Below are 72,089 nucleotides of genomic sequence, written 5' to 3'. Positions count from 1 at the left end.
CTGTATGAAATTTTCTCTGATACATTAAAAATTTTCTTGCTCTGATACATTATAAAATCTTTTCTGATATCATTGTAAAAATTATTTTTGCTCTGATACATAGAAAAAGTTATTTATCTTCTCTTGCTCTGAAATATTTTGAAAATAATCTAATACCCTTTTCAAATCTTTAAGAAAATGGACAAACTATTTTTGCATTTATATTACATGCCAAAAGAATCATACTCTTTTCAAGCATATACACCCATAATGGATTCTTTTGAAATTAATGCATTAACATAAATATTTTTGTTCATATGTTTTGTCATCATCAAAAAGGGGGAGATTGTTGCTCCTAGATTGATTTTGATGATTACAAAGCAGATTGAAGGGATACAAACAATTGAAAAAGTCCTTATGCTCTTCAAGGGCAAAATCGTAATTTTGCTAAAATCCTGATTTGATAGTATCATTTGGTAGAACAAAAGATTTGTGATCCAATGGTGAAAATTTCATTGATTTTGGACTTGTATTTTGAAAGTTATGCATGTTTGAAAATCATGAGTCAACCCGTGAGTCAACTCATGGCAATGAGCTGATTGGCACACCCTGTGAGTCGACCCTCATGAGTCGACCCCCAGGCATGAGTCGACCCCCATGAGTCGACCCCTGCAGTTTTAGGCCAAAAGTTGCAGAAACTCATTTTCTGGCTGTTGCAACAGAAGTCGACTCATGAGTCGACTCCTGAAGCATGAGTCGACTCATGAGTCGACCCCTGCGACGGGAAATGTCAGCAACGGCTATTTTTTTGCCCATTTTAATTGCCATTTATGCTTCCTAAAAATCCTCTAACGGCTCTTTATCTGCCTAAATTGTTTTCTCTTGCTTCTAATGCTACAAAATGCTTTAAATGATAAAAGAAATTGCAGATTAAATAGCGGATCAAACGTGAAATCAAATGAGAAGAGAAAAGAGAGAAAAAAGAGAAGAACAGAAGAGAGGATCCGAAATTTGCAAGAAAAAGCCTGAGATCAACGAAATATCCATAGAAAAAGAGAGAGGATCCACAATATACCAGAGAGATTGTGAAAGAGAAAAGAAAGATCTTTCAAGGAGAGAATTCTTCACGCCTATCGTTTCAACCTTGATCTAGAGATCGTTCAAAGCTTTCAAGAGATCTTCAATCAACAATCAACCTCTTCTCAAGCGTTCAACCGTTCATTCATCTTGAGAAAATCTGAAAAAGGGGTTCTTCATTTGAGTAAAGTTTTTATTGTTATATTTGCTCATTTAAGGAGCTGTTTTTGTATTCATCTGTGCTCTAAATATTCTTACTCTTTGTGAGTTTTTGCTCTTGTTTTTGGAGGATTTCCAAAACAAGGAAAGGTTGATCCGAACCTGAAATCGGAGTGTTTTGGGTTGGCTTGTACCCGGGAAACAAGTGATCTAGCTTGGGATAGCTAGGGTCGGAGTTTCCGACGTCTTGTATTCTAGCTTGGGATAGCTAGTGTCGGAGTTTCCGACGTTTTGTATTCGGGTTGAATACAAAGGATAGTGGATTAAAATTCCCAAGTGGGATCTTGGGGAGTGGACGTAGGTGCAAGGTTAGCACCGAACCACTATAAATCCTTGTGTTTGTGGTGTGCTTTATCGCTTTATCTTATTTCTTTATTATATCCTTGCAATACTGCTTTAGTTAATTAATATTGATTTAAAGCCATTGTTTTGTTCTTCATAAGTTATCTATTGGGCTTAAAATAATTAGAAACCCAATTCACCCCCCCCTCTTGGGTTGCATAGCTGGGCAACAAATACTAAATTCCTGGATCACATTGACAATGCCCAAGCATTAATACAATAAAAGCAATATTTGGATGCATACAAACATGGGCATAGATTAAACTCTTAATGACAAATGCATAGACTATGAACCTTATTTCTTTTTTTTTTTTATCTTAATTCTTGGATATTGAGCTTTATCTTAATTTATCATCCTCTACAATACGAGCACACCCAAGAGAATATTTTTTCATCTCAAATTTAGTACTATAGACATGTAAGTTCTTTAAGATAGTCCAAGTAACTATAAGGATCTATATGTATGAATCGCAATGCTAATAACATAAGCGACTTCATCTATATTTTTTATCTTAAATTTTAAAAATAGAATCTATTTGATTTTTTTAATTAGACCAAAATCACTATTGACAAGTAGAATTTTATTCACATAATACCAGAATTTTGAACTTTCGAATATATACATTAATCAATAATATTTTTTTTAAACCCAAAAAAGTGATTATTTCATTAAATTCGAGATACCACTGCTTGGAAGCCTATTTAAGTCCATAAGTAGATTCCTTTAATCTACAATCCATATGCTCTTATCCACTGATCACAAAATTTCTTAGATTGTTCCATATAAACCTCTTCCTTTGGATCACCACTAATGAAGGCCATTTTTACATCCATCTGATGTAGCTCTAAGTCAAACATGAGTTGCAAAGGCCATGACGATCCTAAAAAAAAATAAGTCCTTTTAAAATTAATGTATTTATTTTGTGTGAATTCTTTTGCCATAAGTCTGGTTTTATACCGTTCTACCTTCCTATTAAAATTTTTTTAGTCATATAAATCATTTTGTAACCTAGTGACCACATCCTTCATGTAGGTCAATTTATTCTCAGATATGGTTGTTATCCATAGAGCCCAGCCCTCTTTTTATGCCAATCAATTATTGTAAGAAGTTCTCACCTTTCATGGCTTATAAAAATATTTCAGGGTCATATCTTTTTTCTTATATTAATCAAATATACTACATAATCTGGAGGTATAGTAGATTTTCTTATTCTAGTAAATCTCTAGAGAGCTGTTTCTTGATCCACTTGTGGTGGTGGTTAGATAGTTACTTTTTTAGCAATAAAACTTAGATAGAGTAGAACTTAATGAAATGGTGGTTTCTCCTAAATATTATCTTAAGAAATAATAATAGGAATCTTACTTCAATCTGTATTTTAGATATAGAATTTATTTTTTATATTTCCTCAAAGATAATATCTTGAGATTCTTCACTCTCACTAAACATATCATTTTTTAATAATTTAGTTTTATTAGTTTCTACTATCTATGGTGTGTAAGAAAGATAATAAAATAGATACCCTTTTGATCTCTCTAGATATCCAATAAAAAAATCATTGATCGTTTTAAGATCAAATGCCTTTTCTTATGGGTTAAAAATTTTAGCTTCAGTTGGATAACCCCATATATGCATATATCTCAAACTAGATTTTCTACCAGTCTATAACTCATGAGCCTTTTAAACTATCTTAGTAGAGACCTTATTGAAGATATGCATAGCTATCTTTACAATCTTTTCCTATAAGATAATAGATAGAGTAGAATAACTTATTATAGTATGAACTATTTTTTAAGCGTTCAATTTCTTTTTTCAACTACACCATTTTAATTTGATATGCCAGGCATTGTGTATTAGAATACAATATCCTGTTCCTTTAGAAATTTCACTAATGGTCCTAGCCTTTATCCTATCTCAATATATCTATCATAATACTTACTATCTCTGTCGGATTAGACTACTTTAGTAATTTTTTCTGATTGTATCTCTATCTCTATTTCAAATTTCTTAAAGACATCAAAATATCAGCCCTATCATATAAAAGGAATAGATACATATCATGAATAGTTATCAGTAAGTGTGACTAAATATTTTTATCGATTAGATATGGGGAAAAGATTTGCATATAACAGTGTGAATAATTTTTAAAGTTCCTTTACTCATCCTGGCACCTTTCTTAGTTGTGTATGTCTACTTTACCTTTAAACAGTCAACAAATATCATAAAATTAGTGAAATTTAATAATCTTAAGATCCTATCCTTCACTAACTTTTTGATCCTTTATTTAGAGGTGTTGGAGCAAAAATCCGCTTGCGCCGGAGAAGCTGGAGTTGAGGAAGTCGCGGTCGCCGTCGGGACCTGCAAAGGAAGTCTAAACCGGAGGTGGGGTTGCTCCGGCAAGACCCTCCGACACTCAAGTCAGTTCTCTGCCTCAACAAGAATGGAGTGCTCGAACGAAGAATTTAACAGAGTTTTTAGATGAAAGATGAGAGCTTATCGAATAACGTATCTGGAGCCCCCTTTTATAGGCGGAGGGGGCAGTAGCCTGATAGCGACATCTGTAACCGTCTGGCAGTGGGTTGCCCAGGGTCAGGCGGAGTTTGCTGCGAAGAGTAGTGGAGTGGACCCGTGGCTATCACCGGGGTGTGCCACGTGGAGTCTGCCGCGGGGAGTGGAGCAGCGTCTGTTGTCGCGACTTGCCAGCGGATGGGAGAATCGCGCGGTATCCATCGCAGGAAGTGGAGCAGGATCGTGGCCATTATTGTGGCCTGCCAGGGAGTAGTGGAGCTGCGCGAGATCCGTCGTAGGAAGTGGAGCAGTGCTGTGACCGTTACTGCGGCCTGTCAGGGAGTGATGGAGCTGCGCGGAATCTGTCGCAGAAAGTGGAGCAGGATCGTGGCCATTATTGTGGCCTGCTTGGGAGTGCAGATCCGTCGGTTGAAGCTCGGCAGCGGTCGGGGCTGATGACGGAGTCTGGCTCCCGTAGGAGTCCGGGCGGAGTCCTCCTTGCGGTTGGAGTTGTCGGCAGAGTCTGGCTCCCGTAGGGGTCCGGACAAGACTTACCGGCAGTTGATGTTGAGGATGGAGCCCGGCTCCCGTAGGAGTTCGGGCGGAGTCTACTTTGAGGTTGGAGTCGTCGGCGGAGTCCGGCTCCCGTAGGAGTCCGAACGAAGTCTGTCTGCAGCCGTTGGAGTCGAGGACGAAGCCCAGCTCCCGTAGGAGTCCGGGCGGAGTCTTCCTGCAATTAAAGTCAAAGGCGAAGTCCGGCACCCGTAGGAGTCCGGACAAGGCTTACCGGCAGTTGATGTTGAGGACGGAGCCCGGCTCCCGTAGGATTTCGGGCGGAGTCTACTTTGAGGTTGGAGTCGTCAGCGGAGTCCGGCTCCCGTAGGAGTTCGGACGAAGTCTGTCCGCAGCCGTTGGAGTCAAGGATGAAGCCCGACTCCCGTAGGAGTCTGGACGGAGTCTTCCTGCAATTAAAGTCAAAGGCGAAGTCCGGCTCCCGTAGGGGTCCGGACAAGGCTTACCGACAGTTGATGTTGAGGACGGAGCCCGGCTCCCATAGGAGTCCGGGCGGAGTCTTCCTGTAATTAAAGTCAAAGGCAAAGTCCGGCTCCCGTAGGAGTCCGGACAAGGCTTACCGGCAGTTGATGTTGAGGATGGAGCCCGGCTCCCGTAGGAGTCCGGGCGGAGTCTACTTTGAGGTTGGAGTCGTCGGCGGAGTCCGGCTTTCGTAGGAGTTCGGACGAAGTCTGTCCGCAGCCGTTGGAGTCGAGGACGAAGCCCGGCTCCCGTAGGAGTCCGGGCGGAGTCTTCCTGCAATTAAAGTCAAAGGCGAAGTCCGGCTCCCGTAGGGGTCCGGACAAGGCTTACCGGCAGTTGATGTTGAGGACGGAGCCCGGCTCCCGTAGGAGTCCGGGCGGAGTCTACTTGCGGTTGAAGTTGTCGGCGGAGTCCGGCTCCCGTAGGAGTCCGGACGAAGTCTGTCCGCAGCCGTTGGAGTCGAGGACGAAGCCCGGCTCCCGTAGGAGTCCGGGCAGAGTCTTCCTGCAATTAAAGTCAAAGGCGAAGTCCAGCTCTCGTAGGGGTCCGGACAAGGCTTACCGGTAGTTGATGTTGAGGACGGAGCCCGGCTCCCGTAGGAGTCCGGGCGGAGTCTACTTTGAGGTTGGAGTCATCGATGGAGTCCGGCTCCCGTAGGAGTTCGGACGAAGTCTGTCCGCAGCCGTTGGAGTTGAGGACGAAGTCTGGCTCCCGTAGGAGTCCGGGCGGAGTCTTCCTGCAATTAAAGTCAAAGGCGAAGTCTGGCTCCCGTAGGGGTCCGAACAAGGCTTACCGGCAATTGATGTTGAGGACGGAGCCCGGCTCCTGTAGGAGTCCGGGCGGAGTCTTCCTGCAATTAAAGTCAAAGGCGAAGTCCGACTCCCGTAGGAGTCCGGACAAGGCTTACCGGCAGTTGATGTTGAGGACGGAGCCCGGCTCCCGTAGGAGTCCGGACGGAGTCTACTTTGAGGTTGGAGTCGTCGGTGGAGTCCGGCTCCCGTAGGAGTTCGGACGAAGTCTGTCCGCAGCCGTTGGAGTCGAGGACGAAGTCCGGCTCCCGTAGGAGTCCGGGCGGAGTCTTCCTGCAATTAAAGTCAAAGGTGAAGTCCGGCTCCCGTAGGGGTCCGAACAAGGCTTACCGGCAGTTGATGTTGAGGACGGAACCCGACTCCCGTAGGAGTCCGGGCAGAGTCTACTTGCGGTTGAAGTTGTCGGCGGAGTCCGGCTCCCGTAGGAGTCCGGACGAAGTCTGTCCGCAGCCGTTGGAGTGAGGACGAAGCCCGACTCCCGTAGGAGTCCGGGCGGAGTCTTCCTGCAATTAAAGTCAAAGGCGAAGTCCGGCTCTCGTAGGGGTCCGGACAAGGCTTATCGGCAGTTGATGTTGAGGACGGAGTCCGGCTCCCGTAGGAGTCCGGGCGGAGTCTACTTTGAGGTTGGAGTCGTCGGCGGAGTTCGGCTCCCGTAGGAGTCCGGACGAAGTCTGTCCGCAGCCGTTGGAGTCGAGGACGAAGCCCGGCTCCCGTAGGAGTCCGGGTGGAGTCTTCCTGCAATTAAAGTCAAAGGCGAAGTCCGGCTCCCGTAGGAGTCCGGACAAGGCTTACCGGCAGTTGATGTTGAGGACGGAGCCCGGCTCCCATAGGAGTCCGGGCGGAGTCTTCCTGCAATTAAAGTTAAAGGCGAAGTCCGGCTCCCGTAGGAGTCCGGACAAGGCTTACCGGCAGTTGATGTTGAGGACGGAGCCCGGCTCCCGTAGGAGTCCGGGCGGAGTCCCCCTTGAGGTTGGAGTCGTCGGCGGAGTCCGGCTCCCGTAGGAGTCCGGGCGGAGTCCTCCTGAAGCTGATTCTGCTGAGGACTTCGGCTGTGGGTATTTTATACCCAACAAGAGATATACCTCAACCTCGATGCCATAACATAGAAGAGTTTCGAAAAGAATATAAAAACCAACTCTAGAATCTAAAATTTTTCTGTAACATTTAACTATCTTGATAAGTGAATATACTTGATTTTCGGTGAGAATTTCACTTTCAGTTAAAGGCTTTCTTAATAAGAAGCCTTGCAAGTTGTTGGCAATGTACACAGATACACTGTAGTCAATACAACAGGTAGAATTAGAAATATTATTAAATTAGATTCAAAATACACATAAGAATAAAGGATATTTATCTTTTATAGCCACTTTTCATACTTCATTCAATTTTTCTTTAAACATCTATTCTTTTTGTAGAAAAAATATTTGACGACCTTATTAATAACTCACCTAATGCCACAGCTAATACTTTCTTCCTTGTTGTCTTGGATACACTATTTTCTTTACCTGCTTTTCTACTAGCTTGATGTGAAGTAAAGTCTATGCTCTCTATCTTCTCTTCTCTCAATCTTTTCTCCTCTTGAATAAATTTGATTAGTAATTTATTAACTATCTAATCCTCATTGTGTGTACTATAGGAAATCTTAAAGAGATTATACTTTGATGAAAAAAAATAAAAACAAAGTGGACCAAAAAAAATATCTGATGCATAAATTTTAATATTAAATATCTATGCTATAATTTTTTGATCTTTATAATATGCTCATATATACCGATCTTTGTCTTATCAGAGCTTACTAATTTCTATTCCACAACATCCAAAAAATTATGTGCCTTATAACATAAAGGGATGGATCCCCTAATATGCTATGTTAGATTTCTTATAGAGTAAACTGAGGTAATTGAAATGTTCTCTTTTCTCAAAAACTCTTCTATTCTATTGTACATTCATTCATAAAGTGGTGAAGATTCATCTACTCAGAATACTAGATTAAGGTCAGCACACCTTAATGTGAGTATTATTTTCTCTTTTTATTCCAAAAAATTCAATCTATTAAGAAAAAAAAAATTTCTATGCTACTATCAATAATTATCAAAATTAATGCTGCAAATAATACATACTCATATTATCATCAAATAATGAGACTAATTAAATTTTATCCAAATCAAATAATTTTTTTTATATTTAACTTTGGCAGGCAACTAGGTGCATCATTATATCCCTCCTTCGAGTGAATGCCATAATAGTTTAGTGACTATACCCATTTAGTGATATATCATATCACCAATAAATCCAATAAGACATGCACATTAGATACAAGCAAACACTATATATTTGGGTCTAAAAATATTACTCGATCTAACATACAATCTTGTCATTTCATCCGTCTAAACATCAAACATGAAGATGCTCCTTTGGGAGTGAATCAATACTTCAATCGCTTAAATGCAATTATGATACAATTAAAATTTTATTGGATCAATTAGATTTATCCAGAATTATATTTTATAAAAAATTTTTAGTTTTAAAAGTTCATGATCACTTTGGTGATCACATTGAAATAATCAAACTAAAAGTCTTCAATCCCTTAGAAATAGTGTCAATAAACTTTACATACAAAATATGGCAAGACATAATTATGACGCTATTTAAACTTGATTGGATGAATTATATTGATCTAAAATTAGACATTATTAAAAATTTCTAATTTTAAGAGTTCATAGTCACTTTAGTGATGCATCGAATCAATCAAACCAAAATTTTTTAATTATTTATAAATAGTGTCAATAAATTTTATATGCTAAATATGGTAAGAATAGATCATCAAGAATATGATAATAGATTTGTAATTCTTTATTTGTATATAAGCAAATCAAATAGCATATAAATTAAACATACAATATGTAAATTTATATTTTTATGCAATAAAACCATATGATGGGGACCTTAATATAATTATCATAGAATCTTTATGTAATAAAGTTTATTACAGAGACTAAATAATAATCCAAGGGTTTTTATGTAATAAACTCTATGATTGGGATTAAAATATAATTTTGCAAGAATCTTTATATAATATATACTTTTTTAGGGGCTTAAATGCAAAACTCTCCTTTTAAGTAAACAGGTCCCACTGATTTTTGGATGTCCAGTCGGAATCCAAAATCTGAACCTGTTTTCCATTCTTTTTCCTCCTCCCATTTTTCTCAGTCACAACCAAAAAGGGAACAACACCCCATGGCTGATGATCCCTATCTCCTAACCATCGCCAGCTGGATATAGACCGGCCACCACCACCAGCGGCCTACTAAAAATACTCAACTTGACTGTCGATTTATCAGCTATTGGTCGGTTTAGGAGGCGATCAATGGAGAAAGAGAAGCCACAAACCGGCACTCTTGCCCTCAATCTTTGTAGACGGCCACCGGAGATCTTCAATCGGTGGTTCACTAGCTTTCTCTCCATATATATCCTGATGGCCAAAGTGCCGATGATTGAGAAGAGAACCACTGATTAACAAGATCAAAAGGATAGCTCATCGAAATGATGGAAAACCAACCAATTGCCGGCCCATAAAACCTGACACCGACTCAATCTTCCTTAGGAGATGGTGCCACCAGCGAGGGTCTCCATGAACAGAAGTTGCTCTATGCTGCTTTACCTCCATGGCTTCCGAAAGAGAATGCCATCAACCAGTCTTGGTCCTTATGTCCCCCTTTTTTTTTTCTTTTCTTTTCTTTGTTTTTTTTTTTGACTCCAACGAGATGGTTAGCAAAAAGGATGCCACTGACTAGCTTGTGTAGTTGCTGGATGCAGGATGGAGGTCCATCCCCTGCCATCTTTAACGGAGAGGAAAGGACAATCACGAGAGATCTACCATCCTTCCTTCTTCCCTTTTATATTTATTTATTTATTTAAATAATAATTTAAGTCCATTAAAAATAAATAAATAAAATAATATAAGTCTCCATCATCATGGAATCCACAAACAATTCTTTAGATTGGTCGTGACAACTTCTTATAGGCAACTAGCTAAGGTGACTGATCAGATCTATATCTATGAAAACTTTATATGAATATTAAAATTTTAATCTTCAAGCCAAATAATCTATATAGCTTTGATACTACAATATTAAAACTTTATGGGATAATAAAACTTATATAAAGATGAAGTTACTGAAGCCATCTAGGATCTCTTCCATCAACCTATCGAATCAGCAACTATCTGCAATCTACAACCATAAAAGTGTAGGATTTGTATGGTGCTCCCAAGCCTTGGGAGGCCATGGGAGGAGCCGGGGTTGGTGGCTTCGGGTGTCTAGGATCGATTTGGATCCTAGGGCTAGCGGGAGTTGTCCTAGGGTGGAGGTGGTGCATAGCTTCCATGGGCTCGAGGTTCGATGATGAGGACTTCGAGGAGTTTGGTTGGAGCTCTGGATACTTGGATCATAAGGTGGAGCAAGAAACCAAGGGAAATGGCTTAAGATATGCTACTGACATCAGAGGAGTTGACTCAGGCTTCAGAAGAGCAGACTCGGACTTTGAGAGAGCTGACTCAAACAGACAAACAAAGAGCAGATTTCAATGGTATGCTACTGGCACGCAGTCAAGTCAACTCAGGATTCAGTCGAGTCGACTCAAAGCATAGAGGAGTCGACTCGAAGCATAAGGGAGTCGACTCGAGCCCTGATGGAATCGACTCCAATTGCGAGAACAGCAGTACACATATTTTCTATTTGGGCTAGGATTGATCATTGATCCTAGGGCTTGAGGCTCAGATTTATGAGTTTCAAGGGTAGGTAACCAAGGGTTTGGACTGGAGAATAAGTCCAAAGGATGAGAGCATGTGAGACTTGGGCTCGGAGAGTGCTTTCATGTATTGAGTTAGCCTAGAAAGTTTTTTGGGCTCAGCGTTTGGTCCATGTACACAGGTATATATATATGTGTATATTGTAAACTCTAAGGGGTGACAAAAAGAGGAATCAATATAGAGCTTTTTCTCCTAAATTCTCTAACCGCCTCTTCTCTCTCTCTCACGCTCTCATCCATATTCCAATCTAAGGCTTTCGCATTCTCTTGATCTCTTTTCTATTTATCTGGATTAACACCTAGGTTCCATGTAAGATATCGATCCACCACTGGTATCGGAGAGGTACCAGATCGCAATAATTGGTATCAGAGCTCGGTTGCGTGTGGAGGAGGAAGAAGAGAAGATCAAGGAGTTGTTTGCAGCAGAAAATTGGCAAGAAGATCAGATCTAGGTCTTTCTCTGAGGTTTTGTGAGAAAGGAAGAAATCTGGAGGTTGTTGTCCATAATCTCTTAGTCAGATAATTTTTAGATCTGCCTTATGTGTTGTGTTTGATCAGATTTTGATCATGGAGAGCAGTGGGGTGAAGGTGGATTTTGAGAAGTTCGATGGAAAAGAGAATTTCACCATGTGAAAGATGAGGGTGGAAGATCTGCTGGTACAGATGAGATTGGATTCAACCTTGGAGGATAGGTCGGAGGGGATTGATGATAAGCAGTGGGTGTCCTTGGAGAAAAGGACATGCACCATGATTAGGGCTTGTTTGGCGGATGTGGTGCTTTACGATGTATTAAAAGAGAGGACACCCCAGGGTTTATGGTCGAGGTTGCATCAATTGTACATGAAAAAAAAATATATGCAACAAGTTGGTACTAAAGAAGCAACTGTATAGCCTCCAGATGCAGGAAAGTGAGGATGTTGTGGGATATATTCAGTGGCTCGACCGGATGAGCATGGATTTGCTCAATATAGGGATGGAGTTTGAAGAGGCAGATAAAAGCTTGATGCTATTATGTTCGCTTCTCGAAAGTTTCGATCTGTTGGTGACTATACTGTTGTATTGCAAGGAGACGCTGGCGTATGAGGAGATCGTATCAGTGCTAAGGTCTAACGAGCAACAGGAATAGATGATGAAGAGAGAGATCTTTTCGGAGGGTCTTGCAGTGTCAGAGCAGCCTAGAAAAGGGAAGAAGAAGGGCAGACAGGCGGGACAAGGATAGTCTCAGCAGGGAGGCAGCAAGGAGGCTAGGAAGTACCACAGGTGTAGTGTAGCAGGGCATTTTAAGCGGGAGTGTCCGCTTAGGAGAAAGGATCAGCTCTGATTTTATAGGATCAGTCGCTGAATCGGAAGAGTCGGATGAGCTTTTAGAGGTCATGAAGGAGTTCGTAGGGTGCGGTATATCTGGGATAGCTTCGGAGGAATCTGCGGAGTGCGGAGGGTCCGAAGGGACAGCAATGGTGTTCGAGATGCAGCGGCAGGCCCAGTAGGATAGCGTTGGGTGGGTGGCCTTGAGGGACTCAATTACAAAGTCGGAAACTTTTGCAGCATCAGAGAGAGTTCAGTTTTAGGTAGACCGAACAGAGATGGCTTCACAGGTGGAGATATAGTTTGGCACAAGTTTAGAGCAGTACTGTTCTAAGAAGATCATGTCAGGATATCCAGCGAGTGCCGGTGTAGAAGCACTGCGGGCTCTTTGGGGAAGTCCATAGTAATAGTTGATGTGGTTGTTTAGCAAAAGGATGCCTACAATATTTTTTAGGATAGTGTAAAGGAGCAAGCCAAGATCTTCAGCGATGGAGGCGGTCATCCCACAGGCCTTAAGGAGAGCTCAGAAGCTAAGGAGGATTGGCGGGGACAAGGGTCGCACAAGGGGGTGTTAAGGTAAGCATCGACGGTGGGGTGCAGGAGGACATTGTCGGGTGTGTGAAGGCTTGGGCGTACCAAGATGGAGATTGTAAGGTTTGTGTGGTGCTCCCAAGCCTTGGAAGGCTATGAGAGGAGCCGGAGTTGGTGGCTCTGGGTGTTTAGAACCAGTTTAGGTCCTACGGCTAGGACAGCAGTTGTCCTAGGATGGAGGCAGTGCATAGCTTCCACATGCTTAACGTTCGGTGATGAGGACTTGGAGGAGCTTGGTTGGAGCTCTGGATATCTAGATCACAAGCTGGAGAAAGAAATCAAGGGAAAGGGCTCAAGATCTACTGCTGACCGCAGAGGAGTCAACTCGAGCTTCAGATGAGTCAACTCAGATCAAGGTCTAGTCGGCTTGGGCTCTGAGAGAGCTGACTCAAACAGATAAATAGAGAACAGGTTTCAGTGGTATGCTGCTAGCATGTAGTTGAGTCGACTCGGGGTTCGAAGAGTGCTTTCATGTATTGGGTTAACCTAGGGGATTTTTTGGGCTCAGAGTTTGGTTCATGTACACAGGTATATATATGTGTATATTGTAAACCCTAAGGGGTGACAAAAAGAGGAATCAATATAGCATTTTTGCTCCTGAATTCTCTAGCAGTCTCCTCTCTCTCTCTCATGCTCTGATCCATGTTCCAATCTAGGGCTTCCGCATTCTCTTGATCTCTTCCCTATTTATTTGGATTAACATCCAGGTTCCATGCAAAATATCGATCCACCGCTGGTATCAGAGAGGTACCAGGTCGCAACAAAAAGAATCAAGCTGGATGTGCTCCTCACTGTCGTTGAGCAGTACCTTGGTTTTTCAATTCTAACTCCAAAAATTTTCGATGAAGATGACCTTACAAGCTTTCAGATGAGTCGGAGACCAAGTCTGTAAGAGGTGTCCTTTTATAATGTGTCTCATCTATCAAAAATAGTTATATGAATCAGTTACAAAAACTGAAGATGAACATTATCCACGATGGTCATATAGAGGTTAATTTTATTACAATAACCAACAAATATATCCTTATCAATTTATCAAAGGCTTATCTTTAGTCAGAGTCTAGATCAATTAAATCAACTAAAATATATTCGAATATGTGTTAGTATGGACCACATCCGGATGAAGCTTAATTGGATAAATTCTAACAGATTTCATAACATGACACATAGCCAAATGATGCATATATAGCAAATTGGTCATTTAGCAATCCAATACACATCATAAGGTAAATTAACATATAGTTGTTAGAATATCTTATTCAATAATATACATTACATGGCCAAATAATATATATCTATCAACTTTCTAAGATATATTATAAACTTTCTTGATACATATGCATCTATAATACAACACGCACTTTAGATAAACCGATACATTATTACCAAAACATATATACTTTTTACCAATATATATTACATGACCAAATGATATGCACATAGTAAATGAAGCATCTGATAAGTTAAATACATATATCTAGATAAGTTACTGTATAATTTCTATAATATGGTGTTTATCAATATTAATATATATTGTATAATTTTCTAGCTTTGTCTAATATAAGAATTTGTATGCATATCATTTCTTATATTTCTTGAATATTTAGGTTTAAAGATTCGAAAAAAGTAAGGGATTTGGAGGAGAAAAAATTAAAAAAAAAAAAAAAGACTTCATGGATGAGAGATGTCTTGGCAAGAAGAAGAATGGATAGATAAGATAGGCTTGTCTAGAAAAAAAAGAAGATGCCGCATGTGATTTTCTTTTTCTATTTTTTTTTTAATCCTAGAATCCGCTACTCCATTGATAGAAGCCTCCAACTTTTAGATTTATACTCCAAAATTAATATTACGGAATGACAAAATAAGAAGCTAGTCCTATATTTTGGATGTCCCATAAACTTTGTTCTTGGCTGTTATTGCCCACCTTACATTCCCGGCTTACCCTGGTGGGACCCATCCAGGCGGATGGAGTGTGTCTGCGCTACCCCCCACCACCTACCAAAACTGGATGGGTTTATCCATGTCCGATGGAAGGAGCGTCGGAGGTTCACCAAAGAACACGTGCCAAAGAGGTCTGCTACACGTGTTTTTTTCCCGTTTTCAAAGGAGTTCGGAGCCTTATCTTTTCCGACACGTATGACGATTGCTGTGGTGGGACCCACGAGGGGGTGCGATCGAACATGTCCGAACGAACAAACCATGCGGACCGGGGTTCCCCAGAAAAGAAAAGAGAATAAAGAAATCCATTTTTATAAAGGCGCACACCTTTCCATCAGCAACATGGAGTCCACGGGAGCCAATCAAAATCTAGTGCCCCCCCCGACACGCGTGAGTCGTCTGATTCCGAGACATCATTTTCGAACCACTGTTATTAGGTTCTGTTCTTCAGATTTCTCTACCATTCTAGCATTTCTCTACCATTCTAGCATTTCTCTTATTAAGATAATCGGAATTAAACAGACTATATTTTGCACAAACCTTTTTTTTTTTTTTACAAAAATACATATGTATAGGTTCTTGGGATAATTTTTTTTATTCCGGACAAGCCAAAGTTGTGATTTTGGACATATTCGATTTGGTAAGTCAATGGTTATCTGCTTGACAGGGTGGCCCCTTTTGGCCCGTACCAATACAATGGAGTATATAGGCAAGCACGATATATTAAGAATAGTGGATAAAAAAAGTTATTTTTCTAAAAGCATGGGAAAAAAATACATTAGTATTACAATTATTTAGGTTTGAATAATTAAAAATATAACTCCAATACTTGACCGTAGAAATTCTAATTATTATAATTATTTTTTATTGGATGGATGTCTGACCAGGACACCACCTCTCAAGACCTTTTCAGTATCATGCGATGCAGCAGGAAGAAAGAAGAAACAAAACAAAACAATCAAAATACGTAGATCAGCTACAAAAGGGCTCGTCTCCACGGGACATGCAAACTTCACTATGAAAAAGAAAATTTTACAAGAGGAGATCTCACCCTCAACCCTTGTACATCCAATTCTCTCTCTCTAGAAGTTCCCCTCTCAAAAGCTCTCTTTCTTTTAGAAGACCTCCTGAACCCCTGAAATGACTGGCGTCCGCTGTCCAGGAGCCCTGCTCCTTCTCTCACAGCAGCCTCACGCCTCTCTCTCTCTCTTTTGGGTCCCGTACTGCTCCGTGCAGCGCATCTTCAGCAGAAAACCGGATCCACTATTTTCCTCTACGTCACAAACCCTTTTAAAAGGGTTAAACATGACTTAGATTAGGTTTAGGAGTCCTTAATCAACCCGAATCAAGTCCTAGACCGTCGGATTAAGACCGAAACGTTTTTAGACCCTCCGATCACGCTCCGGTCCATGAAATAGTGCCGTGAACTGCGAGAAACGCGTGAAAAATACCCACGCGGTCCACACAGTCCGTTGTGGACCGCCTGATCCATGGTGGATCGGGGTACAGGGCCTAGGCAGGGCGCTTGGGCCTGGGCCGGCCCGCGCGTTTGGTTGGGCCATGCGCCCGTCGGGCCGCGCGCCTGGGTCGCACGTCCCGCACGTTGGCCCCGCCTGGGCCACGCGCCGCTCCGCCGGCCCGCCGGTGGTCCTCCACCACCTCGGGTCTCGTGCCAAGTTCAAAAGTTCGTATCTTCTCCATCCGAGCTCCGTTTGGAGCAATCTTGGTCTCGTTGGACTCCATTTTTCGCCGTGAACCTCGCTGTGGGCTCAATGTGGGCTGAATCTTGAAGTGTCAAATCCTAACAATCTTTATCTCAACTCGATATTCGGCCTCCTCCAAACTCTGAGAGCTTCTGGATCTCCTCGCCCCATGCCCTGGGACAATCGTCTGCTGATCATAGATGGGCAAACATGGGAGTCGAGCCAGGCTGCTCGATCCCATCTCCGTCATATGCTGTGCTCCTCCTGACCTGAGACCTGCTCGGGGCATCATCCTGCGGCAATAGAAATCTCAACTTGCGACGTCGCCTCTCGTCCTCCCGAGTCTCCTGTCTCATACCTGATCCATCTCCTGGAGCTCCACTTCACTCTGAGCTCCACCTGACTCCCGAAGCTCCACCTTGCACTGAGCTCCCCACTAGGTAATAATGTCATCTGCTCCCCTTCTTTTTCTCCAATACAATCCTATCACTGCGTAGCACCCTCAGGATTCCTCCACCAGCTACCGTCCTGTAGTCTCTCGAATCCAGTCTGCTAAGTGAGATAAGATTTCGTCTGAAATCGGATATGTATCAGACCTCCCCCAATCTCCTCACTGCACCGTCATGTGTCCTCCAGCTGACCGTCCCGATGCCTCTGTTCGCACAGCTCGATCCATCCGGCAGATATATAGTGCCCTCACTGTTCTCTAGGGAGTCAAACTACTCCTCTCTGCAACATACATGATAGGGGCACGCAGAATCTAATATCCACTGCTGGGAAGAAGTAGATACCTCGTCAGATATCTCCAGGACATCTCCATCTAAATCGCTGCCGGTCGTCGCTACAACAGCCACCGTCCGATTTTTGAGTTGAGGGCAATCTCTTGCTAGATGTCCCAACTCCTCACACCGGTAACACCTGGTTTTGCTCAAGTCCCTCCTGGACTTGGACCGCCCTCGTTGCGATCTCCTATCGCTCCGTCTACCGCCTCCTGCTCCTCCAGAAGCCACCAAAGCTGAGCTACTGCCACTTGAGCTCGAAGCTGGATTCTCCCTCTTGAAAATCTCGTTCTGGAGTATTGCTGCGGTGACCTCATCCATCTTGATGGTGTTCTTCCCCACTAGAAGAGCAGACACCAAGGACTCAAATGAAGGAGGAAGCGACGCCAGCAAAACCAGCGCCCTGGTCTTCTCCTCAACATTCTCATCAATGCTGAGGAGGTCAGTAAGGATCTTCTAGAAGTGGTTCAGATGCTCCTGCACGCTCGTCCCTCAGTCATCCACAGTTAGTAAAACTGCCTCTAGAGGAAAAGAGTGCTGGTGAGAGACTTCGCCATGTACAACTCCTCGAGCTTTGACCACAGCACCGTCGGGGAAGTCTCACTGAGCACATGGATCACCACCTCATCCATCAGGTACATGCAGATGGTACTCATCGTCTGCATCTGTAGCCATTTTCAATCCCGCACCTTCATAGTGGTCGGCTTCTCATCGCACAAGAGAGCATCGATCAACCCCTACTGGATGAGCACATCCTTCACTCTTGTTTGCCACAAGGAGAAATTGCTCTTACCATCGAACTTATTGATCTCCATCTTGATTGTTCCTGTCTTCTCCATCTTCAGTCTTGCTCACTACCGCTGCAATCTGCATCCTTGTACTGTCTTGCTCTGATACCACTTGTTGGGTGGATATCTGGCCAGGACACCACCTCCCAAGATCTTTTCAGTACCACGCGATACAGCAGGAAGAAAGAAGAAACAAAATAAAATAATCAAAATACGTAGATCAGCCACAAAAGGGCTCACCTCCACGGGGCATGCAAACTTCACTATGAAAAAGAAAATTTTATAAGAGGAGACCTCACCCTCAATCTTTGTTCACCCAATTTTCTCTCTCTAGAAGTTCCCCTCTCAAAAACTCTCTCTCTCTTGAAAGACCCCCTGAACTCCTGAAGTGACTGGCGTCCGTTGTCCAGGAGCCCTGCTCCTTCTCTTACAGCAGCCTCATGCCTCTCTCTCTCTCTTCTGGGTCCTGTACTGCTCTGTACGGCGCAACTTCAGCAAAAAATCGGATCCACTGTTTTCCTCTGCGTCACAGACCCTTTTAAAAGTGTTAAACATGACTTAGATTAGGTTTAGGAGTCCTTAATCAACCCAAATCAAGTCCTAGACTATCGGATCAAGACCGGGACGTCCTTGGGCCCTCCGATCGCGCTCCGATCTATGAAATAGTATCGTGGACCGTGAGAAATGGTTGGGAAACGCCCACGCGGTCCACACGGTCTGCCATGGACCGCCCGATCCACGGTGGATCGGGGTACAGGGTGCAGGCAGGGCGCTTGGGCCTGGGCCGGCTCGCACGCGGGCCCACGCACGGGCTGGGCCGCGCACCCGGCTGGGCCGCTCGTCCATCGGGCCGCACTCCTGGGTCGCGCGTCCCGCACATTGGCCCCGCCTGGGTCGCGCGCCGCCACCGCTCCACCGGCCGCCGGCGGTCCTCCGCTGCCTCGGATCTCGTGCCGACTTCAAAAGCTCATATCTCCTCCATCCGAACTCCGTTTGGGGCGATCTTGGTCTCGTTAGACTCTGTTTTTCATCGCGAACCTCGCTGCGGGCTCAATGTGGGCTGAATCTTACGGCGTCAAATCCTAACATTTTTCATAACATACACAACAAAAAAAAGCCGGCAGGCTGACTCATCCAAGAAAATTGTAAGAATAATTTTTTTCTAAAAATTATTTCCATTGTCTCGAGATTTTTGAATTTATATAAATACAAGTTTTTCTTTTTTTTTAATAGAAAGAAAGAATAGAGAATTAGAGATAAATCTCAATCTATATTTTCAACTTAAAAATAACTACCCACTTGAGTTTCAAGTAAAAATAGCTACCCATTTAAAACATAAGTTAAAAGGAACTACCCAGTTTGCTTGAGATAACCATTATATCTTTATATCTTTTAAATACTGCAGTATTATATTATTATAGTATAGTATTCCTTTACAATAAGATAGTATTACATTATATTGGCGTAGTATTACTTTATAACAATGCAGTGTTGCTTTATAATAGCGCAGTGTAATTTTATAATAGTATAATATAATTTTATAATAGTATAGTATTGCTTTGTAACTGCAAGGATAATTGGATCATTTCATGCTCATTTGAATAATTACTTTTAAATTATGTTTCAAATTAAGAGCTACTTTTATTTAAAACTCAAGTGGATAGCTATTTTTAAGTTTAAACACAAGTAAGTAATTTTTCTTAATTTACCTAAGAAAGAATTATACTATTCTGCCATATGGAAGACCACCCAGTATCTTTCGCCTCACCTTAGATATGGACAGGAGTTTCCTTCATCGGAATAAATTTTTTTTCCTTGATGCTAAATTCTTTCCACTGTATATTGTGCGAGAAATAATCCGGCAACACCTTATGTGGCCACCCAAAGGGGAATATTGACGATACCATGATCAACATTTTATTACAGTGAAAGTTCATTTCATTGTGTGCAGCAGATCTAAACCAAGCTAGGGAGGCTAAAAAACTTGGAAGCAATCTGGCTCGACAGATAACTAGCAAAGTCGTAACCCTGCTTCTTTGGGAGGCCACAAGCCAAATTAGCAAGTCAAGGCCTCCAATGAGTAACCATTAATAGAAGTGGCTCCTTGAGTCAATTTAAACTTGAGATCTGAGCTGAAATTGAATTCTTCGGAGTCGGGCTCAATGAATCCTGCAGGTTGGTGTGCCAAAGAGCACTCAACTCACATCCTAAATGCAGCTGGAGCACTAGATGCTGATATGTGAATAATTATTATCTTGAAAGAAAACGATATGTGAATAATTATTTCTCATTGATTGGATTAAATGTAGTGTGCGTGATGCATGTGGAGGGACGCGGCCTTCATGCCACTGCGTCGGTATCGAGGAGGACAAAGCCATCCATGTGGACTCCAGGACCAGCATTGAGCGGGACTCCTATGATAGGAGCTTTACCATTTTTGTTTCTTTATTTTAGATAATAAAAATAGAGGAAAACAGGCAGTCTCATGTTCGCATTTTATCCATCTCTCCATGATCAATGTAGAGAGACCGTGAGGAGATCAGGGATCACGAAGAATGAGAAAATTTCTTTCCAACACCACGCTTCGCTTTCATGAGTTTTTCTCTTTTTTTTTTGCCCCTCATTTTAAACTAGCATATGGACGATATAGAGATATATGTTGCAAACAATCAAATGCGTCTACAAAGGAGAAAGAGGCATCAACACAGAGAATATGTTCTCTCCATCCACTAGTTCTCCTAACCACCTCTATCTCCCTCCTCAGACCATGTCATTGTAGGAGATATGCAAAGTTTCGTTCGAGCAGCACATTGCTAAAAATTCTAGATATATAACTGAAATATTAACATCATAAATCCATATTTGATCATATAATGTAAATTATGATCATGGATATCAACAAAACCATGCACCAATAAAAGGTAATTAAATGGTTGATCCACCGATCGAACAAAAGCTCAATTAATCCAAACCCGAAATCTGGTGATTCAATCCCGACCTCATCCATTAAGAAGACGGAAATTTTTCCATACTGGACCGATACGGATGGATTTTGACTTTGCCAGTTTTAAAACTACAAATTGAACAAGAAGTAGAAAAAGGAAGGCCAAGTCATGCAAAATTCTGCGGCTGTTTCCTCCACTAAAGCTCAAATGTGGTCTTAGGGCTTCTTGCGTATACGCCAGAACAAAGGCTTTGATAGATAGCAAGGCAACCATGGCTCATCTTCATGAGGCCCATCTCCATGAATTAATGCCATCTTTATTGGTCCCTCATGATCTTTTTTCCATTTTTTTCTTTTGAGTCAAGGAAACAAGTTTCTCTCAGTTCACACTATAAACATGGAATATCTGCCCAACTTTCTTTAAGATATGCAAGAGAGGTTCCAGCCAAAGATTTCACCATACATTAATCTTAGACAATCTCCTGCCACTAATTTCAGTCGTGGAACACATCAGTACGGACGCCACGTTCCCTCTTGCAGAAAATTACGTTAATCAACATCAAGTGATATTTTTTTAAAAAAAAATAAATAAATCAACATCAGGTGGAGCCCATCCAGAGAACATGTCATGTGACATGAATGATGAATCACGTTTGCCACAATATTTTGTGGCTTTGGTTCCTTTGGCTCTACTATTTTATTATCCAAACTCTCCATGGGACCTAGTTAAATAATCATCTCACCCTATGAAGGGCAATGTGTTATTAGCACCAAGTCAAAATCACATCACTTTCTCCAGCACAATTTTTTGTACATTTTTTCTTTACCATAATACTGTGTGTGCGCGCGCGCGCGAAAATCTAACAAATAAAATAAAAGAAATCTTGAATTAGATCGAGTTCACAGACATCAGTTCCAGTTCAACTCACGTGTATCACTCTTATCGCAGTACTTCAACATTTTAATCAAATCAATTGTTGGAAGAAAGGATAACCATTTGTTAGCTTCACCAACTTTGATAGAAAAGTGAAAGGCTGACAATAATAACAAGGAGCCATGTGGAGGACATGGTCCTCCCTCTATTTTATGTCAAAGGTTTGATCATATCCCATAAGGGAGCATGCTCTTGAGAATTCACTAGTTTACCTTGTTTTATTTTTTAAGGGAATGCTATGCAGTCTTCTCAGCTCGCATGGGGATTTTATCCATCCTCCACAAGGGGAAGATATAATAAGATGGGACGTGTGACACGAAAGGAGGTTGTGGTTGTTAGGATAGCAAGAAAGAAAGCAGCAGCTGCTACAATACTGGGACCACCTTAAGCAGGTGTCGATCGATCTAATCCCATCTTCTATTACTTGACCAACACCAAGGGAATGCTCAATCATTGAGTTTTAGGTTTCTTCTTGTAGTTTAAGTTCCTTGCAACTGGAATAAAGCTGGGATTGTCGCATGAGACAGTTGGAATAGTTGGGAAAATCGGTTCATGATCCTCTCTTGGGTTCTGAATTCTCTAATTAATTCTCTCTCCCCTTCCTCTTGAAAGGTGTTAGACCATCAATTAGAAGAAAGAAATAACATTAGCACTAGACAGATGGATATTCTTCACTAATATTGTGCATTATATACAATGCATAATTCTAGCCTGCTCGGTTTACATCAATCTTGTTGTGCCTTAAATTGTACTCATCAAATATTCTGGTTTGGCCTCATTCAGTGATTTTTCTTAGATTACCAACCACAGAAGTATAACTCAAAATGTAGATCCCCCTGAGCATCTCTAGCAGTAGTTCTCTGCCTCCGGTGCACCTTGTAACCAATAATCTTCAGGGTCATTCATCGCCATGGTTCTAAACTTGCTGGGTTTTTCTGTACAAACATCTCAAGTTCAGTTGATTATTGGTTGCCTCTAAACATTTGTTAATCTACTTCTGGTTTCTCATCCTGCACGAAATCATTATGCATGTCAGCTTTCGAACATGGCAATTTTTCTTATTTACTTTCCTGTAATTTTTTCTTTTCATCTCCTCCATACCGTATCCTGAATTCATCCACTCTTCGTTCGTGCTAATCATCTTTGCTCACTTCTTAATGCTCAATTTAATACATTTACTTTGTCCTTGTCTGATGTGAAATTCTTCTTCCACATCAAAGTATATAGACTAAAATTCAGTCTGGTGCTTGGTGTTCTTTTAGCCCCTACAGTGAAGTTTGTGACTGCATCTGATATGCCTATTTCTTATTAATACTGTAGATAATAGACTAAAGCAAAGGATTTTTATGATCTGCTTGAATATGGTGTCCTGCAAGTTGGTGATTATGACCAATCTATCATATGAGGTTTGGAGGAAACATGTCGTATAATCACATCTGCAATCAATTAATTCATGAAGTGACTGCATACATGTTACTTAAAGAAAGGTGACATTTCTAAAGCATGGAAAGAATGTGATGAGGTATTTATGGAGTAAATCTATGGATCAGGTGTGCCAGTTGATTAGGATAAGTATGCATCTCCAAAAAAGAGGGAGACTTGGGATTCAAAGATATGCGAAAGATGCAATTTTGACTGCTCATGAAAAGAGTTAGTGTTTGCTTCAAGCAAAGAAGATTACATCAACAAGGATAGTTGGAGCTAATCATAAATCGGATGAATGTATTCCTATAAGAAACCAAGTCTGTTTCCTCTTGTTTCTTGCACTTTCTCCAATGTAACTTACCTTCTGTAATTATTTTATTATCAATAAGATTGCTGGTGACTAATGGGTTAACAGCCTGTTGGTCTCCAATTTCATCAAAAGAAAAAAAAAAACCAGTCAGTCCAGCAATTCCAAGATCTATGACCAAGATTGGAGGGAATTATTCATGCATTAAAATGGGACCTGACTTCCAGCAGGAAAATTGTTGTTGTCAAGAATGAGTAACTCTTACCTATCAAGACAGCCTCTTTAAGATTGTCATCAAAGAAAAAAGCTGCGCTGGCAAGGATTTAATTTTGCACCACAGTAATTAAAATGAAGATAAATGGAGAGTTGCTTCATGCTATAGTGCAGGAGACGATATTATTTATGCCACTTCCAACTTGCATCTTAGAAGATGGATGCTAGATTTATCACCCAAGTGGTAGCGTAAGAGCTTTAAGTAGCTTGTAACCATCATGAGAATCATATTAACTCATTTTTCTTAAACGATGAAATTGCAATATGATATAATTCTTGGGAAATGGCATCTCTATTAAGAATTATGTTCTTGTGGAAGGTTGCAACAAATCCTGGCAATAGTTTTGTTATAGCATTTCAATTTTATATCCAATTGAAAAGAAGGCGAGCTTTGGGAGATTAAGTGGGAGGTCTCGAGCTACATGACAGCTTTCAAGACTGTTTGATTATCTTGAATTGGATAGATTACTATTCAAATTGGAGTAATTGAAGTTGTAGGATGCTTTTACAGCTGTTTATTTATATGCAATTTAATTACAATTTATCAAGAGATTTGTAAAAAGTCTCAAAAATTACCTTTTATAATATAGTTAAAAATGATTGTAATTTCAATTATAATTTAAGTTGCAAACCCTATCTCACCCATCCATTACCTTTTCACCTTCTTATATTAAATTATTTAACATCATAAAATATCAATATGATATAAATTAATTATCATAATTAAATATATCATAAATGTATACTTATTATAATCTTATTTTTTATATTATTATAATCTTATTAGCATCACTTAAAATTATATAATAAAATCACATAACAATAATTTCTACATATAATGGATATATAATAATATAATAATATTTTATCTTAATATTGTAATAATTATTAGGATCATTATTACATATAATATAATATAAACTATTAATTACTATTATTTTGTTATAAATCAAAACTAATTTTACTATACTTATTATTGTATAATATAGTACATAACCATATGAAATTTGTGATTATTATTATAAGAGAGAGATTTTGCTTTTTTTGAGAGGAGAGGGTATGTACTCATCTCAACACCAAAATCAATAATAGGGCATCCAAATCAAAGATCTGCACCATAGATCATGATTGATTACACTAAAAATATCTCAAATAAAAAAAAATCATGCATGTTAATGGTCTCTAATTTATGGATCATGTGGACACATAAATGGACAATTTTAGCTTCCATTATGCTAGTATGCTAAAATACATGCTAAAACATTTAAATTAAGAATATACATTGTTGATCATGATCTACATTCATTGATTTATGTATAAGAATATACATTGTTGATTGTGATCTACATTCATTGATTTACATACATACATATATATATATATATATATATATATATATATATATATATATATATATATATATATATATATATATATATATATATATATATATATATTTAAAATTAATAGTTATTAATGCTTAGATCATAGAAAAACATAATTTTATATCATTTTAACACTTCAATTTTTTTGTCCATACAATGCATAAGTTAGAGACCACCAAAATACTTAATTTTTCGCTATAGATATTTGTAGTGGTATAGATCATAATCAATACTGTACATTTTCAATTTCAATACCCTATTATTGATTTTGGAGTCAAGAGGAGTAGATACCCTCTCCTTTAGAAAGAAGCAAAGTTATTTCTTATATAGAGTTAATTATTATACTAGTACATAGTATTATTAGATATTGTATGTCTCTTTTAGCTTCACATAATTAAGCAACTATAAATACATTTGCATTTTTCAATAGCAAATAATTTAAAAAATATAGCTTTGGAAACTATAATTCCTATTGGAACATTGATTATTGTAATTGCAATTCCTATCACATGTATTTGGAATTACAAACAGCCAAATAGCCTTTTAAAATCTCTCCCCCCTTCTCTTCTTTGATATATAAATAGGCAAAACCCATCAAAATCTCATTAAGATCATGAAATGCAGTGAAGATGGTACTCATGCCCACATCTTTTATAACAAAACCAAGAGAATACCAACTTGGAAGCTTGCATCCTCAAGCTCTAGAGCCATTTTAGGTCCCATCACAAATGAATCTATAAAAGAAAAAAAGAGTTGGGATGCAGTTGATAAGCGCAAAGGAAGGATAGGAATTTTTTTTTTTTTAAGAGCGAGAGAGAGAGAGGGAGAGAGAGAGAGAGAGGGAGGGAGGAAGACCTATTCAGATTATGGTTACCTATGTCCCAATACACATGATTGCACTAGTCAAGATTCAAACATAGACCATAAGGATGTTAGGAGTATATGATCATAGGGGTGAGACCCAGCTATTCATTCAATTTTAACCAATTCAACCAGATCCGATCTGAACCGATCCAATCCGAAAATCGAATAACAGTAAAATAAGAATCGAAAATCGACCCAAATAAGAGAGGAATTGAACTGAACCCGAACCAAAAAGTTAGACAAAAGTTAAAGATTTTTTTTTTACAATTTTCAGTCCTTATCAACATAGTGAGCTATGAGATACATATAATTGATCTTCTGAATGGAGGTCCAAGTATCAGTAGTGATACAAACTCTCTGGTAAAAGGTTTTAAAATAATTCTTCAAATTTTTCTGCTCATCCGCATAAAGATTGTAGCAGTCCCATGCCACAATGATTTTTGAAGGAATACGAAATTTAGGACATACAACTGACATGAATTGCTTGAACCCCGGCTTCTCCATAAATCTAAATGGGAGCTCATTTATAATAATCATTGCACACAGAGCTTGTCAGCTGCATCCTGATCAAACCTCTAGTAACCCACACTGCCTTCTCCATCCTTCTCAGTAGATTGAAGTTTCAATTCTGTCTGTACTGTTTTGAGCTTGTTTTTCTTGTTGTCATGATTTCTTGGATGCTTGGGCATATGTCTCTTCAAATTAGTTGTGCCATTTATAATGGGATTAGCTGCATACTCTACTGGACAGTAATTATACTTTGCCCTAATCTCTTCTTTATCATTTCTTATTTTTTTGAGGTGATTCCAGCAATCTTTCCTTGGTGCTAGCTTCCTCTTAGTTTTCCTACTTCTTTCCACAGCGATACACTAATACTAGTCTGTGTATTGGACTGTGTACTAGGATCAGATTGTGTACTTGGCTGTGTATCAGCTAGACACTCATCCTCCAACTCATCACCATCAGTAAAAGAGAAATTCAATTGGTTTGTCTGAAAACTCGGATATCTAACAAAAATTCAAACTAACATAACACAGTGCAGTCATGTATTTGACTTCACAAATAATTAAATAATTATTATTTTGAATTGATATACTCACATTGCAAGAGTTTTTGGTTGATATATCAATCATGATTGTAGCTCTTTCTATCCACAATCAATTTAATTGAAGAACTTAAACTCTACAACTCTTCAATCAATTATCTATACCAGTGACAACAAAAAAAAGTTAAACAATTATATCAAGCCACTGAGTAAAAAAGTAAACAAGAACAATCAAATAGTCTTAGCATCCAACGACTATTTGTTGAACAATTAAATAAAAAGACATGCTCTTTCGCCTCCCATCATCCTCCATATCACTCTCTCAGCTCCACAATCTAGATGGCTAGGAAAGGGCTTGCAATAACCCTGTAGCGAAATAAGAAAGAAGAAAAGAAGAGAAAATGGTCGTCCCATCTGGCATTGCCAGTTGTCACTGGCTTCCATGGGCATTCCAATTCCTAGCAGCAATGCTCATAAGTGGGTGTTGGTGCTACCGATACAAGATGGGAGATCTCAACTTCTGGGAGGTGCCTCCATCCTCCAACCCTCATGTCTACGCCCTTTGGTCTCAGAAATACCACACTCGCCTCGACGACTCCCTCTGTGAGACCAAGAACCAAAACCCACAAAAGGAAACAAAAAATACTAATATGAGTATAAAAATCCCAGAAGTTACCAGCTGGTTGCTAGATCTACGTGCAAGGACTATTCTATTATAGCAGAGGTCAAAGAAAGAGGAGAAGCAAAGCAACCAAGCAAGGGTTATTCTGTTTTAGCGTTTTTGGTTGACACCAATCGAAAGAAACTGAATCGGCTAAAAGGGGAAGTATAAACGATGACGTTTCATAAAGTTGACCTGACTTCGATTTCGGTTCAGTTTTCGGATTTTTCAATTTTTAACCGAGTCAAATCGAAAATCGAAATTTTTAAAAATGTAAACCGAAAATCGAACCAAACTATATTCGGTTTGATTTTAGTTCAGTTTATCGATTCGGTTCGGACAGATTTTTAGTCAAAAATTGAATTATAAAAAACCCTACATGGAACGAGTCAGTAATATTCCAAATCAAAGGAATAAGAGAGCATTGTAAACAAAAGAAGGAATAAGAGATGGGCACTGTTTTGAAGAGGTTGTAATTGAAGATAACTAAAATCAACACGGTTTGTGGTAAAATCTGAAGAAGCCAAGACAGAGAATTATGATCACTTATTCGCGTCGTGACTAGAGACGTCACATGAAGGCCGCTATGGGCAATTGACAGTTTGGTGCAACATAGAAGCTATCCATGTGAACCAATTAGCAATCAGAAAACCACTGTGAGCATTGACAATTTGATGAAACATAAAAGATATCTATGTGAAGCTATTAGCAATCAGAGAACTGACATTGGTTAAGTGAAATAGTTCAAGAAAGATTTGGATGGAGTCAAATGCCCTTCTATTAGTCAGATGCTTGAAAAATTCAGAACACGATCTTTAGATCTAAAAGTCAAATTGCATGGTGTCTAGCGATTCCCGATACATTTCTAAGATCATTATATTAAAATCCAACTCCACAGCTTAAGCTCATAGGTAAAAGGGCCGGCTCTCAGTCTTCCACCTGAGAGGTTTGAATTAAACCTTATCATGGCATCAAAGCCCATGATTCCTCTTACACTGATGCCTGCCTCATTTTAATCCACATACTGCCCCTTGCTCTTGGGTTTCGTCCCTTGGGCTCCCACCGGAGAGTGGGTGTTTAGGAACCGTCTCACATTAGAGGTGGTAAGGAACTTAGATCTGATACTATATTAAAATTCAATCCAAAAGTTTAAGCTAATTTGTAGATAAGCCCGTGACCATACAAGCACCACTAAGGCTCTTTCCCTATTCAACGTGGGATCATTAACACTTTCAACATATTCCATGTGGATGCTGGTTTACTTTCTTATTTCCTATTTTCCATGGCCATTTCATGACCATATTATATTATTATTACTCTCTGTATCTGCATCATCTTTGTGAGACATTATGGGATTATTTACACTTTCAACATATTCAATATGGATCCTGCTTTACTTTCTTATTTTCCTATTTTCCATGGGCATTTCATGTCCATATCATATTATTATTACTCCTATACCTGCATCATCTATGCCAGATATTCCAGAGCAGATTGTGCAACTCCTGCCGTATCCACCAACTCGTAACAAGTCCTCTTCCTTTTTCCTTTTTTTTCCTTTTTGGCGTGCGCGCGTGTGCGTGTATGGGGTTTCCGAGAAACATATAGTGAGATTGCCTCCAGCAGAGAGAACGTTTGCCGGCCAGCACAATAAGATTTATCTTGACTCACGATTTAAGCTACATGAGGTTTCAATAACTTGCAATGAGACTGATATTAGTCGCAGCCCTACGTATTTTATGACAAGAGAACAATAATGATAGTTTAACTAATACAAGGAAAGTTCAATTTTGTAATCTTGATCTAATCATTTAAAATAGCAACCTCCTCAAGAAGGACAACTATAAATATCGCCACTGTTTTTGCTTATAGCTCTTTCATCCATAATCCCAAAATATATGTGAGAGACCAAGTTAATCCAAAACCTAGATGCTACCAGTACAATCATAGGAACAAAAACATGCACCAACAGTTTGCAAATGTACACATGCATGTCCTTATGCTATATACTTGATGAAAAACCAAAAGCATGTGACAAGAACTCACAGATGCATCACAATGCGAACATCTTCAACACGCATCTGCTTCTGTTCTTTGGCGGCCTTGCTCCCAAATGCACCACTTGCCAATTTTTTCTTCCTTTCTTGCAACTCAAGGATCCTCTCCTCGATGCTATCCCTCACTATCAGCCTTACCACCCTTACTTCCTGCTGCTGCCCAATCCGGTGCACCCTGTCCATTGCCTGTTCCTCAAGTGCTGGGTTCCACCATGGTTCCACCAGGTACACTCTTGAAGCTGCTGTTAGATTTATTCCAGCACCCGCAGCCCTAAGGCTGGCCAGTAGCACTGTGGGTGCACCAGGACCACTGTTGCCAAACTCCTTGATCACTTCAGACCTCTTCCTTGCGCTCATGGAGCCATCTAATCGCAAAATTCCAAATCCAGCAGACTTTAGTGGCTCCTCAAGAAGGAGCAACATCTTCCTGAACTGAGAGAAAATGACCGACTTTACCGTATGGTTCTGTTTCTTCGTTTCCAATAGAAGTTTCAGCAAGGTAGAAACCTTTGATGAGACAGATCTACCAGAAATGAAAGCTTTGGACTCGTCATCCTTGGAAGACTGGGTTGACGGGGCTAGAAAAAGGTCTGATTTTGATAAGGGATGGCGACAAATAGGACAACAGGCATTCAGGTGCTTCAGGGTTCTTAGAATGCAAGCTTGGCAAAATATATGAGCACAAGTAGTTATGACAGCTTTGATTGGTGGGGAAAGGCAGACAGGGCAGTCAAAGTCGTCTCCATCTTCAACCAATGAGGCCAACTTCTTTAAAAGTTCTGGGTTTCTAGTGACATCTGCACATGCAATATCTTTTCTGTTAGAATAGTTACACGATAAGAAAATGGCAAATGGAACATAACTAAACCACAACAAAATACTTGAGAGTTAAATATGTTGGTGACAAACTAACAAGATAAATGAGATGATTTTAACTTAGTAAATGCAACATAGCTTTGCACTAAAAGAGAAGAAAAACACTTGGGATGAGTTCGGTAATGGGGATGCCGCAAGGGGCGTCTATATGATTTTGCCCCTAAATAGGATATGGATATCTTCCCTAGTGGGGGGTTTATCACCAAATGCCCCTAAATAGGCTACATAATAGCCTTATTAGCATAAATCCAAGTGAATTTATCTTGATAATTCTATTCTACCAAATTGCCAGAATATAATTATCCTGCAGAATAGTGAAAACTTATCCCCTCCAGGTATGATTTTGCCCCTATCAACTCCTATAATACACCAAAAAAATGGAAGGGCAATTTGTCCTCATCAACAAATCCAAATTATCATGAAAACAGTTGCAATCACTTATTCCCTCCACTTAACCATTCAATCATATACAGCAAAGTGGCTTATTCCACGGAATAGACCACAGTAGAGGGATAACTATACAAAAGTTATCCCCTTTACCAAACACAACCTAAAAGTGTGGCTCATGTAGTGTGAAAGGAGCAAAAGTTCTAAAACTCCACTTTTGTTGATAATATCCTGCATAGATGCTGCATATATCAAAAGAACCAATTAGTTGCTACAAATGCCGTTTAGCCAGCTGGTTGACTATAAGGCATGGCAAAAGCTTGCTGAATATGATAAAGAGAAGTAATGTAGGCAGTCCACTGATATAGGATGATGACTGAAGCATTATTTTCCATGCTTATTTGTAAGATATCATGATATGCTGAGAATCATGTTAGCACCAGCACGTTTTGAGCTTATTGTTCAATGTAAAAGCCCAAAGTTGACATCAAATTTGCAATACAATGTTCAATAAGCAGAGAAAGGCTTGCTATTGTTAACATGGAACAGCTAGTAGACTGGTTTCAATGGCAAAGATTTATTCAATTGTCCAGCCAAAATAACTGGTGGAAACTAATTAAACTCCAGCTTAACAATAGATCAATGCCAAGAATTTGTTGGACCACAAGGCAAAATCCAATTGGATTCAAGCTTATGGGCCAGTGCCGAGAATTTTGCTGTTTTCTGGCTGGACCAAAGGCCTCAGCAATTGTCCATGTTGGGTATAAAATATCCACAGCCGAAGTTCTCAGCAGAATCAACGCCGAGAGGACTCCGTCCGGACTCCCACGGGAGCCGGACTCCGCCCACGACTCCAACCCCAAGGGGGACTCCGCCCGGAATCCCACGGGAGCCGGATTCCGTCGCCAACTTTGATTGCCGGTAAGATCCGTCCGGACTCCTACGGGAGCCAGACTTCGCACCTGACTTTGATTGCAGGGGACTCCGCCCGGACTCCTACGGGAGCCGGGCTCCGCCCGCGACTTCAACTCCGAGAGGACTCCGCCCGGACTCCCACGGGAGCCGGGCTCCGCCCACGACTCCAACCTCAAGGGGGACTCCGTCCGGACTCCCACGGGAGCCGGGCTCCGTCGCCAACTTCGACTGCCGGTAAGATCCGTCCAGACTCCTACGGGAGCCGGACTTCGCACCTGACTTTGATTGCGGGGACTCCGCCCGGACTCCTACGGGAGCCGGGCTCCGCCCGCGACTTCAACTCCGAGAGGACTCCTCCCGGACTCCCACGGGAGCCGGGCTCCGCCCGCGACTTCAACTCCGAGAGGACTCCGCCCGGACTCCCACGGGAGCCGGGCTCCGCCCACGACTCCAACCTCAAGGGGGACTCCGCCCGGACTCCCACGGGAGCCGGGCTCCGTCGCCAACTTCGACTGCCGGTAAGATCCGTCCGGACTCCTACGGGAGCCGGACTTCGCACCTGACTTTAATTGCAGGGGACTCCGCCCGGACTCCCACGGGAGCCGGACTCCGCCCACGACTCCAACCTCAAGGGGGACTCCGCCCGGACTCCCACGGGAGCCGGACTCCGTCGCCAACTCCGACTGCCGGTAAGATCCGTCCGGACTCCTACGGGAGCCGGACTTCGCACCTGACTTTAATTGCAGGGGACTCCGCCCGGACTCCTACGGGAGCCGGGCTCCGCCCGTGACTTCAACTCCGAGAGGACTCCGCCCGGACTCCCACGGGAGCCGGACTCCGCCCACGACTCCAACATCAAGGGGGACTCCGCCCGGACTCCCACGGGAGCCGGGCTCCGTCACCAACTTCGACTGCCGGTAAGATCCGTCCGGACTCCTACGGGAGCCGGACTTCGCACCTGACTTTAATTGCAGGGGACTCCGCCTGGACTCCTACGGGAGCCGGGCTCCGCCCGCGACTTCAACTCCGAGAGGACTCCGCCCGGACTCCCACGGGAGCCGGGCTCCACCCACGACTCCAACCGCAAGGAGGACTCCGCCCGGACTCCTACGGGAGCCGGACTCCGTCATCAGCTCCAACCGCTGCCGAACTTCAGCCGACGGATCTGCACTCCCAGGCAGGCCACAATAACGGCCACGATCCTGCTCCACTTCCTGCGGCGGATTCCGCGCAGCTCCATCACTCCCTGACAGGCCGCAGTAACGATCACAGCACTGCTCCACTTCCTACGACGGATCCTGCGCAGCTCCACTACTCCCTGGCAGGCCACAATAACGGCCACGATCCTGCTCCACTTCCTGCGACGGATACCGCGCGATTCTCCCATCCGCTAGCAAGTCGCGACAACAGACGCCGCTCCACTCCCCGCGGCAGACTCCACGTGGCACGCCCCGGTGATAGCCACGGGTCCACTCCACTATTCTTCGCAGCAAACTCCGCCTGACCCTGGGCAGCCCACCGCCAGACGGTTACAAATGTCGCTATCAGGCTACTGCCCCCTCCGCCTATAAAAGGGGGCCCCAGATACGTTATTCAATAAGCTCTAGTTTTTTACCTAAAAACTCTGCTAAATTCTCCGTTCGAGCACTCCATTCTTGTTGAGGCAGAGAACTGACTTGAGCGTCGGAGGATCTTGCCGGAGCAACCCCACCTCCGGTTTAGACTTCCTTTGCAGGTTCCGGCGGCGACCGCGACTCCCTCGACTCCAGCTTCTCCGGCGCAAGCAGATTTTTGCACCAACAGGATTGGCGCTAGAGGAAGGGTGGCGAACCTCCGCGGTACCCTTGTTCTTAAAGGAGCGCTCAACGGAGCCGCCTTCGATCGTCTCCTCCGACATCCATTCCTTGTTTCCCCCACGGGATCCTTACTTGATGCCTCCCCGCAAGGCGTCCACGCGACGGTCCACGGCCAGATCTCAGGCTCCGGCCTCTCCTCCTGTTTCTCAACCTCCTCCTCCTCCGACGGCGGCGGTCGGCGCGGAGCAGTTTGACCTGCTGGCGCAGCAGGTCAGAGGCCTCACAGAAGCTGTGCAGGCTATGCAGCAGCAGCCGCAGGCATCAGTACGCCCGAAAAGGGCATCCCCGGAACACCAGAATCCGACGGCAGGGCGGGCCACCTGGGCCAGCCGCCCCGTCCTTCCTGGAAAAACGAACCCGAGGGTGGAGAGCCCTCAATCGGACCACGACTCCACCCCTGGAAGATCCCTGCCCCATTCTGCCAGAGGACCCTCGAGACTCGAAGTCGGGAGGATTTTCTGGACCGGAGGCTCCAGGAGATGAACCGACAGATCGAAGAGCTCCGCCATGCTCCCCCTGTTTATGGTGAGGATATTTGTACTGACCCTCCCTTCTCTCAAATGATCATGCAGGAACCGATCCCGCCAAACTTCAAGCTCCCCCAGTTTGAAAGCTACGACGGGACTTCGGACCCGATTGATCATCTGGAAGCCTTCCGGACGATGACGCTGCTTCACGGCGCTCCCGATGCCATTCTATGCCGGGCCTTCCCGTCCACCTTGAAGGGAGCGGCGAGGAACTGGTACTCGGCTTTGAAACCGGGTACCATCTTTTCCTTCGATCAAATGAGCCACCAATTTGTGGCCCATTTTGTCAGCAGCCGACGCCCCCGGAAGGGTTCGGAGTCCCTCATCAATATCAAGCAGAGGGAAGGGGAGTCCATTCGCGCCTACATCAACCGTTTCAACGTCGCGGCGCTGGAGGTCCGAAACTTGGACCAATCAGTCGCAATGGCCGTCCTGAAGGGTGGCCTTCAGAAGAATGACCTTTTGTTCTCCCTGGAGAAGAAGTACCCCAGCGATTTTGCTGATTTGCTGGCCCGGACTGAAGGATACGTCCGAGCGGAAGAAGCCTTCAAAATGAAGGATGAAGAAACAGCGAGGGAGCGGCAAGCGGGAGACTCGAGTAAGCCCGCAATTGAAAAAAGGCCCAAAGAAGCCCGACCGCATTCTCGATCCCCTCCTGGGCACAAGCGTGCCTATACTCCACCCCGGGTACGCAGACAGAGAAGTCCGGATCGCGGGGTTCGGCGGGTTTCCCCACCGGGGAGATTCCGCAACTACGCCCCCCTCAACGCCTCGAAGGCCCAGGTACCGATGGAGGTCAGGGAGCAGCTCCCTAGGCCAAAGAGGATGCGCACACACCCCGGGAAGCGCAACCCCAACAAGTTCTGTCTCTACCACCGCGACCACGGCCACGACACGGAGGAATGCATCCAGCTCCGGGACGAGATCGAGGAGCTCATTCGACGAGGTCGACTCGACAGGTTCATCCGACGCAGGCCTGAGGGTAGAGGAGATCGGCCAAGAGCCCTTCCGCAGCCTGAACCACTAAGAAGGGAGAAGCAACCCGGGGACCGGCCTCCCATCGGGACCATCGACTCCATCACCGGAGGGCCTCGAGGGGGAGCAGACCTCCCGCAACCGTGGAACTCGGAAAATCTGTGAATGTATAACTTACGACTTCACTTTGAATCTAAATTTCTTTCTACTTGACGTACTCTTCCCATTTGGCATGGATTTGCCACGACTGGATATGACCCCTCCAAACGCCTGAAACAAAGTTATGTTGGGAACGGGGGGAGAACCCCATCCTAACATACCTGAAATGAAAGTCCGACTATCTCGAGATCGGATTGGGGGAGAGGCCTTACAACGCCCTAATATGCCCCTACAGCCATGTCAGGAACAGGAGGAAGACGAGGCCTTGCAGCGCCCTAACATGCCCCCACGGCCATGTCGGGAACGGGAGAAGAACCTCGCCCTGACTTGAGCAAGGTTGAAGGCCCGGACTCCTACGGGAGCCGGGCTCCGTCCGTGACTTCTGCAGCAAAGGAGACTTCGCCCGGACTCCTACGGGAGCCGGGCTCCACCCTCGACCTCTGCAGCAAGAGAGACTTCGCCCGGACTCCTACGGGAACCGGGCTCCACCCATGACCTCTGAGCAAGAGAGACTTCGCCCGGACTCCTACGGGAGCCGGACTCCACCCCACGACTTTTGCAGCAAGGAAGACTCCGCCCGCCCTGGCAATGACCCTTACGTGCCCTCGCGGGAACGGGAGGAGAACCTCATCCTGATGGTGACGAAACCCGGCCGCCCAACGAGATCGAATGAAGGGAAAAAGCCCCTTAGCGGCACCTCCACGCTCCTGTGCAACCCCGCAAAGGGCGAGGAGAGGGCCCTCACTCGGAGAAGAGGAGGAAAATTAAAAAGGAAGAGTGACGAACTACGACGGAAACAGATGAAGGACGAACCGCACCTAAGACCTAAAAGACTTCGTCCCAACGGAGACGGGGAGTTCCCACCAAACACCCCCGGCCTCTAAAAAGACTCCCGACACAGGTCAGGAAGACAGCGACATCCCCGAAGTAATGCGGAGTCCGGACCGCCAAGCTCGGGCTTGCGGCTATGAACGACGAGGAAGGCAAGCTAACGCATCGACGACTGAGCGCCTCCCAACGACGTCTACATCAGACAAGTCGAACGACAAGAAAAGTTCGACGGACGACAATTTAATACAACGCGCGGACGAGGTAACACAAAACACCCTTTTCATTCCATTTCCGAAATACACGCTCCAAAGCCCGGAAGGCCAAGGAAAGAAAAGCAAAACAACAAAAAGGAAAGTAAATACATGAAAAGACAGAAGGACGAAAAGAGCTCTAAGGAGGCTCTGCTCCCTCCGACCTAGAGTTATCTGCTCCACCCCTTATCCAGGACTGTCTTAGATTCTCAATTTCTTCTTCTAGCTCTTCTCTTTTCTGCAGCGCATCCTGGAGCGCCCGACGAAATCGCTGGCTCTCGACCTCCGCCTCTCGACGCCTCTTCCTCAAGACCTCGGATTCCGCCTCCGCGTCCGCGACGGCCCGCTGCTCGTATGCCAGTTGAATCTTCAGTTGTTGCAGCTCGGCTGTCTTTTCCCCAAGGGCGACAGAAATCCCTTCAACGGTTCCTCTTAGGGACTGGAGCTCATCAGAATCCCGGGCGGAAGTAAGCTGAGCCCTGCTGGCCAGCTGCCTCTGGAGACGGGCGACTTCGTCGGCCGCCGCCCTGAGTCTCCCTTTATATTCCTCCACCTGCCTGCGCCAGCTGGCCCGATGCACGTCGTGGCTCACCTCGGCATCCTGAAGCTGCCGCTGAAGGTCGGAGACCTTCTTCGACCACTCCTGGTCGCCGTCGATCCGAGCCAAGAGCCGGGACGAACTTCCTTCCAACTGGCCGATCTTCCTCTTCGCGGCTGACAGTTCCACCTTGAGGGCGCTAATCCTGACGGCCTGAGCCCAAATTCGATCGCTGGCGCTCTTCTTGCATTCCTCAAGCTCCTTCGCGAAATCCGCCTTCCTCCGACTATACTCCATGATTCCCTTCACGTGGAGATTCCGAAAGTGGGTGGCCTCCGCGGCGGCTTCAGAATGACCTTCCCTCAATCTGCGAAGCTCGCCTTCCATCTTCTTTGACTTCTTTGTCAAGTGAAGGACTTCCTTCTTCAGCCGCTGGATCGTCGACTTCAGCAGGACCCCCAGGGGCAAGGGAAGTGCTTCTGCAGGACACTGTCATCGGAAGGCAAAAGCGTCAAAGCACGACTCATCGCAGGAAGAAAAACAGAGAGAAGGAGAGGGAGGAGAAGCCATCCGCGACAAGAAATTCAACTTTATTGATTGGATGATTCTTGAAGACAAAAAAGAAAAGAAAAATTGCGATGAAATAAAAATACAAGGTCGGAGGTCTCAGACCTCAGGGGCGGGGGTTGGAGAACTCGGCGTCCCCGACAAGGGGGCTGCAATAGCAGTGGCGGCTGGCGAGGGACTGGCCTCGTCTTCGGACTCCTCGCCTAGGAAGCTGAGGTCGAGCTCCGAAAATTTTCTGGCCACCTTCTCTTGGCAGAGCTCAAACCCCTTGATGAACGCCTCCTGGCCGAATTGGACATTCAGATCCCTCATCTCCGCGGAAGCCTTGAATTCCTCTACCGCAAGGACTCTGGCCTCCGAGACCAGGACCGGAATCTGCTCAGCCAAGTTTGCGACCTCGGTCTCCGCTCTTCTCGCCGACTCCTCCAAGGTCTGCCTCTCCTCCCGGGCTTATTTCTCTCTTTCCAGGGCCTCTTGGAGGGCGACTACTTCGACCATCTTTGCTTGGAGGCGAGCAACCTCGGCCCGGCAGCGCTCCTCCACCTGGAGGATGTCCCTCCTCGCACGGTTCACCGCCTCGATATTGGCGAGGAGCTGGTGCCCAATCTGCAAGGGCGGCTAGGGGATCAGAACAAAGGCCGAATAGCCAGGTAAATAAAGATTTGCTTACCTCAAGGAAGGACCCCAAAGAGTCCCAGGCCCGCTGCTCAGGATCGACGCGATCGATCCTCTCGATGACGTCGGGCAGAATGCAGCCGTCGATCAACCGCCTGATCAAGTCCCTGTCATTGAAGGGATTCTCCGGCCCCTCTTCGGAGCAGAGGGACTCGTCAGCGGCAGCTCGACGGCTACTCACCCTGCGGGCCACTGATTTCCTTCTCTTCCCCCTCTCGGTCACGGGCGCCTTCGTGGAGCGGACCCCCGAAACAGGGGCCCCAGTCGGCGGACTCCTCGAGGAGGCCCGGGGAGCCGTTGCCTCGGCATCCGAGGGAATGTCAATCGCTGGAGCCGTCTGGGCGGGTGCGGCCAAGCTCGACTCCTCCACCCTGGCCCTCTTTGCCGATCCGGAGGTCGCGACACCCTTTCTTTTGTGGGCCCTGAGGCCCCTGGCAAGCATCCGCGCTGCTTCGGCGTCCATTCCTTTAAAAAAAAAAAAAAAAAAAGGAGAGAAGAAGAAAAAGAAGCAAACCAATCAATCGAGAGTCGAAAATCGATAAAAAAAAAAAAGAAGAAAAAAAAAGAGAAAAAAAAAGAGAAGAAGAAAGAGGAGAAAAGGAGAGAGAAGGAAGAAGAGTAAAAAAAGAGAAAGAAAAAGAAGAGGGGCAGAAGAAAAGAAGATAAGGGAAGAGATGAAGTACTCGCAGGATCCTGGGGGCTCAGGCCAATGTTGAACAAAAATTGCTCCCTCAGAAGATTGGGAAGGAAAGGAGCGGAGTAGGCAAGAAGCTTCCGGGCAGCCTGGAGGTCATCCTCCCCCAGGCTGGGAGCCCGGCGGACAGAATCCCTCAGAGAGCCCCAAGGGGGCAGGCCCAGCCTCAAGGTCGGGCAATGGACGAAGAGGTATTTCCCCTTCCAATTATGGATTGAAGAAGGGGCACCTTTCAGCAACCCCTTCTTGCCGAACTGGGGGGAGAAGTACCACCAGTCCTTCGCCGAAGGATGGCGCTTGAAAGTATAGAAGTGCCTAAACAGGGAGAGGGACGGTTGGACCTCGACTATGTGGCAAAGAGAGAGAAATCCTATCAAAAATCTAAAAGAATTCGGGGCCACAGAAGCCAAGGAGATGTCTAAGAAGCAGAAGAGGGCGACAACAAAGGAAGGAAGTGGAAGCCGGAGTCCGGCACGGAACGCCTCCTGATACAGACAAAAATGACCGGATGGGGGAGTGCTAGCCCGGTCAGAAGGGCTAGGCAGCTCCAGATCGTACTCCGGAGGAACTCCATACTAAACCCTTATCAGAAGGAGTTCCTTCGGAGTCAGGGAACATGGAATGGCGCCCGGTGCAAAAATCGGACGGAGCCCAACCCCAGATGCGGGTTCGTCTACAGAGCAAGGGACCTGGGGGTTTGAGGCGGAAGAACTCCCGGAACTGCAAGGAGCAGAAGAGTCGGACGACATTTCGAGTAGCTTCGAATGAGGGCTCCAAAGATCCCGAAGAAGGCGGACAGGATGAGGGGCGAGGGGTCACAGGAAACTAACTCGGAGGAATACAAAAATAATGGCAGAGAAGAAGTCCCTAAGCGGTGGGAAGAAGGTTGAAGGTGCTGGAACTAACCTAGGTCGCTCTGAGGGACCAGAGGGACGAAGACAGGGACGATTTGGAGGGCGCCAACGGCTCGAGAAGATACCAACTGAAACAGGGCTCTCGAAGGGAAGGCAAACACTGATAAAACTCTGAAACGGAATAGGGCCCCTAAAGGTGGAAGGACGGGTTTAAATAGACCCTGGGATCCGGCGCCATGATGATCGCGAATCCCCCCAGGCCAGCCCGCGCCCGACACGTGTCCCACTCCCCCCGACGGGCGGCTAAAAGCGGCTGACGAATCGGCAGAGCCATTATGGCGCCGTACCTGGGCCAGTGTACCGGCGAGAATTTCGAAGGGTCCCTTCGTATCGCCCCGATTCGAAAAGACTCCAGCACGCGCACATTTAATGCCAAAATATATGGGGGCGGCCGTGCGCAGGATTCGAGGGGACAACTTCGGCTATGCCAATCTCTCTGTACTTCCTTCATTCGAAATTCAAACTCGAAAGTAGGGAGACTGGTGTTGGGTATAAAATACCCACAGCCGAAGTTCTCAGCAGAATCAACTCCGAGAGGACTCCGCCCGGACTCCCACGGGAGCCAGGCTCCATCGCCAACTTCGACTGCCGGTAAGATCCGTCCGGACTCCTACGGGAGCCGGACTTCGCACCTGACTTTGATTGCAGGGGACTCCGCCCGGACTCCTACGGGAGCCGGGCTCCGCCCGCGACTTCAACTCCGAGAGGACTCCGCCCGGACTCCCACGGGAGCCGAGCTCCGCCCACGACTCCAACCTCAAGGGGGACTCCGCCCAGACTCCCACGGGAGCCAGGCTCCGTCGCCAACTTCGACTGCCGGTAAGATCCGTCCGGACTCCTATGGGAGCCGGACTTCGCACCTGACTTTGATTGCAGGGGACTCCGCCCGGACTCCTACGGGAGAAGGGCTCCGCCCGCGACTTCAACTCTGAGAGGACTCCGTCCGAACTCCCACGGGAGCCGGGCTCTGCCCACGACTCCAACCTCAAGGGGGACTCCGCCCGGACTCCCACGGGAGCCGGGCTCCGTCGCCAACTTCGACTGCCGGTAAGATCCGTCCGGACTCCTACGGGAGCCGGACTTCGCACCTGACTTTGATTGCAGGGGACTCTGCCCGGACTCCTACGGGAGCCGGGCTCCACCCGCGACTTCAACTCCGAGAGGACTCCACCCGGACTCCCACAGGAGCCGGGCTCCGTCGCCAACTCCGACTGCCGGTAAGATCCGTCCGGACTCCTACGGGAGCCGAACTTCGCACCTGACTTTAATTGCAAGGGACTCCGCCCAGACTCCTACGGGAGCCGGGCTCCGCCCGCGACTTCAACTCCGAGAGGACTCCGCCCGGACTCCCACGGGAGCCGGACTCCGCCCACGACTCCAACCTCAAGGGGGACTCCGCCCGGACTCCCATGGGAGCCAGGCTCCGTCGCCAACTTCGACTGCCGGTAAGATCCGTCCGGACTCCTACGGGAGCCGGACTTCGCACCTGACTTTAATTGCAGGAGACTCCGCCCGGACTCCTACGGGAGCCGGGCTCCGCCCGCGACTTCAACTCCGAGAGGACTCCGCCCGGACTCCCACGGGAGCCGGGCTCCACCCACGACTCCAACCGCAAGGAGGACTCCGCCCGGACTCCTACGGAAGCCGGACTCCGTCATCAGCTCCGACCGCTGCCGAACTTCAGCCGACGGATCTGCACTCCCAGGCAGGCCACAATAACGGCCACGATCCTGCTCCACTTCCTGCGGCGGATTCCGCGCAGCTCCATCACTCCCTGACAGGCCGCAGTAACGGTCACAGCACTGCTCCACTTCCTACGACGGATCCCGCGCAGCTCCACTACTCCCTGGCAGGCCACAATAACGGCCACGATCCTGCTCCACTTCCTGCGACGGATACCGCGCGATTCTCCCATCCGCTGGCAAGTCGCGACAACAGACGCCGCTCCACTCCCCGCGGCAGACTCCACGTGGCACGCCCCGGTGATAGCCACGGGTCCACTCCACTACTCTTCGCAGCAAACTCCGCCTGACCCTGGGCAGCCCACTGCCAGACGGTTACAAATGTCGCTATCAGGCTACTGCCCCCTCCGCCTATAAAAGGGGGCCCCAGATACGTTATTCAATAAGCTCTAGTTTTTTACCTAAAAACTCTGCTAAATTCTCCGTTCGAGCACTCCATTCTTGTTGAGGCAGAGAACTGACTTGAGCGTCGGAGGGTCTTGCCGGAGCAATCCCACCTCCGGTTTAGACTTCCTTTGCAGGTCCCGGCGGCGACCACGACTCCCTCGACTCCAGCTTCTCCGACGCAAGCGGATTTTTGCACCAACAGTCCAAAACTAAGTTCCAGTGTTCAAATGGACGACAATGATAATGTAGTTGGACCATGGGTAGACCAGGAGCCTCTCATTCTGCTATTTATGAAGTCCTGGGAACAAAAAATTGGTTGGTATTCCTGGATCATACATGAACCTGGGTATTAAACCCAATATGTATCCAAAATAAAAACCCATGAGTTGGGCATCTATCCCAAATCAGGTCCTAACTTTCAATTGGGCCAGGCTTGAGCCACAAAATTTAGTTCAAAGAGTTTACCCTTAAAATTAGGGCCTGGCCTGACCTAACCTAGATCCATCAGGTGATGGGTTGGTTGCAAGTTCAAATCTTGGACCAAAGTTAATTCAGAAAAGGTATTTGTCATGCTAGACCTGGACCAAGACCTGCCTACTCGTAGCTATATGAAGGTCCCAAAATCATCATTGAATCTTTAAACAGTTAATAGTGTTGTAAGTCTAGGAAGGTCTCAGGTGACGGCAAAAGAAGAGTGCACTGGCCAAACATCATTGTATCTTCAGTTCCAAACCCAATTCCTTGTATCATCCCAACAAGATCATATGGAATTCCTCAAACTCCTAATGCCATCTTCAACTACCTGGTTTCTACAATTCGGTGTACTAACTGCTACTAGTTTTAGGTTAAATTTAATCAGTAAATTACCAATTACCTTATTTTGTTCAAACTACTAGAATGCCCAGTATGTCTCCTAGAAGTCCACCAACCTTGTGATTGTTTCACTTTTCAATATCGTATATTTCCACCCCATCTCAACAAACTAATGGCGGCCGATAGTGAGCACCACATGGATCGGATTTGAGAGAGCCGAACAAGAAAAAGTCATGTAACTCTTATCAGACAAAGTGGAGCTAAGCAAGGAAACAAAGACCAACGGATAGGATTTGGCCAACATACAGACAAGCAAGCCAAAGACTTAAAATCATATACCAGTACACATAGCAAGTCAAACGCAAGACATGACCCAATTTGCAGTTACATTGCATTGGGGATTGTGGAAGGATCATGGAAGTCGTCAAAATTTCTACATATCGTGGTGATAGGGATGGTTACAGGGATCAGTGATTGTACTACGGTTATTTTATTTCAATTATACTTCAAGTTACTATGTCTTTGCATAAATATTAGAATTTTACTTTGTATCGAGATCTTTGGACAATTAATCCAATCAAATTATCTTTATCTTTACCTTAGTCTTTATCCTAAGTGCTAGTGCTACATCCGTACCGTAGTCTCTGCAGCCTAGCATTATACCTCTATCCATTTCCATCTAGCTTAAATGGTGGTATGATAGTAGTGAAAGTCCTGAAAGGTCAAGGCACCTGGACCATGCCACTCTTTATCCTCCCTTTAACCCATACCTTTCCAACTAGCCCAGCACCAGTGGCACACCCATGCACACATCCAGGCATCACCCAAGCAAACTTGGCAACACACTTTTTTGTCTCGACCAAGTTCCCCAAGGATCCCAAGTTCCCTGCCTCACCTAAACAAGATAGAAATGGTGGCAACAAGCTTTCTGGCATGTCCTCTAGGGCACTACATAGTCATCATTACACTATTCTCAGTGGGATGATGTATAGACATTGTTATACTGTTTCTGGTGGGACAACTAGTAGTTGTTAGGATGCCACCAAGGGAAAAGGTAGAAGTTTCAATAGTCAGACAATCAGGTTGTCTGTCGTTTCATGCTGAGGAGCCTCCACATTCTCAACAAAGGCCTCTAGGTTTCCTTCCTTCTATAGGTTTCCTTCCTCAGCCGCATAGAGATCTAAAGACTTTAGCTATCGTGCGGATTCTTGCCCTTAAAGGAAACTTGCCCCATAAGGGCATTCCTCCTAAGTAGAGATGACCCTTTATCGGCCAGTTGTCTCCATGATGCAATTGCATAGATCAACATCCACATGGACAAAAGTCAATGCAACCTTTTCAAGGCGGTCGTTAGTCAATTGGGCACAATATTGATGCCATTCATGGAGTAGAACAAGGTTTATTGACTTCAATCTTGAAGCAGGTCAATTGACTAGTTGCGATGCTTATCAATCACTTCCAATTGTTACAATCCACTCTGGCATACGGTGCAACGAATGGAACCAATCATGTTTCAAAACATCAATCTTCATAGTATCGGAATGTTAGGTTGCTACAAAGATCTATTTTAAAAAACTTCCAACCTATGACGAGGGTAAGACTGAATTCTATCGTGATGAGAACTCAAGTCTTTAACACTGAGGTAACAAGGAGATTACAACAGGAGCGAGCACTCCCAATAATCAAGTTGACCCATTGCTCAATAATGCTACAATTCCTGCACAATCATCAAGTGAGCCTAGGGTGGACCATAACCATCCTAATCCTCAAAATCCCATGCAAAGAAATGCTAGTGACGCTTCACCAACTACAGTCCTAGCCACAGAAGTAGGCCGTCATGTCGGGGTGAGTGATCAAATCATTCAGGCTCTAGGATAGCCCAAGCCCACACCAAGAGCTGAGAGGCAATCCGAATGGGTCCCGTCACTTTCACCACAACAACCTGTAGCACCAAATTTATATGTTTTGGAAGACAATCTTAGCATACACTGCCTTTACCTCTGTAATCAGCGACGCAAAAATTTTATACCGAGAGATAACCATACTACAATTAGGGCACCTTCTAGGTATACAACAACCCTCTCTACCAGCCGATGCTGGGATCTGCACTTCCTGGTCAACCTACCATCCAAGGAACCAAGAAAGGGAACCTAAACATGGCATAGTTCACTGAGATGGTATGAGACCAATTGGGATGTACATATTGGCTTGCATTAGGGAAGGTATAGCCATATCCTAATTGCTACGATCAAGTATACAAGTTTCTGCAAGGCTATAAAGTTCCAGAATTCTCGAGGTTTTCAAAGGATGATAACTTGCCTACAATGGAACATTTTAGCCGGTTCATAGTACAATGTAGTGAAGCTAGCGGCAATCATTTCCTCAAACTTTGCTTGTTCATTGATTCATTCATAGTTTCTACCTTCACTTAGTATGTCAATTTGCCCCCGATTTCTATTCATACTTGGCAAGATCTGGAGTCTCAATTCCATGCATGGTTTTACTGGACTGAGCCTGAAGTATCAGCAGCTAGCCTGGCTAGGTTGGTTCAATAGCCTAGTGAGTCCGCCGAGTAGCTCATGGCTCGATTCAAGAGAGGGAATCATTGTTATATTTCTCTTAAAGAAGTCGCATATGTAAAGAAAATGTAGAACAGCCCAAAATTTTTGAATTGAGAAAGAAATTTGCAAGGCAAGAATTTACCAACCTCTCTAATTGATGACATAAGCAGTGAATTATGAAACCATATTGCAGGAAGAGGAGCAGAGAAAAGCATCCATTTCTGGAACCCTAACCACGAGATTTTGACCTTTGTGGCCGATGATTTCAAACAATGCAATCTCAAAGGAGAGGACTGCAAGAGATTAATGTGGCAGAGATTCCTGCAAGGAAGCCATATGTTTGCAAAGTGTTGAGCAGGCTGATTCCTCAGAATCCGCCAATGCCTGGACAGCCAATCCTAAAAGCAGACATTAAACACTTTCGATGTAAGGAAGACTGAGCAGATTTTCAAACATCTGCTCAAGAATAGGCAGATTCAACTTCCCAAAGGACATAAAATTCCTGTACCAAAGAGCCAAGGGACAAGAGAATATTACAAGTAAAATAACAAATAGAGTCATCATACTGCTAAATGCGTTATCATGTGGAACACCATTAAAAACACAATTATGGATGGAAGATTGAAATTTCCAGAGGACAAACATGTGATACTGGTGGACGGAGATTCTTTCCTAGAAGTGGAGATAAATGTAGCTTCAGTGGTGGATCTAAGGTCTTTGATAATGAAGAAAGTACAGTAGATCGATATGGATAGCTTATCGGTCAAACATCAGCTTGGCTTCATACCTGGACAGAGAAAAATAGATGAAACCAAGCAATATGGGTCGATACGGGTAAGTATGCATGCCAGTTCACCTGAGCATGCCTTCATATGCTTTGGAGACAGATGTTAAATTGTGAACCATTCTAGTTTATGGGTCACACCTAGATGTCACGCTATTAGCATGCATTGAACCCTCAAGATCTTTTCATTTTCCTATTTCATCTATTTGATTTGTTTGAATATTCTTCCATAGTCTGCATGATAAGACCTACTGGTAGCCCGCTGCACTTCTTATACGAAGGTGATGCCTTTATGCATCCTCATCAGCCCTTGCTACCTATGGCAACCCAATCCCTTTTACATGAACTGGTTACCCATAATTCTATATGCAATGCTCCTTTAACCACAAATTTCAGCTTCCTTGGGTCATTTAATCATTTTATGTGACCCAACCTTAGGATAATCTTGAATAAAATCCACACTTCACCACCCCTTGCTTTTTTTTCGTTTTACCATCCCCTTGATATTTGTAACCATCTTCCATAATGCATACGGACCTATTATTTAAAAGCTATTTGTTTCTCTTCTTGCGAATTCCACCACCTAGTCCTTGAGTTTCTATTTTCTTTAATCCTTCTCTTCCATTTTCTAATAGATACATCCAAAACTACCAATCTATTGGCTGGTTAAACTCTCACCCAATATAACTTTAGAACCTTTATATAAAACTCGATCAATTTTTCTAATAAGAATGAAATCTTTCTAGAAAGGCTTTTTCATCAAGCTTCCTAATTCTCTTTTATCTTTACCTATATTTTCTATATCCTTTCCTTGTCTTTTCTTTAATCGCTCACTTCTTTACATCCTTTGCTTGTTTTCTTAGTTGTCTATGATTAAGTTTGCCAAATATTCTTACAATTATTGATTTTAACATCTATTCAATATATTTCTCTTGATATTTAATATCCAGTCTTACATACACAACTGTTTAGACATCAATCTATTTGCTACCCATAGGTAAAAGTTTGACATTGTTGAGCATGAATCTCATGTATATTTATTCCTATCATGGAATTGTGGTGTACGAATTTCAGATTGGTAATCAAAACCCTAATTCCTCTTGCTATTGTGGTATGAGATCCTAAGAAATCTTATTTTAGTAGTTCCAACACTTCATATTTCTTGTTGGATTTTTTGCAACCTATGCAAACATATTTCGAACTCTAAAGGACCTCCATATTTGCTTTTGTGCAGTCCTAATCCTAGGCTGCATCACTTGTTGTCTAGGCAATCACCTGGTGTTCAGGTGCCAGGAGCTACCTGATTGTCTACTTGTGGCCAACAATGTTTTAAACCTTGTTCGTGCGTAATCATTGACTGAGATTCAATCTAACACAAATGCTTTGTTCTCCCATGGTCACTGGAATTACTAAATCACTCTAGCCTATATAGCTGTAAGAAATTCATGGCCATTATGGCCCTAAATCATGTAAAACACATTGACTGAAAGAAAAACAAAACAGAAAAATACTAGGCAAACATAAATATGAGAATTTCAAAATCATATTCAGAATTGGAGATGTGCTTGTATGGTGTTATGTGAATGACACATACCTTCAATATTTATAGGAAAATACTATAAAATGACAATAATCTACAATTTTATGATTTGGTTTGTTGGGCACTAAACTGGAACCAAGAAATAGCTTGGATACAACAAAAATAAGAATGTTGAGATAGATGTGTGGTAAAACAAACAAAGAATGAAAAATAAGCATATCATAGGAGCTAAAGGAATAGTAAAAATTAAAGACAAAGTGATATCAATTGAGATGCATGTATGATGAAGATTCGAAGGGGCTCCAATAAGGAGAGGCATCTTAATTTGCGTTACATGATATAGAAAGGGGAAGAAAGAAATGATAGGCAGACCTAGCAAATGAGGATCCGTACAGTTGATCTCCAAAATTTCATAAAAAGGTGGGTGATTATGGTTATGGTATGGTCAAATCAATTTCATAATGAAATTTCTAAACACAAAAATTGCTTGAGCTATAGGTTTTCCATATCTAATCATGTCTTTGCCATAATATGTAGTGGTTGTATGATGATTTCCATGATAGGCAACCTAAGCCTAACCCATGCTTCGATCTAGCAAAGAAGTCAGCTCCCTATCCACCATAAGGGCATCATGGACGATGTGGATTCATTCCAAACTTACTGAATCTAGAATATGATCCTAGAATACAACATATGCCCTTTGAGTTAAAGGGCCACCTGTAGGTTATGCACCTAAAATATCTTATTCCTCATCCCAAAAGTGGCTTCCTGAGATGAATTACCAATGTTGATCAATTAAGGCAATAATTGATATGCCATAGTAGTGAATGTTCAACCATGCAGCCATTTGGCTAGAAAAGGGGAACCTAGGCTAAAAGTCACCTTGAGGCAAAAGTGGCTTTCAGCAATTTTGAACTAAAATGGCTGAAGGTGGCTTTGGATCCCAAGGGAGCTAAGGTCACTTTCAAGTGACCACTGAACCTAGAGAATGCCACCAAGTTGCAGTGCAGTGGGTTATATTATTATTGATCAATATCAAATTATTATTACTAAAATAATACTATAATATATTATCTTAAAACATAACAATTTTATTTATATTTTATTGCAATAGTATAATTATTGATAATATTATTATATATGATTATAATATATATTATATTATATTATTATAATAATGCTGAAACCTAAATGTAAAGTCAGCAACACTTCTAAATGCCACTAATTCCCATCGCATCCATCTTTAGGACAAAATAGTTACCAGTTTTCGCTTCTCGATAAGTGAAAGATTTGTCCCCAAGTGTACGTTGAAAGCTTCTATCATAGAACTAATTTGACAGAGCTTGATAGTCTTAAGAAAGGTCTGGGTTGAGGGTTCTATCTGTAAAAGATAAGGAAGAAGAATAGAATCCAATTTATGTGTTCATGCTAATAGAAGAGCAGATCCTATACACCAAGACCCTAGTTGTTTTTTCAATCGAGATGAGAAGTCAAAATATAATAACATCTTATTATTGAATTAAATTATTCAATTATTAAATTATTTAACAATCCTTACTAATAAAAAATAATTATTATTAGATATAATACTAATAATAATTATTATAACAAAATTACTGTTAAAAGTATCATAAATGTTACTTAAACATTAAGAAAATAATTAATAACAAAATATTATAATTAATAATAAAATTGCCGACTTCATTTGTAAATGGCGAAATAACAAATGAAAAAGAGGTTAAAGCCCCTATTTCACTTGGGAAGAGGGCGGAACACCTCCTCCGGCTTTCTAGCAAGCTCAGCAACAACACGGCCTTTCGGTGGCCTCTGTAAACCCTCTCTTCTAAGGCTGGCAAACTATAACCCAACCCGCCAATACAATCCGTATTCGATCCGTCATAAGCAAGTTTGGATTTAGACAAAATGGATTTAGATCATAAATAGATCAATCTGTTTAACCCATTTAATATTTGAGTCGGATTTAGATCTCAAATATCAGACCCGTTTAACATATTTAATATTTAGGTCAAGTTGAGTCAAATAACCCATTTAATCCGTTTAATCTATTTAATCCATTTAATTCGTTTAAGATCTATTTAACCTATTTAAAAGCTGTTTAACTTGTTTCCGACCTGTTTAACCCATTAAAAACTCATTTTACATATTTAACCTGTTCAACCTACCTTGATTTATTTAATAAATAGATTAAGCAGGTCAGGTCGGATCACCTATTTAATAAACAGATCTAGTTCAGATTTGAATTTTTGACCTGTTTAATAAACAGGTCAGGTTCAAGTTGATGATTTTTTGATCTGACCCACATCGATCTAATCCGTAACCGATCCAACCCGATTGCCACCCCTACTCTCTCCCTCTCCCTTTCCTTCTCTCCTCCCCCCTCTATTCCTCTTTCCTCCTCCCTCTCCCCCCTCCTTCGCCAATTTCTCTTTTCGATTGCCAGAACCATTCTGATCCGCTGCCAACATGGCTCAATATGTCCCATTCTGGGCAATTCAGGATGGTTCTACAATCCTTGCTTCCACAGTAATCAAGTGTAAATTTGTATCAAGAGTTTCACTATATTATTAACTTGTGGACTATATGAACATATCAATTTATACATGCCCAGAACATTTGAAATGTCCTCAATTATTTTTCAAAAACAACTTACATGTGATGACCTAGAAGACCATCACCAAGACAGTATGCTGATAAACAAAGCTGTATAATGGTTTAAGTACCCAGGTCCTAGAGACAAATCTTTCTATAGCTTCATTCCAGAAGATTTTTACTCATAATCACAAACTCCACAATAATCAACAAATTTTATGCCATTAAAGTTGTGAAATGTTTGTTCATTGACTACCAATTTAGTAAAATTCAATGTTGGGTGCTCTTTTACTATCGGAAGCCTGCCTAAAATCAACCATGTAATTTATTCCTTAGGGCTTTGGACCACCATTTTAGCTTTTTTTACACAAAACCAAAATCTCAGACATAACAAAAACTGAATAAATATGAAAAGTCCAAAAACTAATAAAGCAAAACAAAAGATAAACAATAAAAGATCCATAAAAGGCTACTATGGATATGTAGTACTTGGTATTGGCATGCAAATACTTTAAATTGATGTACAAAGGGTCAAGATTGTGCCAAAAACAAGTTATCTAAGAATTGGCATCTCAATAAAACTAATATAACTGGCTACCACAGAACAACCTAGATCGAGTTGACTGAAGAATTAAAATAAGCCGCACAATTAGAAGCTTTTCAGTTTCTTAGAGACTTATCTCAAATAGGAAGGAAGCTGCTTAAGTCAACCATACATGGTAAACACATTATTACATAAAAGCAGCACAAGGAGTCCTAATTAACAAAGCAATACTCTTAAAAACAACAAAACTGTTAAACAAAAAAAAAAATGAAGAGAAAAATTGTTGTTCCCCAGATAAATCTTCCTAAAAGCGATCTAAATGCCATATACAACATAAAATGGCAAATATAGAGTACAGTTCACAGAATTTGCACCAGGAGTTTAGTCTCCAGAAGAATGTTGGTTTACTTATGTTAATTACATGCACAGCACCACTTTAGCAACTCTTTAAAGATAGTATCATGATCACAATTATAATCAAAAAAATCAAAAGCTATTACATATTTATCATTACAAAGTATCGCCTATAAAAAGACCTATGTGGTTCCAGCAAATGCCTAATATAAAAGATTAACAACCTTTTAAGGAACTTTAAATTAAAAATGAGTGAAAATATGTTACCTTCAAGAGTATCAGATGGAAGGAATGATTTAATGTCTGAAGGACACAATGCCATATCATTACAGATCTGGCGAAGCCGTAATATAATATGAAGTACAGTAGAATAATTGCGTAACACAGTGTCTGCGTCAATGTACTCCCTCACTGTGTTTTGTGCTTCTGATTCCATATGATCATAATATTCACGCTCCTCAGCAGAAAGCTCCACAAGACAAGTTTCAATAGTTTTGGTTGGCAGCCCAACCATGCTCTTGTTTCCGCTCTGGTTATCTTTTGTTCGCCGCAGAGAAATGGTACCCATCAAGGCCTGAAAAGATAATTAAAATACATCTAAGATAACATGAGCTCATAGTCTGAGTACCTATCCTTACCCATTGAGATCAAATTCAGAATGGAAACACCATGCCATCTACATAAAACACAAACAAAGTTCATCCAAAAATTTAGAAAAGAAATGACATCAATTAGGAAAAAACACTGCCATCTGAGGTTCACCTTCTACAAGCATTAAGTACCAAGCATAGCCAAATCCAACTTTGTTGCAAGATTTACTTCCCTGTTTATAAAACCATAACTTTCCACTCAAAACCAGATGCTCCATTAATTTTAACTTGAACAGTAATAACAAAGCATATTTGATTTAAAAGTTATATATAGAAATATTAACAGGTCATTAGGTCTGAATATCTTCTATTTGTTGTTGTTGTGTTTGTTGTTCAGTTTTTTTCAAAAAAAACAAAAAAAAAGAACAATTCTTGTTGTATTCAATCTGGTAGGATGCTAGGTCTGACTATGCAAGTCTTCTCTTCCTTTTTTCCTTTTTCTTCTGTATGGACAAATTAAAGGCAGCCTCCTCTTCTCGCACCACTGCCACCACCTGGCCACCCAGTCCTTGCGAGTACTGTTAGCTGCCAGGATAACAACCTTGCTTCCACCTCCTCCTCTCTCAGGGCAAGGTTTGTCAGTAGAAACAGCAACATATGCAGTTTTCTATTGTGTTGGTTGTGGAGGAGATGGCAAGGTTTCAGGTTCCACTCCATTTGGGTGAGCGGATACTCCATTTTCTCACAACTGCAATAACCATTTCATTTTCTTCAGTTTATCTTTCTTCATGCATTTAGCTACTAGCATGTTAACCAAACATTCCACCAAAAACAAGGATTTGCTGATGACCTCTGTAGAATGGTCTTAGTATTGACTGCACCGTATCCACTACATTATGTATATTTCCAACTAGGGGAATTTTCTGTTCTTATGGGTTTCTAGCATCCTAATAGCTACTGTGTCTCTTTACATTAATTGGCGAACCTAATATTTTGATTATAAAGTTGCAACATATTGAAGAAATTTAGAATTGTTTTATTCTTTCTTCATATTCTTAATTTGAAGTAGAAGCTTGCATCAATACAAACTACGTCTACTTCTCTTAGGTATTCCAAATAAAATAAGAATTTGAAACGTAATTAGATAAGAAATTGATCACATTTGCCAACCATGGTTTCTCTCTGGAAAGGGCAGAAAAGTTGTACTTGTCAAATATTTTAAAATATAGTTTTGCCTTTTCATTAAAAAAAAGTAGTAAATTTGATGAATTTTTTTTTATTTCCTTGACTGTGAAATTAATCATAACTATTATGTTATCACTTTTTGTTAGGCTTTCTTCAAACATAATTTACAATTGGCCATAATCTTGATGTGTATCACTTTTGAAATATTTTGCTTCATGTTTCCCAGCTCTTGAGTAAAAGTAACAATATCGTACATAACTAGTAGCATTGCCAAAGCATACCCAGTTATCTGTTTAGTACACATATACATTAGCCAGAAGGAAAACAGTACAATGAGATTGCAAATGGGGGCATTAGCTTGCGACCATGATTTGCAAAGCACAGAGTTACATTATGAACATTTTTACATATAAAATATAGGGCTATTGCCAACCCTATATATACACTTTGAAGAAAAACTTAATGCTACAAATAAACTTCTCGAATGCAAATGTGCATAATGGTTAAGGAATATCATTTTCATTTTTCATGTTAACTAAAAAACATGATCTGAGGTTGATTTTTTCTGATAACATGACCCAGACAACTGCCTTGGATGTCAAGGCACCTTGCCTCAGGCCTAGGCAAGTTAGGCAAGAGGTAAGGTCGACAGGTATTATGCCAACTTACAAACAGGCAACTGGGATCAAGTGTGCTTTTCATTTCTCTCATGTATAGCAGTTGTCAAGACAAAAATAGAGAGGCTATGAAATGAGACCAATGTGAGGAAAAAAGGATAGAGATACCAACTGGCTGTACAGACTTGGTTTGTGGCATGAATTACAGGTGGCACAAGTGTTAGAACAATTTCATTTGCTCCCCTTAATCGCCTCATCCTCCTCTTCCTACAACTGATCCTTCCCTCCCTCCTCTTCCTCTTGACCTCCCCTTTAATGATGATTGATGACTACAAGAGACAATACCATCATTGCCGTAGCAATTATTGTCTTTGCTATGGGAACAATAAACAGAAGACAAAAGGAAGAATAAGGAAAGAAATGATTGAAAGAAGTTATATCTTCCTCCATGTTTCCTAAAACCCGCATCTGTGTGTCTTGTTGGATACTAATTTACCACTCAATTCCTAAAAAAACATTGTTAAGCTCTTTATTTGAGCTAAAGACACTACTCCACCATGGGTTATTTCTATGCCATCATCCACGGACCACAAGAAACAATTTATATGATTACTATTTTTCAGAAAAAACAAATTAATATCTCTAATCTTGATGCTAACATCATTTTGTGATTTGTGATACACCTGATGAAAGCTAAAGCATATATTAAGGATCCAAACCTCTATTAGGCTATAAAACTTAAGAACTTCAATCAAATGAAAAAAGCTAGGCAGACCCTTTAGACCTAATAATTTAAGGTGTTAATCTTAGTAAATATAATAGAGTACATAGGATTAATTTTGCGCGTCTATTTTATCTCTAGAATTTTCATGGTTTAACTATCAGTTTGGCAATGCCTGCATTTAGGGGAGACTAAGCTAGACCTCTCTAATGACATAAGTTAACTTTTTTAGGCTCCCCTATTACCTAAAACTAGATGAAATACATTCTTCAATTTTAAGGCCTTTCTTCTAAGTAACATGGACTTTAAAATCTTGACAACTTTAGAAAAACTCTAATGCACCACACCATAGGGCTCTTAGAAGAATCTTCTGATTGCTGAATTATGGTTAAGAATTGACATAAGAGCAAAATAAAATGTATTACATAAATATTAGACACTATCAAGGAAATCAACAGCAGCCAAATTTGAAAGGGTTATGCTAATTCTATCACAAGGGTTCAATACCATGAATAAGAAATTTGACTCAAGTTCTTTGACACAACAAAAGTTTCAGCATAGAGAAAGTTATATACCAGTGGCTCTCTATAAATGACCTTAATCCTTCTAATCAAACTTAAAGATAAACCCATAATGCCAAATAACCAATCCTTCTATGCACTATCAACCAAATTGCTGAAGAAGGTCAACTCATTTTCTTTACCCTGTTTATCATCTGCACCATGTTATATCAAGAGATGAATAGATGCACATTGGAAACATTTTCTGGTTAAATTACATCTCAACATTCAAATCTTACATTTTTGGATGTATATGACTTTCCAGATTAGCGTTCACCGTACTGTCCCATACCAGATGGTATAGGACGCACTGTACCGTACCATACTGATACGTTGAACCATCCTGTACCAACACAAGCATATCATACCATACCTCATACCGATACTATATGAGATTTTACTGGTACAAGGTCCGGTACTAAGACGGCAAATCTTATTCCAGATTTTAGCAAGACCTCCACTTAGGTTTGTCACTTGCTAAGGCACTTTAATATGCCCCTTAACTATCTTATATGAACAACAAATGCATGGACTATGAAAAATAGATCAACTTCACCCCATCGTAGGTGCCATATTTAAAATCAAAAGTTTGATGAACCAACCAGCAAGGCGAATAAGAGCAATAGCATGCAGATGCTCTTATCTGAAGCAAATAAGGTGCTTGCCTACATATGTTATATCATGCATCAAGCAAAAAGAAAATTCACCATAGTTTTTTTTTTTTTTTAATTGAATGGGGCATCAGTAGTGATTAAATAAAAGTGTACACTTTGCTGAAATGGAAAATAGACCAAAGAACCAGAGGAGCTTGGGAGTCACGGTTTGAGATTCCTTACTGCTCGGTAAGGTATTAAGAATAAGTAATTCCAAGGTGTTTAGGTCTAATTCCAAGGATAAACATGGATAAAAAACAGCCTCAGGAAAAGTAGTTCTTTATCGGTCAGGAAGCACATTATTCCTTGTAAGTTTGATCAAATTAGATGGACAGCAGGTGATAGAACAACCACCTCTCTCACGGGGGACTGCCAACAATTAGTGCAATATTTATCTCTTAAAGGCCTGTTTTTATGAACATATGTGTGGATGCAAAAAAGCTTAATGTGCTATTTCAGGTAAAAAATCATATGTCAAACTCTTATACATGCTATCAAGATGTGTTGCATAGAGTAAATGAAATTTCAGCACTTCTTCCTTTTCAGAACATGCAATAAGTCAAAAGTGACTGATGGCAATGGTAAGAGATGTACTTTTAACCATTTACAGGAAAATAAAGATGCTCTAAAGTACAAGAAGGATTATAAGGATTTGGTTGGAGAGGCATGGGGATGTGCAGTAGTAATATAAGTCCTCAAAATCTGTTTCCAGTTGCAACTCACTTGAAATGCAAAAAAAACTAGCTTAGAGAAATTTATTCAAGTCTAAATTAGCAACCTGTGAAGTTTTACTTACAATTCCATCACAGAGTCAATTAAAAAAAAAATGCAGGAACTTAAATAATGTGAATGGTAATGATCTGCAGTTTAAAAAGGACCATATAGAAATTATAACATGCTAATTTTATAATCCATTAGAGCAACCCCATAAGGATTAAAATCAAGCGAAAAACATCTAAAGATAAATCTGGGTTTTGAACACCGTCTACAAACTGCTGTTGCATCAACAAACCTAGAAACCCAAGCAAATAAAGTTAGAAAGGAAATAGAAGCATGGTAAGTTACCAAGCTAACTTACTTGTAGACGTGATAATCCATGTTTACTCCCCTGTGCTAATGGGCGTTGGACTAATGTCTGCCAATAGTACTTAATTGAAAATGGCTGAAATCTTAAGAAAGCCATGAGCGAGAATAAATCGAAGGAACTGTTCTGAATGGGTGTCCCTGTTACTGCCCACCTCCTCTCCGCCTTCAAAGCAATGACAGCTTTCGTCTGCTGAGCCGCAAAATTCTTGATCAAATGAGCCTCATCTAATATAACTCTCAACCACTCTATCTCCTTCATAGGTGACTCAGGATCGCTAAACTCTGCAGCCAAAGTACTGTAGGTTGTCAGCACAATATCATACCTCAGAAGCTCCTTTGTCTCCCTCGTACGTTCCCCATGGTACAAGTAGACCTTTAAACTACCAGGCCTCGTGTGTTCTTCCAACTGAGTTATCCATGACGAAAATACCGAAGGTGGACACACAACTAACGTCGTCTTCGGGCCTAAAACTTCAGTACTCCGAACCCCATCATCAAGTTTTCGTCTTTTACGAGCACGCCCAGCATTTTTACCGGAATTCGATTTCTTCTGACGACCCGAAGTTATCGACGTTTCATCCTCTCCTTCTAAACTGTTCACAGAGGAAATGCTGGTACTACCAGGCCCGTTACTGGCAATGAGAGAGAGCAAAGTGAGGGTCTTACCCAAACCCATGTCATCCGCGAAGATCCCACCCCTCAGCGGCTCCGGCCGCTCGTGGCTCTGGTAATTCGTCAGCACATTCACGAATTTCCCGCTCCGCTCCTCCCAAAATGGCGGCAAATCGGATGAATTTTCCCTTCGGACCAACCACCCCAACCCTTCCTTCTGGTGCGCATAGAGCTCTGAGACGACGACCTCCTTCGGGGGTTCAAGCTGGACGCTTTTCTCCTCGTCCTCTGTACCGACGAGAGCAAATATATCGTCGATCCGCCGAGCACCGTTCCCGGCCTTGGATTTGGAATTGGAATTCCTCTCCTGGACGATGGCCGCCTCAGAAAGGGCGAACTGGGGGTCGGACTCGTCGATGAGCTGGAGGTCCCCTCGGTCGAGGGCGTCGCGGACGAGGGGGATGGCGTCGGGGCGGGCGAAGATGTGGACTTGGCAAGGAAGGCGGTAGGGATTGCGGTTCTTGGGGGGTTTGGGGACGATGCCCTCGACGGAGAGGAGGCGGGAGTCGAGAAGCGGGGCGATGACGGCGGCGACGGAGCGCTCGATGTGGCCGACCTGGGCCATGCGGGTGTTGAGGACCTTAATGGCGTTGGCATCGTGGGGGTTGAAGGGCTCGCGGACGAGACCGACCATCTCGCGGCCGCTGATGGTGCCGGAGTAGTAGCGGAGGCCGACGATGTTGGCGATGACGAAGCCGGCGAGGTAGGAGGATGAGGAGGAGGAGAGATCCTGGGAGTCGGGGCCTCCGCCGGAGTCGTCGTCGTCGACCTCGAGGTACTGCTGCCAGAGATCGTCGTCTTCTTCCATCGCGAATGGGGGGGGGGGGGGGGGTTGGGGGACGCCGGGGGGAAGACGGTAGGGCGGGGTATGGAGAGAGATTTGAATAGGCGGTGGAAAGCAAGATGAACCACCAAAAGTTCTTTTTTCTTTGTTTTTCTTGGACCCATGCGTTACTTCCTGAAGAAGGTAATAGCCAAAGACTAACACGTGTACCAGAAATATTGATGGAGTCGGCTAATAACCTGCACCATGCTAACGTAAATTTTTTTTTACATAATAAAATTTTTAAAATATAATATATTAAAATTTATTGGTAATATTATTTTTTTTATTATTGGTATTATAGTAGCCAAAGATGATCTAACTAAGCCATCGAGTTGATTGGTATATTGAAGAGCTCGATGAATAGGGCTGGAAGTGGATCAGACTACATTTCTATCAAAATCTAGTCTGAAATATTTTCGAGCTTCCAACCAAACTTAGATTTGAAATTTTTTTTAGAAATTCAGATTTGAACCCAGTCCAACCTAATCGAATTAGCTCAATCTAGTTTTCAGCCATACCAACTCCCTTCCCTCTCTTGAAAAATTTTTAAAAAAAAAACTTTAAGCCCTAACATCCATATCCTTAGCAAATCCTCCCAAGCTCCTCCACCTCCCTCTACTTGGGGCTTCTGCGCACCCCCCTCCTGCCTCTGGCACCACCGGTGGCTCCTCCGCCTCTCTCCACCTATGACTCCTCCACCCTCGATCCCCCTCCCACCCCCATTTCCCTGCACCCATAGTTTCTTCGTGCCACACCCCCTTCCTCCCTCGATACCTGTGGTTCTCAACATCGACACCCTGGCCCGCCAGCCTCGAGCGACCGCCATTGCGGCCACTGCCATAGGAGATGAGATTGGAACTCTAGGGGGAGAGAGATTAGGACTCAAAAGAGGGCCGCAAAACCTAGGAGGATCCGAGGAGCTCATCAAAATTGTCAATGATGAGGAAACATCGAACGATGGGAAGAGAGATTTTTAATCACCTTTTTTTTTGGATAGACGAACAGACGAGATTTGGAAAGAGGAATTTATCAAGCGTTTCATCTTCGAGTTCATGAACTAGTTAATTGACTCAAGCCAACTCATAAATAGCTAAACCCATCTAAGATCGGGCTTGATCAAGCTATTAATCGAGCTTTTCAGGCGATTGATCGAACTAAAATTCGAACTCGGGCCCGGATCCGATTAAAGGTATATTCGAGCCCAGCTGAAAGATAAATAGGCCCTATAATTAGGCCCAAACTCAGTTTAAACTATTTCGGACCTAGTCTGAAGCCCGATCCGAAATCGGACCGGCCCGATGGGCCTTGAGCCATCCAAGCCCAGTTCTAACCCAATCGATGGGAGGATAAATGGATTAAAGGAGTTGTCGAAGATCTCACGCACCTCTTTAAATGATCGATGATGATCGTTGGGACTTGGATGTGCTCGGATCTTCAATCCAATGCCTAACTTGGTCCTGAAACACCAAAGAGAAGAAAGGCCACTTATTGGAGGTGAAGGAAATTCTAGGGCATGCATGCTAGATCAACAAAAAAAATTTTATGCAGCGGAAGAGATCTAATCTAGTATGCATCTTTGAGGTCACATCTCATAAGGCTAGATCTATTATCTCTTTAAGATCAAAACATAAAATAAATCTAACATAACCATGAAGATCAAATCTTCACCTTAGCATAGGTAGATATTCATCATGATTCAATGATCGTGGATATCTTTTTAGATTTTTGAAAAGTTGCACATATGTTCGATCTCTATAGTTATCAACGGAAAAAAAATCTAAGATGCTCCTCTTGATTTTCTTCTCTAAGAAATTAGCATGCACCTTGCAAAGAGTAAAGGAAAGAAGGAAGAGAGAACTCCTCTCTTGACGAGGAGGTGGGCGCCCAACTCCTTTGGGCATTGAGATGGAAGACACCCAACCTTTTGGACGTGAGGGAGAGAGAGAAAGAAGAGGGGCATGAGGCTAGGGAGAGGAGGCGTAGATTTTGGTTCTCCAAAGTTAGAATTTTCATATTTCATCTCAAGAGGTTTAAATAGAACCAAAAAAACTCCTAAAAAGTTTCAGACTATAACTCATTCAAAGCCTTGACTCTTGATTTCCCACCAAACTTGGTATGCTTATCAATTTGAGCCGCCCCTCCCTCTTATCTCATGCACAAAATCAGATAGGGTGTGTGCCCCATCCTCCTCTCCACCTTCTCATCTTGTAGCACAAGATAAGGAGGTGTCAACAATTGGCACCCCTTTGGATCTAATCCAAATTGGCACAAGCCCATTTCCTCCATAATTAATTCAGATGGTAGCTCAACTCTTAGTGCCCCCATCTATGTGCTTTTGACTTGGTCCAATCCCTATTCTATAGGAATTTCAAGTCTCAAGATGATTTGAGTTAACTATGTGCTAGCATGGTATTCTTAAATCCAATAGAATTTCATAAATCCTAATCCAATAGAATTTCATAAATCCTAATCCAATTAAAACTACATGAATCCAATTGCAAATCCTAGACCAATTTTTTTTGTGTGCGACCCCATATGTTCAATTCTATCTGATAATAAGATATATTATGATTTCTATCATCAATATCATGAAAACCCTTTTCAATGGATTGGAATATTTTCTAATTCGACCAATTGAGAATTATTAATCATCTAAATAATTCTCATTGATCCCACGATCCATCAATGACACCATCAGTATGTAGTGGCAACCCAGCAGAATTAAATGAATGAATCTTTAGGTGCAGTTTTTATTAGATGTATGTCCTAAAAGTTAATTATTGATCGACACATGTAATTTTTCTAGTGACATAATTTTATAATTAAACTTTTGAAATTAATCAGATTACTTTTGCTGTATGAAAAATTTTAAAATCCATGCATGAACTGCCCTAGCTTTCCTTCTATTGGTATAGAGCATAGGTTCTTTTTGACATGATCATATATGCATAAAGATCTAAAAATAATTTATTTCAGATCGCATGTGCTGGTTATAAAGTTGTCCTACTATAAGGGATTACAGTAAAGAGGTTGTCCTAATACGTGCTGATTTAAAATCTTAAATTATAAATATATTTAGATGAGATCTAAAAAAGTTTATGATTTATTATCTGATTTTTAATCTAAAATTAATAGATTAATAATTTGATTTCAGTGAAGTATGAGATATTTTTGATCTGATTTAGATGTGATCTAAAGTAGTGATCGGATCTAAAATTTAATTTATTCATATATGATATGTTAGATTAGATTTATTATTTATTAGTAGCTAAGTACTTAGATTGTGCATCACCTGATTGTTCAGTCATAAGAGCAAGTAGGGTTTAAAGATCCTCTCTTTCCATTCGATGAAATTCTCTTATGACATGAAGAGGTGCCACTATGAAGTTTCATGAAGAAGAACCATGAACAAAAATTGTATATGTTTCATATTTTAGATTGAGATCCTATGATACATATGTTAGATATGTATTTTTGATTTATTTTGGATCTAGAATTTATATATGTGATATATGTGTTTTGTAGAATTTACATCTAAAAACTTAATTTCTGCAAAATCTTAGATTCAAAACCTTAAGATCTGATCTTAAACATTGAAACTGTTTATGCAAAATATCCTGATCTGAAATTCAATAATGAGTTGCTGGTATGTCTGTTGAGAGAACTCAATTTTGATTGGAGTCGACTCGAGATCCTTTTGAGTTGGTTTGGTCTGCTAATGAGCCGACTCGATTTAGCAGACCCAGAAATTGGTTTCTGTGTTTAGCTGATCAAAATTATGCAGACTCAGAAAATTTTTTTTTGTTCATCTCAGGGTGAGTCGACTCAAATTTTTAGATAGAATTATTTTACATAAATTTTAATGTAAAGGAGTTTACATTTGAAATTATTTTATCTTTCTATACTTAATTAAGAATTAAGAGTTGAAACTTTAGATCTAGAATTATGAATTTAAGATCTAAAGACATTTCATAAGACATGGGGCTATGGGTTAGTTTAAATCAGGTCAATTAACTGGATTAGACCTAGGGTTAGAATCAAATATGAACTAAATTAAGAAATTGACTAAATATAACCAAGAGTTGAATTAGATTAAATCAAAATTTTTTTAGATCAAACTCAATAGTTGTAGTTGATCAAAGTCTATGATTTTGATTACACTAAATAAACATGATCGTAGCTTAATGATTGAGCTCGAGTCTTTAGGTAGATCAAATCAAAATTGATAAACTAATTGATATCTACAATAAGTTTGGTATTTCAATCAGTAATTTTTAATTGACAGTCTGCTTACCTAGTCATTTCGATGGTGTTTAAGGCAAGCTTTGATAGATCCTCCCACTGATCTTATTTACCTAACCAATGTGATCAATCAACTTTTGATTAGGTTGCTCATCGATTCGAGCTAACCCATGCCTCTTAGGTTAGTCAGTCATATGATTATGCTGACTAATTAAAATAAGATCTGAATCCCCTTTGTCCACTCATGACTTGGTGAAGTCAGTGAGAGGATCTTAAGTTAATCAGTATGACTGATTTAAGTGCCTCTTAATTAGCTTAGTCTTAAATCCTTTTCAAAGACTTGATGAAGTTAGTGAGAGGATTGTTGATTGTTGGTTAATCTCTTTTTTAAATACATAACTAAATTCTCTAAATTATTAGGTAGTTAAAATAAAATAATTATGGGGATAACTACTTCATAGCCTCTCATTAAGATGGATGGTGATGGGTCCAATATATTAGATTAGCATTGGAGGCGCCTTATGCCTGGTACTTATCTGGATATTGGAATTATCATTTATTATATGATGACTCTACTGTACTATCTGATAAATGGTTGGGTTAGCTAGAGCTCTACTCAGACCTAATTATTCATTAGTTAGATTCACTGAGTATGCTCATGTTAATGGTTGGACCTAATCAGAACTTTTAGTGCCATATGCCTGCTGAAGAGGTGCTTGGAGCAAGATTAATACTAGAAATTATTTTAAAAAATAATTGATTAAGAATCTACCCATAGATGCATATAGATCGGCTGAGCAAACTCAGACTCGTGTGCAGTCTATGTGGATTCTAGTACTTACTAAGGAATTAAGATACTTCTTCGAATTGGATGTAGAGGCTATCAATTCGTATAAAATAGTGGAAGAATCTTTAGACTAAAATCTAAATCTTTAGACTTAAATAATTTATATACTAATAGGTCATATATTTTCTTTTCAGTAATGGCTAGTAAATTGTTGCTCCACTCACTATTAGATGGTGACCAGCTTATGGGATCCAACTTCAATAACTAGTATCAGAAGTTGAACATTGTTCTTGAGCCTGATATGGTCAAAAAATCAAAAGCAGATCAGAATCAGGCAGAGTACTTCTTTTGTAAGAAGTTGGATTATTAGAAGAGAAATTTGTTAGAAGATTGAGTAGGATTGCATGCATAGATTTCAAAACTTATCAGAGTAGCAGCAGAAACAATCTAGGTTAAATCCTTTAACCCCACATGCAATAGATCTAATCTATATCTACCCGAGTCCTAGATTTAAGATATGTATATAATCTGAAAATTAAAATAAAATTAAGATTAGATCTCAATACCTTGCATGGGTTGAAATACACCACAACTGATAATCTTAGATCTTAAGATTTCGGAGCCGTATATATGTCCGATCTCTACAGATATCCACCGGGATCAACTTTGAACTTTTCTTCTCATTGTAGATCCTTCTTCTCCAAGTAGAATCTTAGCCTTTTGAACCTTTGATCACATATTGATCTTTGACTGCGGTGTCAACACTTGAACTATAGCCTTTTTCCCTTTTTGCTTGATGTAGAAGAAACCACCCTTCACCTTGGCATGTGGGAGGATGGGATGCCCAACACTTGGGTGTAAGAAAGAGAGGAAGAAGGGGTGGCATGGAGAAGGAGATTAGAAGGTGATTTGAATTCTCAAAATTCTATATTCTGCTTAAACCCTAAGAGACCATCTCCTTAAATAGGCCTTTCTTGATTCCAAATCGTTATCCAATTAGACTAAAAAGGTTAGATCTTATCTCATAAGGTCTCTTATCTTTTAATCTAATTTTTTTTCTAAGAAAATCAGATCTAATTGAAAAGGTCCTTGCCTCAAAAGTCAAGTGGATGTGGCGGCTTCATCTTATTAGGCAAGATGAGTGGCACCACTTGATTTATTAGGCAAGTAGTTAGGGCGCCAACTCTTGGCACCCCCTTAGGGTTTTATGCACATGAGAGGTGGCATGGCCCCTCTCTCTCTCTCCTTCCACACCTAAGCAAAAGAGGGGGTAGACCCCTCTCTCTATCTCACACCCTCTCCAAGGGATAATTCCCCTTGGAGTTTCCAAAAGGGGAGCATGCACCATCTCTTCTTTCCAATTAATCCTCGTCGCATTAGAAAAGAACAAGGGAGAAAATAAGAGAATTAGTTTGCCAACTCATTGATTTGATCCAATCTTTTTGGATCCTCAAATAGGTACCCCACTAAACCTAAATCAAAATAAATTTAGATTAGGCTCAAGGCTATGGACCTGATCCAACCCTTATCTAATAAGAAATCACAGTCTAGAGAAGAATTAGGTTTAACCATGTCTAGTATGGTTCTCTTAAACCCAATAGAATTTTATTAAATCTTAATCCAATTAGAACTTCATAAACTCAATTGGTTAATTCAAGATTAAATCTCTTAATGTGTGACCTCATAGGTTTCATTCTATCTGGTAGTGAGATATATTATGATCTCCATCACAATATCATTGAAACTCCTTTCGATGGATTAGAATAATTCCAGTTTTATCCTTCAAGGATCATCGATCATCAAGATAATGTCTGATGAGTCTCATAATTCATCAGTGATATCTAGTAGTATGTAGTGGCAATCCAGTAGAATGAAAGTGTAAAATCTTAGGTGCAGTTATCGTATGATTAGTCCATGAGTCTTAACTTGATAGAGGTCATGGAGAACTCGTCAGATCCCATCGTCAATCATATACTAAGTTGGGTCGACTCGAGTTCACTTGTAAATTTCATAGAAACTCCTTTCTAGTATTCATACTTGCTTTGGTCAAAGATTTTCTGAACTCAGTCTCGCAAATCATATAGAAGTTCTCCTTTTCTACTAAGGTCAATAGATTCCTTCTATGTGCATCCTACTCCTAACAGTGAATGTGAACCTATAGTAGCCAACATACATAGTAAAGATCTGAATGGCTAGGGATCAAGAGAATGTGTAGTCAAACTCAGTAGCCTTGCTGCGAATAGTCGATGATATTGCAGGTCAAAGGACCACTTACACTACTACAGTATCGAGACAACTATTGATGAATGAGTAGACATCCAAGTGATTTTTCGTGTTGGTCATGTTCAGTGCAAGTTGTTCTCTAACAATCATCCACACTCTCACCCCAATATCCCTACACTATAGACCCGAGACTCATCTGTCCATAAGAGAGGTGAACAGTGTATCGATCTTAAATGGATTGATCACTATCCTTCGTGACAATCTTTTGATCGAGAGTATTTAGAAACTAATCACTAATTAATGTATATCTCAAATTCTCAATACTTTGAGAATATATAAAAATCATCTTTATTAATTTATAAGATAAATCATGGACATATAAATATGATTGAAAAAAATCTTTTATTAATATATAAATATTATAAGTATAAAATTAAATTCTGAAATTATATAATGTGTCAGCCAATAATTGACTTCTAAGGCACTCATCTAATAAATTTTTACTTGACCTAAAGCCAATTGGCCATATACCTAAGATCTATCTTCTCAAGATGAGCTTCGATCTTCTGCTGGCTGAGAGACTTGGTCAGTAGATCCGTTACATTATGTGTGGAGTCGACTCTCTGCATCTTGATGAGTTTCTTCTCAAGATATTTACGTATGATATAGAACCGTCACTCTATATGCTTGAACTTCTGGTGAGATTTGGACTCCTTAGTGAGGGCTATGGCATCATTATTATCGTAGTGCAGTATAATGGCATCTGATGGCATCACACCCAGCTCCGTAATAAACTTCTTGAACCAAAAGACTTTCTTAGCAGCTTCAGAGGTGGCGATGTACTCGACTTTCATGGTCGAATCTATAATGATCGGCTACTTAAAACTCTTCTAGCTAATCGCACCATCATTATATAAGAAAATACACTCTGATATAAACTTTCTATCTCGACATCAGTCATAAAGTTTGAATTGGTATATCCCTTAACTCTCAGCTCCAATCCACCATCAAAGACAAAGAATAAGTTCTTAGTCCTTCTCAAATACTTAAGAATATTCTTCACAACAATCCAGTATTCTTTATCAGGATTCGCCTGATATCTTCTTGAAGAAATGAATGCCATGTCTAAGGGACAAGAGACCCCTCTTGGAGTTTTCCATGTTAAACCTCTTCAGCACCTTCTCTATGTATATTCGCTATGGGAGTCCTATCATTCTCTTAGATCTATCCGTATAGATCTTTATACCAAGAATGTAGGAAGCTTCTCCTAGATTTTTCATGGTGAATTTTTTTGACAACCATGCTTTGATCGATGTCAGCATGAAAATGTCATTCTCAATCAAGAGGATATCATCCATGTACAAGATGAAAAATATAATAGCACTCCCATTGATCTTTTTGTACACACATGACTCTTCATTTTTGATGAAATTAAATATTTTAATCACATTATTAAAGTGAGTGTTCCAACTCTGAGATGCTTGCTTGAGTCCATATATAGATCTTTGCAGCTTGCTGACCATGTGATCACTATCACTGGATGTGAAACTCAAAGACTGCTCCATATAGATATCTTCTTCAAGATATTTATTTAGAAAGATAATTTTTACATTCATCTGTCAAATTTTATAATCATGAAAAGTTACAATCGCAAGCAGAGTATGAATGGACTTCAGCATGGCCATGGGTGAAAAAATTTTATTATAGTCAATGTCTTCGCATTGACTATAACATTTCATAACTAGCCTTACCTTATAGGTCTCCAATAGGTACAATACCTTCAGGTAGATCTACTAAGGACCAAATCAGGTTGGAATGCATGGAGTCAATTTTTGACTTCATCGCTTCCATCCATTTCTCGGAGTCAATATCTAACATTACCTCATTGTAGGTCTTGGAATCATTCCTAATGTCCCTATCTCCCATAAGAATATTTCCTCTAAATCCTCTGTAAGAATACCTAACGATCTTTCAGAAGGATGGGAGACCCTATTTGATCTACGAGGTGGAGAAGGTACTACATCTACTGGTTCACTACTGGATTCAGGTTCTTGGACTCGATGCTCTTTAGAGACCTTCTCTTCGAGCTCAATCTTTCTCCCACTGCTTTCATCTTGAATAAACTCTTTTTTTAAGAAGTTAGCATAACGGCTCACAATTATATTGTAATCCTTAAGAAGATAGAAGTAGTATCCCATGGTTTCTTTAGGATATCCCAGAAAATGAGTGTTAAAAGACCTAGCCTCTAACTTATCCACCTGCTATTGCTTGACATGGGCCGGACATCTCCAAATCTTAAGATATCCAAGAGCTGGCTTCTTGCTATGTCATAACTCATATGGAGCGGTAGAAATAAATTTAGAGGGAATTTGATTCAAAAGATAAATTGCAGAAAGTAATGCATGTTCTTAGAGAAATACAGAAATATCTGTGAAGCTCATCATAGATCAGACCATATCTAATAGGGTCCGATTCTTATTTTTGGATATTTTGTTGAGTTGAGGCATCCCTAGAGGTGTCCACTATGAGACTATGCCATTATCCTTGAGATAGATCCGAAATTTTTCACTAAGGTATTTTCCTCCTCGATCTAATCAAAGAAGCTTTATGAATTTTTCGATCTATTTTTCTACTTCATGTCTGAACTCAATGAAGCTTCAGACTTTTGATACATCAAATATACAAAATCATGCCGTGAATAATCATCGATAAAAATTATGAAGTAGACATAGCCACTCCTAACTTGTACATCAAATGGACCACACACGGCAGTGTGTACCAGGGCTAATATCTTAGTGGCCCTTTTCTCTTATCTCACAAAGGATAGCTTAGTCATTTTCTTGAAGATAGGACTCATCAATCAGATAAGACTCAAAAATCAATGGTTTGAGAAGACCATCTTTCTCCAATTTATTGAGTCTGTCCTCTCCTATATGGTCTAGCCTAAGGTGCCATAGATACTTTTGGCTAATCTTATCTCTAAGTCTCTTAGATCCTACGGTATTCACAGTTTGCTCGTTAATGTTAATACTCACATCCATATTCAAATGATAAAGACCATCAATCAAGAAAGTACGTGTAACAACTTTATTTTCAAAATAAATTATACATATATCTTTATTGAAATAAAAATTATAGTTATCTTGTGCCAGCACAGATATGAAAATTAAATTTCTACATACTATAGGTACATAATAACAGTCTTTCAAAATTAAACTAATCTCTAATAGTAATCACAGAGGATAGGTCCCGATGGCTACAACAGCAACTTTTGCTCCATTGTCAATTTGAAGAGTGATCTTGTCTTCCCTCAGTCTTCTAACTTCTTTAAGACCTTATATAGAAGTGCACAAATAAGCACTTGAATCAGAATCTAGAACCCAACTAGAAGAAGAGGAAACCAAAGATTAGTTTCAATTATGAGCAAGTCAGATGTGCTTTTAAAAGACCCATCATTCTTTCTGTTCTTCACAGTCGTCAGATAGGCCGGATAGTTCTTTCTTCAGTGGCCTTTAACATTGCAATGGAAATACTTTTTCTTATCGTTAGTCATCTTAGAAACCTGCTTCTTGAGCTTGACCTCGTTCTTTTACTTCTTCACAGGTTTCTTCTTTTTCTTAAAAGAAGACTTTCTCTTAGAGAAAGCCTACTCCACAGTCAAAACCGTATCCCTTGAATTTTTCAAGGTGCCCTCAGCTATCACCAACATATTCAGTAATTCGAATAAAGTGCTATCAATCTTATTCATATAGTAGTTCATAATGAACTATCCATACGAATCAGAAAGAAACTAGAGGATCAAATTCATCTGTAATTTCTTATCTATGTTCATCCCGAGCTTCTGAAGCTCTTTGATGTCCTAGATCATTGTCAAATAATGATCATTGATAGACTGCCCATCACATATTTTCACTCTGAATAGTCTTCGAGATATCTCAAAGCGAACTGTGCGACTCTGCTCACCGTACAACTCTTACAGATGAGTCAGTATCTCCTTGGCAGTCCTCATATCTTCATGCTGTCACTGAAGATCATTGGACATGGATGCTAGAATGTAACACTTCACTTTATTATCCTCATCCATCCACTTTTTAAGTGTGGCTCGTTGATCCAGGGATGAATGAGCCGATAACACAGGTGCACCCTAATCTAGGACATGGGTTAGTTTCTCAAAATTGAAAATAATTTTTAAATTCTGGAGATAATCTTTGTAGTTCGTTTTGGTAAACCTATTTGTGTCAAGGATACGAGCTAAGAGGTTAGAACTCGATATGGTTATCTGCAGAAAGAATAATTTTTAGTTAGATATTTATACTTATTAAATATTTATTCTAGAAATTTTAAAAATAAATAAAAACTTCTACTATTTTCTCGAATCTCTTACACTCTTCGGATGGAGAAATGAAAATCTATATGCAATCAATTTTTAGTGGATACTATAGTCCCACTGATCCATACGCACCTCACCTAACAATTAGTGGTGAGCATAGACCAATGAGTGGACAACACCTTATCCATTGCTTTACTAAGCAAGATGCAGCAGATTTGGTCTCTAAATCCTGTGGCCTCACCTAACAGTTATTGGCATATTTCTTAGTTAAGTCAGATCCATCATTCACCAGTGAGTACAAAGCTATCATTGGAACTCTCACCTAACAGTTATTAGATCCAACCCTATCTCTACTCTGGGGCATCAAATGCCAATAGAGTGATTGTACCTTTCCGATGCAACTGAACCACTATAACTAGTTGAGAACGATCAATATCAGGAAGGCACCCGCATCTCTACAACGATGGAAGACCTCTAGACTTAATATTTAGTGAGAAGATTTAAGTTTAGGTCTCTTCTAAATCAATAGATATGACATCCGACTGATCAAGTTCAAGTCAGCACGTCCATATGTCTGACCTACCTAGTCAGCATAGGTGAATACGAGTCAACAAGTAACCTAGCATGAAATTGAATCTTTCAAAATGGCCAGATAAGTTAATATGAGTGGAGATTCTCCTATTGCTTTTTCTTAGATACCAATGAATTGGTCAGATCAAAAAATAAAATCAATTAAATAACCACCATCTAGATACTTACCTTAGACACCAAATTGGTCGATTAGAATCGATCAAATTATCCTATTGAAACAGGCCTGAACCACTGAGCCAAATTTAATCTTGAGTCAATCAATTCATATCAAAATATGAATCGATGCAACCAACTATAACTAAACTCGACTTTGAGCCTCTTTTATTAGATATGTATCCTAGAAGCCAATCTTGGCTGACACATACTTTTCTCTAGGACATATTTTGTACTTGATGGCCAGTCTTTATAACCAATCATATTTATATATCCATAATTTATCCTAAAAATTAATAAAAAATAATAATTTTATATATTCTCAAAGTGTTAAGAATTTGAGATATACATCATTAGTGGTTAATTTCTAGATATTTTCGATCAAAGAATCATCACAGAGGATTGTGATCAATCCATTCGAGATCGATGTACGGATCATCTCCTTTTTGAGCAGATGAATCTCGAGTCTGCGATGTAAAGATACTAGGATGAGAGTGCCGATGGTTGTTAGAGAATAACTTGCACTGAGCATGGTCAACATGAGAAACCACTTGGATGTCTGCTCACTCATCAGTGATTTTTTTGATGCTGCAATAGTGTGACTGATCTTTTTGTTGGAAAATATGTGCCAAAAGTCAATCATCAATCTGTTGATGGTTGAGCAACTTTGTATTGTAATTGATTTGTTAATAAATAAAAATATATTTTTGATATTTTCATCATAAATTTTTATCTTCTAATGAACTCCGTTGTTATGATGAAATCCTTAGGACTATTTAGGTTCGATAAAGAGAGAATTTATCGATTAGTCCTTAAAACTGTTCACGATCAAATGATAGGCTGTTAATAAGGATGATAGCTTCTATCGAGCATTGGTCGCTGTAGGTCATATGGGTTGGTTATCTTTCTAACCAAAGAGTATGGAGATACTGGTATAGCATACAGGTGAGATGTAAGGGTACATCATCATTGAACGTGACCAACTCTAGAGCATTCTGCTGCCGAGAATGTCTCTGATGGAATGTAGGTATAAGTGTCCCTTGGACCTGAGATCGCCTCAGTGAGTTGCAAGCAACTCACTGTGCTTTGGTACTGGATTAACTGAATTACTAATTCAATGACGGAAGACATCTGGGCACAGTCAAGTACTTGCAAAGTCAGAGTGTGATCGAGATGGGATTGACCACTCTAAGAGTTGGAAAAGAATGAGTCACTATATTTCAATTTAGCAAAATCTTGATCAGGATAATCCATCAGATGGATTTGATATTTTGAAATACAATGTGGACAACCTGATCAGAGTTGACAATTGAACTCTGAGATGTCCTATGAGTATTTTGGTCAAGGAGATGAATTATATGGAAACTATATCCGCATGGGTTCTAAGGATGTTGTTCTACACATTCGACCTATCCGATCATCGGGTACCATTGCTAGATGGTCACTTCGATTGGTACAGAAATTTATTCTTGTGCTACCAACTTAGATTCAGACCTATGAGATCATACACATTGGAGTTTATGATCCGATTGGATGGTTGATCAATGATTAAGAATCGTTCTAGGGTTAAACGATCAA

General features: G+C 41.7%; 1 protein-coding gene across 1 annotated transcript; it reads right to left on the bottom strand.

The window, feature by feature from the left end:
* Positions 1–29,487: 29,487 nt before the first annotated feature.
* LOC105035256 (putative SWI/SNF-related matrix-associated actin-dependent regulator of chromatin subfamily A member 3-like 1) lies at positions 29,488–58,190 on the bottom strand. The gene is made up of 3 exons (XM_010910756.4): positions 56,680–58,190; positions 51,543–51,849; positions 29,488–30,572 (listed from the first exon to the last, which is right to left on the bottom strand). Exons 1-3 carry the CDS (start codon positions 58,165–58,167, stop codon positions 29,761–29,763), a joined length of 2,607 nt encoding a protein of 868 aa, XP_010909058.1. The 5' UTR covers positions 58,168–58,190; the 3' UTR covers positions 29,488–29,760.
* Between the last annotated feature and the right edge of the window lie 13,899 nt (positions 58,191–72,089).

Source organism: Elaeis guineensis, chromosome 1 (assembly GCF_000442705.2).
Source record: "Elaeis guineensis isolate ETL-2024a chromosome 1, EG11, whole genome shotgun sequence".
Classification (NCBI taxonomy): domain Eukaryota; kingdom Viridiplantae; phylum Streptophyta; class Magnoliopsida; order Arecales; family Arecaceae; genus Elaeis; species Elaeis guineensis.
The sequence above is the reverse complement of the archived record's forward strand: the minus strand, read 5'-3'. Positions and strand labels throughout refer to the sequence as shown.

Bases quoted from the DNA above. Each gene is read 5' to 3' on its own strand.
- LOC105035256 (XM_010910756.4), bottom strand. From the start codon at position 58,167: ATGGAAGAAGACGACGATCTCTGGCAGCAGTACCTCGAGGTCGACGAC. The intron at 51,850-56,679 runs GTAAGTTAGCTT...TTATCTTTTCAG, and splicing joins ATGGATTATCACGTCTACAA to GCCTTGATGGGTACCATTTC. The intron at 30,573-51,542 runs GTAACATATTTT...TTGCATGTGCAG, and splicing joins TCCATCTGATACTCTTGAAG to ATGTCACTAGAAACCCAGAA.